The 62,939-nt window shown below is 39.0% G+C and overlaps 3 protein-coding genes across 3 annotated transcripts; all 3 read right to left on the bottom strand.

The window, feature by feature from the left end:
• Nucleotides 1-6,474: 6,474 nt before the first annotated feature.
• hoxc11a (homeobox C11a) lies at nt 6,475-11,024 on the bottom strand. The gene is given in 3 exon segments (XM_079360164.1): nt 6,475-7,504; nt 8,945-9,671; nt 9,676-11,024. Coding segments are annotated over 3 exon segments (1,086 nt in total). The 5' UTR covers nt 9,802-11,024; the 3' UTR covers nt 6,475-7,271.
• A 7,811-nt stretch (nt 11,025-18,835) lies between these two features.
• hoxc12a (homeobox C12a) lies at nt 18,836-23,600 on the bottom strand. The gene is made up of 2 exons (XM_079360154.1): nt 22,063-23,600; nt 18,836-20,939 (listed from the first exon to the last, which is right to left on the bottom strand). Exons 1-2 carry the CDS (start codon nt 22,652-22,654, stop codon nt 20,701-20,703), a joined length of 831 nt encoding a protein of 276 aa, XP_079216280.1. The 5' UTR covers nt 22,655-23,600; the 3' UTR covers nt 18,836-20,700.
• Nucleotides 23,601-29,415: 5,815 nt separating this feature from the next.
• Nucleotides 29,416-34,447, bottom strand: hoxc13a (homeobox C13a). The gene is made up of 2 exons (XM_079360152.1): nt 32,701-34,447; nt 29,416-30,628 (listed from the first exon to the last, which is right to left on the bottom strand). The coding sequence occupies exons 1-2, from the start codon at nt 33,362-33,364 to the stop codon at nt 30,372-30,374; spliced, it is 921 nt and encodes a 306-aa protein (XP_079216278.1). The 5' UTR covers nt 33,365-34,447; the 3' UTR covers nt 29,416-30,371.
• Nucleotides 34,448-62,939: the final 28,492 nt, after the last annotated feature.

Genomic DNA, 62,939 nt, shown 5'->3' with positions numbered 1-62,939 from the left:
GACTCGCATCATTTTGCTAGTTTGGTATATTTTTAATAGGTTACGTTTATATTTCAAATAATGGCTCGGCCGAATGTTGTTGTTTGACCCTGAGATCTTTTTTTCCGTCAGGTGACTCTACTACTTTAGCAGACCTAAATTCATTAAAATGCAATTTCATCAGAACAATTAGGTAACTCCTTTCATAGTTTGACTTTACATGCCATAGGCTGTTTATCTAGGTCTTAATATGGAATATGATTTACGTTATTAACCAGTCACCAGAAAGTAGTGGATGTTGGGCCTACGAGAATATTTATTATCGTGTGTAAAATGAAACTAAACACTGGCAGAAATAAGTCAAACATGGCTTACCGTTTCCTCTTCTTCTTTTATTTCCTTTGACATTAAACATCCAAGAGTAATTCGCTATATCCGAGCTATTGTAATATGCAATTATTATTATTGAAGGACTATTCTTGTTTAAGTGAGCTTTCAGTTAGTAAATATAGGAAAATAATGCTTACCTTTTTCTGTGGTGTTAATGTTCTTGTCAGAATACGCTTTAGACCAAATGAGCTGTAGTGTGAATTAAAAGTGGCTTCTCGGGATGAATACTTTTTTTAGCACGCATTAGTGTACTTTTTTCGGCATTTTGAGATGAAAATGGCGGAGGAGCCCATCTCATTCATCTCCTTTCACGTTTAGATTAAAACATTTTCAATGCAAGGCAGTAGGAAACGCAGTAGTGTTGTGGAAATTGGATTAGGGAATTTGAGAAAATTGCGTTGTATAATTTAAACCTAAAATAAAATCCCTTCAAACTGACTTCTTTTTCAAAAGTTTACTCACATTCTCGACATTGCAGAAAACAAAAAGTAGGCTAACTATTTAAATGTGATCCTGCAGTGAGGGTTCAAGTTTTTCCTATTAAATTTCTGTTTATAAAATCAGGATATTTTGTAGCCCACGTGCCAAATTTTTCTTTCACTCTTGAGGTTGTGCTCAGATACAAAAATCCCCTTCGTTTCTAAGGGATGTATTGTTGTGAGTTGTGTTATGTGAAACCTTGTTTTTTTTTTTCCTCAGATGCAGTCAGACCTTCGCTTTAGGACATTTCATCCAGTCCAAACCAACCAGCGATAGAAAATGCTGAAAGTTCACAAGCTACAAAATGTGTCAAAAGACCGAGCACAAAAGTAATAGTGCAAAAAAAGAATTCAAAATATGTATAAAGGTTTTAGAATTTTTATTTTGATATTTTTTAATTTTTGATATTCTGCACTTTATAAAAAGTATCATTTGTAGGGCTTTAATAATGTTCTTCAACATTCACCAGATACCCAAATGTATCTCATCCGGTTTTTTTTCATTGTTCTCAAACAGATAATTAATGGAGTTTCTTTTTAAGCCTAGCAACTTATTGACATATCTCAAGTAAACATTTAAAATGTATTTAAAGAATGATATCACGAGTTTAGCCCACTACAAATGTTTAATTCAAAACACAACGTGTGCATGTTTGCGTTTTGTTTAAGCGCGACGTCCACGTGCTCCTGTCTGTCTGTCTGTCTGTCTGTCTGTCTGTCTGTCTGTGTTTGTTTAGTTCAGTATCATTCTCAAAGGCAAGGGCGGACTATCGTTGTATGTCTTCTAATACCACTCTAAATTTGATGGGACAGGAGGGTTGGTTCACTGTGGTGTATTGAGCACTCTCACTGTAAGGGAAATAAATAGTTAAAAGAAAACAATAACCATGTGTCTTTGCGGTTATTTTCATTCTCAACACAACCTACATGACGAAAACATGGCCGACCATGTGAGCTGAGAATCTAGCCAGAGCATTTGTTGGTACTTTGGTATTAACTGAGGTGAGGACACACTATGGAATGACAATTATGGCTGTTAAAAATGTAAAACTCAATCGAAGTTAAAAACGGGTATTCATTGTTAAGGTAAGAGATTACATTTCGATTAGGCTACTTGTGTTTCTTACGACAAAAAAAAATGTTACCGGGACAAGTCATATTAATTGTTTTATTTTCGCATTCATCTTTCTTTCATCCAAACACACATTCTGCCTCATTTAGAGGACACATTAATAACCAGACTTAACGTATAGCCTCCTCAGAACCTCACATCACTGACACACACACTGCTTTATTGCACATTCACACCTGGCCTGCAGGCTATATCCAGCTCCGCCTAGCACCAAAAAAGCAATAAAAACAAATTATATGTGTAAAACTTTTCAAGCGGCACTGAACTCTAAATAATCCTAACATTTCACAGGAGAAGCGAGAACATCACGATGCCTGAGAGCTGCTGATGTGACATTTCTCTTTATGTAAGAGAAAATGTCTCTTTTATAAAGTCTGAGGGCTGAAATGATTATTGGAAACAAAATACCTGTTGCGATGTCACACACCTGGCAGAGTAAGACAATGAAGATGATATCACAGACCTGGACGCCAAATAGAGGGAGCAGTGTAATAGTTCAAGACAAACCGTGTGTAAAAATGTACATCATGACACTACAGATTTTTAACACATTTTAAAAAATATATCACAGAATTTGAGCCTGTGAATCACACGTGAAAGTGTACAGTATTATGAAACAGCTGAAAGGTAGAAAAGCATTCCTCTGAAAGGTGTCCAATTATATATTACGTAATGAAGCTTAATGGGCTGATGTTATTAGTCCTTTTAATGAGTGATCAGAATGAAAAGGCTAAATAAAGCTAATGAAAGGTTTCAGTGAACATGCATACCTTTCTGATTGCATAACAAAATCTGAATCATGTCCCGGGTTATCCAAGTCGATTTCTCGGAACAAGAGCAAAACATGTTTTTAGTTGTTTTTTTTGTTTCTAGACATTCCTTCAAAGTTTGGCGTTTCGTTCCTGCAGGAGCCAATTAGCTTTCTAATACAAGAATTCAAGCAACAAATCATGAAGGGACTTTCACATGCAGAGGGATATGTTTTAATATATGTGCATGTGTGAAGAATTTCACATTACATATACATTTAGTTTACCATGTATACGCTAAAAGCCACACACACACACACACACACACACACACACACACACACACACACACACACACACACACACACACACACACACACACACACACACACACACATCAGGATCAGTATTTTAATGGGGTCTTTACACTTGTCTAAACTTTAGTCAGTACTTTCGCCACTAACTTGGCCTCCGATTGATAGCAGTGTAAAGCAGGCTCGGGTGCTGAATGATACGGGACAGTCGAGCTTGGTGGCTTTCCTCAGTGCACTAATGAGGAGCTACCGGGGCGACTGGCAGCCACTTTGAAATATCTTTCCAGTTAGATGTGAGGAGGCTCTGCTTTGTGTCCTCTTTCATGCTGCTGTCCACTCAATGCATAAGTGCAAATATATGGTGCCACAATCGTGTAAGTTCTTAATTAAACACCAGAAAAGAAAACCGCCATCAGTACAGCAGCATTGCTTTATTACTATTCACGGTTACAACAAAAACACACAAGCTGCCGCTTCTGGCGTTAAACCTGCTAAGATAGACTGAGGTTGGGGGCAACAATAATTGAATAAAAAAAAGTACAGAATGCGTAAGTGTAAATTCAATCAATTTTGAGATATTTTTTTTGTGTTTGTTGTTGCAGCAATAGCATGAGCTGGTTTTATAGCGACGAACTGTTTTATGGCCCCATAGAACAGGAAAGGTGCTGAGATGTGAGCACTACACTGTAGTATAAAACCATTCAATAGCCTGTAACAACTTCATTAGTATTTGCAGTGGGAAAAGAGAATACAGCGACTTTTACTTCACATTTAATAACGCAATAACACCTTCAAACTGATGATTAGATAAGATCCACATAAAAATATAAGAAAAGGTGACACAATATCTAATATTTATAATACATGTTTAAATATCTATTGTATCTAATCAGTTTTCCGTAAGCTATACGAGAGAGAAAAAAAATCATATAATTCTATTTTTTTAAGCTCTTATACGTTTTGCATGGAATTTTTTTCCAGGACTTTTTTGGCTTGTTCTTTCAAGGGGAATAATTTCTATTTTTAATAACAATAAAAACAATAATAATAATAATAATAATAATAATAAATAAACCCACTATCTTCTCTGGGGGAGAACGTGCATAATTTAACTCACACATAAAGCCAAAAGAATCAAGCCATAACAATGCTTTTTACAGCTATACCTAAAACAATGTTTTTGTCAAGCTGAATAAGGCTAAATAATGTTTCTTTCATATTTTTATGTTAACGGCCTCCTACATGGTTCATCTCTTCTAAAATACCACCGCCATTTTCTTTTTACCGCAACACCCAAGTGCAAAATCCGTACTTGCAGGAGCCGCATTCCAACAGAGTCGACAGTCCCTCCGCCACACACACCACAAACTGTCTCTGAACATCTAATAATACCACTCTGATGTCACTGAAGCATCCATGTCAGGAAACGTTTTCAGGTTACTGTAGAGGAAACACCACAGCGCGGAGGCCCGGGGACTCCTGGCCCCCGTGTGGTTGATAGACAACATTTGCAAGAGCCTCTGCAGAGCGCTCTGTTTGTGACGTTGTGCGTTGGGGCAACCAACAAATTACGCACGTCACCGTCCCAGGGCCAAGGTTGGTGGGTGTGGCAAGAGAGAGACTTCTATAGCCTTGATCTCCGCTAGTGTGCGTCGCATTTTCGTTGGTAGAATGGCCCCCATGCCCTTCCTGATATTACTCTGACATATGCAGATTGGTTCTCAATTCAATTCCAGAAAATACCTGCCAAGATGTTTAATGTATGCGCTACACACGGTCCATCACGTGGACACGAGCAGGGCAAGTCCCACCTTCCTTCTTTCTTTTGCTCTTCGTCTAATTAATTTCAAACCGAAACCCATATAACCTCACCCAAATATTTAACTCAACACACATAACTCGAAATCAGGCACAAACCTGTTTGAAACGTATTTGCTCCACACACAGAAGTCTCAGTGGAAGATTCAAAGGATAGACTCCCGCAAAAAAAAAGTCAGGTTACAGTATAAGAACCACCCATAATGACAAGCACACTGCGACAGCCACACACCGACATGTTGTTTTACTTTTTTGAGAATACAAATATAGAGGTACAGTTTATATCAACCAACACGTTTTAAAACACATCATGCGTGAAAACGTATACATTTTACAAGGACAATAAAGTGTATTTACTGGGCGTGCTAAAGCTGGCCAAGTTACCTGCTGTAGTTTAATGTGAGGGGTCAAAGTTGGTCTGTGTACACATTCCATTTTCTGTTCCCACTGACTCCCATTGGCCCGTTCCGCCGTGGCACACATTTCCGGGCTAAAGGGGCTGCTTGATTCCACTTTATTGCAGCGGGTTAAAGGTGAAGGCCTTGACATTATTGAAGTTCAAAGACTACATTTAATTATAAATTGAAGTTAATGCACACGTGCAATCATCATGCACATATGCTTGCACGGGAGCACAAGTAACACACACACACACACACACACACACACACACACACACACACTCTCACTCTCTCTCTCTCTCTTTCCTTTCACTAGTTAACTCTTGTTTAACTAATAACACGTGGCCCCAATTAGTCAACAAATATTTATTAATAAGTGACAAGTTGAAAGGGGCGGTTTTTCGTGCACAGACAAAGCGTCTTATTTGATCTGACATTTACATTTCACGAGGTCTTTTAAAGGCCAAATCAGGCAGAAAAAAAATATAGATGAATATCAACTGAAATTACGCAACATCTCCACCGTGGGAGGTCTTTTGTGTTTTTTCCGATTTCAACCTATAGCAGAGTGGACATGACGCTTGTGTGCAGAGGGGGTTGGGGTTGACTTTGCATACTGCATAGTCCGAGTTCATGTCGAAACCTCTTGGCCCCCCACCCAACCCTTCGGACATCCAGTCTTGCTTGTTTACTATTTACTGCGGAAGTGAACGGCATTCCCCCCGAACAGACGGTGCAATTAAGAGAAAAAAATAGCCATTTAGTGCCTCTGTCTTTATGGCAGTGTCTAGACTACAAGAGTGGCGATTCCATTTAGTGGGCACTAAAAGAGGTTATCATTGCACTCTCTTTCTCTACATTTCTAAGATATGGCCTCTATCTTAGACGCATGCTAAAATTCAAACATGATCTTTAGGTGTGGTTTAACTAAAGGACAGCTTTAGTTAACAGTACAGGACTAAAATTCCGACAAGTGTAGGCCCGCCGACTCTGTTCCTCCAAATCTACCACATACACTATGTGTATCAACATGAAGAGACTCAACACAAGTTGAAAATGTGCTAATGTTTTGCAGCTTTCTATATCATCAGTTTGAGCTAAAACAAACATTAAGAAACAGAATTTGAAAAAGGCGCAGAACATAAAACATAATGGGACAATATTATGAGTAATGACCATTTTGATCACGGTAGCACAAAAAGCACACAGTCGTTATGTTTTGCCTATATGGTTCTGTTTATTTAATAGGTATTATATTAATGATACACAGGCCAACAATCTGTTCCACCTCTCTGGAACACAAAGCACCAATGTTTGAGCAAATAATTTAATGAGTGCTGGCATTAAAGCTGTTAAACGTTGAATGGTGTACTGAAAAAATAGCAGCAGGGAGAAAGAGGAAAAGAAAATTCAACAAACGCCTATTTACAGTCACGAATGCACATTGCATAGGCTACTCTGTACAGGGGGATATATACTTTCACAGATTGGACGTCACAGTTCTTAATGGCGAAAAGAAAAATGCAGCCTGGAGATTTGCTATAATTTGTTTAAACTCTGGTCCAGAAATGATAAGATAATGATATACTATATACAAAGACCAGAGCAAAGAGCTCAAAGTTGTCTGCGCAATACGGATTCAAATTGTCAAGATACATTTGATTTTTTAACAACAAATATACTTATATGGACAATAGAATAAACACAATGGAGAATGTTGATAAATAGAGGGAAATATTCAAGAACTGCATAAGGTATGAATGATAATTCTATGGAGGCCTTTATTTCTGGGGACCAGCAATAGAAATTCACCGCAGCCCGAGGGACAATAAGAAAATGGCGACTTTATCCCATGCAGGCCTATGACTCCCACTGTTCGCTCTAACATTGCACTGTTGGTGATGTGGGCTCCTTTAAAAAATGGTTATGCCCACGATTACAATTCAATGAGCTATGAGAAGGCCTTAATGTCACTGACCAGACACTGTGACATTTTTTCTGCTCCATGCTCACAACAGGGGGTTTCCAGAAAAGTACTGCAGGCGATCTCTGCTGAGCTTCTTCTCTTTCATTCTTCTATTTTGAAACCAGATTTTAACCTGGCGGTCGGTGAGGTTCAACATTCGGGAGAGCTGCAGCCTTTTCTCTTTGTTAATGTAAACGTTAAAGAAGAATTCCCGCTCAAGCTCTCGGATCTGAAACTTGGAATATGGACACCGCTTCTTCCTTGTACGAGGAGTGCCTGGGGAAAAAAACATTACAATTAAAAAAGAAAGACAAATGACAGCAAAGTCACAAGATTTAGAAATAACAATAATTTTAAAGAAAAAAAAAGCAAGAAAATAGAGATTTTCCCAGAGACATGCTCCATTAGTATTTTGTTTCAGAAGCATTAGTAATGATAACATTTCAGACAACATTCATCAGGCTTATCAGATAAACCAGCCATAGGGAGTTTTAAATATCCGAATCGCTTGGATGGAAATAATATCATCTTACAGCCTCTAAGTACGTGTTTATCTGTTATAAATATACAACGCATTTCACTAACTAAAGCATTTCAGCGCATTGTGTGCGCCACATTCCTCTGGAGCTAAACTATCTATTTACACAATCTTCTGGCACTTACTAGAAATGCGTTGACAATGTTTGAAAGATTGGTATTTTAAAAACCTCTGTGGCCCTTTAACTTTTTATGAAACATGTACGTATATTTTTTTTTAATTTTTAATTTTTTTTTGTATGGGAGAGGTGCAGGCTGGCTCAGTTAGCTTGTATGTACAGCCTGCCTGGGCTAATCAATGAGCATGAAGCCTAGCATCCATAAAGGAAATATGAGCAGCAACAACAGACCTTGGGGCTTTTAATAAGAACTGTTATACTCCTTTGGAATCAGTAAAGATAACAAGTTAGTAGTAGTATATATTAGTTTCCAAGCATGCAAATCATTTATAGAAAGGAAGGATGCTAAGATAAGATAGCTAAATAGATTCAGGATTGTTTTTTTTCCTGCAGCTAATAATGAAATAGCATCATTTGTAGTTCTCTACCTTCTGCTAATCCAGAGAAAACACTCGATTCTAGATAGATAGATAGATAGATAGATAGATAGATAGATAGATAGATAGATAGATAGATAGATAGATAGATAGATAGATAGATAGATAGATAGATAGATAGATAGATAGATAGATAGATAGATAGATAGATAGATAGATAGATAGATAGATAGATAGATAGATAGATAGATAGATAGATAGATACCGTAAATGCTCTAATACACAAGGCAGCATGTATTTTTTTCCCGAGGAAACCCAGTAACAAGAACTAAATTCACAAGATGCCAAAAGCAATGTTCTGCCCAATTGGTTTTTACTCTCGACAGCCCAACGCGAAAATCCCTTAAAATGCCCAACGCAAGTTCATGATCAAAGTTAACATTTGTCACAATAGCTCTCTCTTAAAAATTTCACAGACTTTCACCATAGAGGCGTCTGTGTATAACATCCCCCTTTTTTCAAAGCGCTTTCCCATCGTAAAAATTCTTCTCGTTGCAAGAAAGAGCTTTGTAGGGTTATAATAAAATCCTTTGAATGCTTATAAAACTCCACATAAAATCTGACCGACAAAACACCGGGCTAGTCCCCTTAACCTTCCCCATTTTACTGCTCGGTATACCTACTCGAGTGGCTGCTCTTGCTGGCGGTGCCGTCCTTGGTTGTTGCGGAGGAAGAAGTACACGAGCCCGAATTTGTATGTTCCTCCTCATCCTCTGGGTCTTTTTCCTGCTCAGAAGCTCCGGGTACCGAGGCTGTGGGCTGCTGCTGCTGCTGGGAGTCGCTTTCCAGCTTTCCCCCCTCGCCCTTTTGTAAACAATTGTCTGACTGATTGTCCGTGCTGCTGCAGTACGCCGTCTCGAAAAAGCGGTCGAAACCTTGCGGGAGGACGTTGTTTTTTCCCACGCCGGAGTAAAAACCTGTGGAGGGGTGATTGGAGCCCGGGTGGGTGTGATGGTGATGGTGGTGGCTGTACACACTCTCGTTCTTCATGAGCATTTCTGTCATGGTGGATGGTGGAAGACAGTCTCTATGCACCAGATCCTCTCCCGAGTAGCACGATGCATAATTGCTTCTGTGGTGCCATTTACTAGCAGGGTCCAAGCCGTACGAAACTTCCCGTACCGGCGGCACTTGAGACAGATTTGTGGAATAAGGGTAGCTGATTTGCCGGGACGGGGCCTGTGGAAGGAACGAGGAGACGGCAGAAAACTCGGGGACGTAGTAAGTGCAGCTGGGGAGGTAGATGTTGGACGCGCAGCCCGTCCTGTCCCCAAACTCGGATGTCCGGTCTTTGCGCGTCTGGGAGCAGAAGTTGCCCAGATTCACCGAGTTAAACATCTTTCTCTCTCTCGTACTCCGCACTATAGATAGATGTTTTGGATACGAGCTGCAGCAGAAGGGAAAAATTTGGGAAGGCGAGATGACGCGCAATCCGTCTAAGTCGCCCCGCAGACACGTGATCGAAAGTAGATATTGTCATATATCAATTTGGAAGAGTTGAATGTGTAGGAGTGGTTGGCTTTAGGTAAGATCTCCGCGGTTCAAACGAATAATTTTCCAAACACCACAGGCGCACTGAGAAAACCAGTAACAGATTCCTGTTTGCTGCCTTATGACAATTAGAGCGATATGTGTTTTTATGTGCATGGGCTGCTGCTGCTGCTGCTAGGCTAGCTGAGCTGCTACATCTCCTTAAACAGGCACAGTACTATAACTGCATAGTGCACTCACTTACATGCACTTACTACTATTATGGTGATTTACGGAAAATATATTAACAGTATTATCAATATTGTTATACTCATTATTTTATTATTATTATTATTTCTACTACTATATCCTTATACAGCCAACTGTAATATTAACATTTAACAACAAAATAAGGTATGTATTATGACCAGTCACCTACACATAGAATGAAATCGGCATTAAGAGGACATCCTTAGTCATTAATAGCTGTAAATTAAGCTCAAATCAAGTATAAAAGCCTTTCAAAGCTGTTCCGTGAGCTTAATCCCCGTTTCACTTTTTTTAAGTTAACAAATCACGGTGACAAATCTGTGACTCGCCTCAGGACATTTATACACAGTGGTCCGTGAATATGCAGTAGATCATTTGATAATGGTTACAGTTGGGTATTTGTTATCATGCCTTTAATTTTCTGTAATAGAGGAAAAGCGAATCTTCTGAACGCAGGAGTGTTTAACTAAAGTGTGGAAGAGCCCGGCACTCCTGATTGATATTATGCAAAATATGTCTTTTCTCTTTTAGCAAATACCTTGCTATGCTAAACCAGTATGCACGACTATGATTATGTAGTAAATGAATTTGAAGCAGCCATTAAAACAATGCAAAATGCACAAAGCATGCATGCTGTTTTACACGCTAATCGGCTCGTTCCCATTATTCCCTTTGACTTTGGATTATGACAGAGTCCATGGAGGACAAACTGCGCAATTCAAGTTCCTGGAGTTCCTGCAGGATGACTACCAGAGAAGCCCTGGGACCTTCATTTCCTCCGAAGAGATAATGTGGCCTGAAAACACAAACACTAAAAACGTAATTATTGTATTGTAAAAAAGCTGTACTCAGCATTATTCAACGATGGAGAGATTATTGACAAAACCGGTTCCGGTGTGAGCTTCTCATTATTAAACATCCCGATTGATAAGAGAGGATATAATGGCTCCTCAGCCTCACTAGTTGATATTTTCTAATAGCCATTCAGACTGAGCTTATTGACCAGGATATGAGAATGTATCCAATGTTTCCCTCTAAAATGAAGAAAGCCCCAGCTGATGTCAAGTTGCTGTGATCATTTTAGCTTCCAAAGAAATGTCAGCATTAAACTGTGTCTGACTGTTAAAAATAGAGACATTCCCCTACGGAGTTTTCTTTTTCTGAATAAATTGTATTAAATGAATGGATTAAAAAAAAAAAAAAGAAAAAAAAGATGCGCCTGCGTGTTCTTTCCTGCGTCATTGTAAACTTTTAATTGTCCTGTTGAGGGCCATCTTGGATTCTTTATAGACTAACTGTTACTTTCACAAGGTGAAATTAATATGATGGTCAATTGTTTATGATTATAGGCTACTTCCTAAATGTTGCAAAGGACTCTTGAATTATTATCAAATATTCCAATAACAGTAGAATTCTATTACGATCACACATGGGACACCTGCGATGCTCCAAAATAATTGAAAACAAAGTTAGTGTACTTGGTGATTTTAAACAGCAAGGACATGAAAAAGCAACACCCTGAGAGCTCAGCTTTGGACGTCTGAGTCCATTGCAGAGATCTTTAAAAAAAAAAAAAAGTGGCTTTGGCATTAGTTTGTTTACTACCCCAACTGACAAAAGGTTGTCTCACATGATGCATCCTGCATCCAAGTACAAAGAAAGCAGACAGCTGTCCAGACACAGCACTTGAATTTGACCACTAAAATCCTCTCTACGTCCACCATAAAACTCCGAATAGCTGTCGTAACGCTAAATCCCTTTGTTCTATAGAAAACCGTAAAGATTGAGAATGAGAGGAATTTGGATTTTAAGCAACTGGATAATCGGAAACTTTCAAAAACATAGATGCATTTAATTTTGTACGACGCATTTTCTGTAACTTGGTGCTTGGTGTGTACCTTTAAATTGCAGCAATAAAGGTCAGAAAAAACAAGTACTGCTTTTTAACATGTTACTTGTTTTAAAATTAATCTCAATAAAATGAAATGTGAAATTGACAAGCAGAACGCAAAAACAAAAATATAAAAGTTTATTTATGCGCCGTGAAGGACGGCTTCTGGGGGATATTTGGAAGAGAAACAAAGGCCGCTTTGGAAATATTTGTGTAAACATGCTGGCCTGTGGACTGTACGGACACATGCTCAACACATGCTGCAGAGCTAGTGTTGTGCAGTTCCATAAGAATAATTTGCACATTAAAATGTCACTGTCTGCTTTAACAATACTAAATATATAGTGCACTGTTTAAAAGTTCAGACATCGCCCGACTCTGATTTGAAGTTGAATATTTAAAAACCCGCAATATTACTTGGGCGTTGATAAATGTTTTGAATGATCGCATTTATAATTGGTTCCTATGTCAACATCTCTCTGATTAAACTATAGCACAAGCAAGGAATTAAAAAAAATGAAGTGGTAATAAGTAAAACCACAAACTTTTCTTTTAGCAGGCAATAACTGAACAGCAGACAGTCCAAAACAATATTGTCTAATCATTTCCTCATCATAATCATTTCACTGATGCGTATTAGTGCGGTATAAATAAGTAATGTGAGAGTATGAATAAGTGATGCACTAATAAAATTCAAAAGTTGGGGCTGCTGATCAAGTGAGGAATGCGAAAGAGGAGTTTAAAAGACTACACAGCACACAAGAGGAATTAAGGTGTTTAAACGAATGGGAAACAGCCCTCCTGGCTGCGTTTGAGTCGCAGTATTTGTCATAACGTGACAAAATATGAACATCTAACGTCCATCACTTGTTAATAGCCGCCTTCCGATGGTCTGAAGACTGGCTATTCTCGCCTTGGTGCGCCCTGTCCATCAGTCAAAGAATAAGGTTCCACATGTGTTTATTTCACTGCATGGACGACTCTCAGCAGCTGATATTCTGCTAGCAGTAGGACCCAGCAAAGTTTGATTTGGTTGCACCAAACGAGCAGCCTTGGAATATGCAGAGTTTGCACGCAAAGGGGTCCGTAACCGACTTATCAATTTTCTTCTAAGGACTTCTGCACGATGAACATTGTGTGAAAGCGTGCGCCAAAGACAGGGTGTTGTAAACATTGACCATTCTTTTCTTAAATATCACCGTTGGAGCTTACTTTACGACTGTGTCTGTGGAATTTAAGTTATGTTTTGCAACCAAGCGCCATAATTACAATGGTTAACCTAGGTGTCACCCTCTTGTTAAGAAGAACTCTCAGTTCAAAAAGGACGTTCCTAAATATTGCAGTGTTTGGCTCTGTGTCGATAAATCCTATGCCAACACTAACCACATATACACAAGAACAGTGAGAAACACACACACACACACACACACACACACACACACACACACACACACACACACACACACACACACACACACACAAACACACCAGCACAATGGGTGCAGTTCACTCAGACACTGCTGCACAGTTAGCTGAAGTCAATGCTAAATGTGGGAAGCCTGTGTAATCATATTACTGTCCCCTCATGGCCTAGATAAGTTTAATTGGATGTAAGTCGGGCAGTTAAACTTGGTTGTATGAGCTGCGAACAGTTTCAAGCAACACTAAAGAGCCTTGTTTTTTTTTACTGAGGTCTCAGTGAATGCACCATGCGTGAAGCGTTTGTGGTGGCAACAATAGCTTACAAGATAAGGACGTGTGTTGCTGTTACATTTAGAGCAATCTCCAGAGTGTATTTCTCTTCCAACAACGAGGACATAAAGCTTTCACAACAATGTGTTAAACTTTTTTTTTATTAGAAGTATTAAATGATTTTCACATCTCACGAAATCCTCCTATAGTGACAGCTGGCTCCAGGTCCTATGAACTGGAAAAACCTGGACGTTCTTTTTTTTTTTTTTTAAACAACAGAAAACAGTAAACAGTGAAGTGGTTTATCTATGTTTGAACACATTCTGGATTAGGTCAAAATGAGCTGGGGTTTGATAATTTACTGTAGGGTCTCTGATTTTCACGGTTAATACCATAATACAAAGTAAAAGAAAAGAGCATTTATATGCAGGATTTACTTGAGGCTATGGCCTGTCACATGCCGATGTATTTAAACGATGCGCTCAGGCACTGCCTGCATTAGTTCTCTATTATCTGCTAAGCCATTCAGAAAAAAGCTATAGAGATAATATGGATATTGTTTAAAGAAAAATTAAGTAAAATAAATATTCCAAATAAACGGAATTTGCGAGGTTTACGAAATTACGCACAAAATGGCACAATATTACGCACGACTTGCGCACCATTACGCAGTGGCGTGTTTTGGCTGCATTCTTAATTTGTTCAGAGCGACACAATGATAAAATATGATCAGATTTCGACTGAACATTTGTAGAAATTTGACATTGATATTTGTCAGACGATTTACTTACGGGTATAACTTGTAGGTATGTTTTGCTCTCATGGTTGGTCAGAGCTCATCGTATTAGGCTGTTTGTATGCAGGAACAACATTTGGTGACGTGTAGATCTATAATAACTTGGGAAAAAATATATGCCATTGTTTGGCCTGTTCAGCTTACCCAGGCAGTATTATTATTTCTAACCAATTTAAAGGAAGTGCGCACTTGTTCTCTTCAATTCTGGTCAGAATGCATTATTTTTGTTTGAGCGAGCCCTGCACAGGAGTACTTTAGTGTATGGACCCAAAATAGACGCTCTGAGCTTTCGCTTTAGACTCAGATATCACTGAAATGCCTGCCCCAACACTTTGCTCTGATGTTTGCCTTGCCGTCTGAGCTGCAGATTTTCCAAGCTTTTCCACAGCGCCAGAACTTCAAACACACTGGACATAAATATGTTGACGTTCGTGTTGGGATAAAATGTATATTCCAGGCTCAACTGCCTATTTACTGAACCGATAGCAAAAAAGACTTGAATAGCTGACCAAAAGAAATTCCATATTGTAATTAATTGACAAAGCTTTAAGAGCAACCGCAGTTCTGCAGCTCTGTGCTGCATACATGACCTTCAGTGAGTGATCAGGGCCCAAGCGCCGCCTGCAAACGTTAGTCCACATCCAAAATGAATGAATAAATATTAATACATGTTTGATATGTAATAGTCTTGAATAAAATTAGTTTATTTAGAAAACAAAACATATGGATGAATTTTTTTCCAATAATAATACAGACTAAATTTTACTTTGTAAAATATAACATCTTATTTCACGTAAATGATGTTGTAATGCGATCTACGATCGACCCCGAATAACAATGATTCAGCAAGGAGCTAAACAAGAGCACCTCTGTGGGGGAAAACTCACTTATGATTTACAATAGCAGCGTCATCTTTTTTTTTTTCAATTGTAAGATATTTTTTCTCTTCTCAACAGATACAACTGGTCTAAGAGGAACCCAGCTCCTCAGAGGCAGCACTGACACCTTCACACCCGCTATATAGTGTTGTTAGACGTGCGATGTTATTGAAAAACAAATTGATAAGATTGCGCAGATGAGAAAAAATAGAGCCCATAAAGAACTCATTTCAAATCATGTCAAAATCAATACATAACAGTTCTGAAAGGAGTGAAACGATATGGATCCCTCATGTTAAGCATTGCGTCCCTCTTTCTCTATCACATTAACACTCTCCAATACACACTCCCCCCACACACACTGCACTCCACCACATACACTTTCGTAGGGACAACATTACGTTCTATTCCTCCAGCCAGTTTCGTACCATAAACGGCAGAGGGGCGGCGGGGGACGTAGACCACATGCCACACAAGTTCTCTGCGAAGGGCACTGTGAAGCTCACTGACCTTTAGGACGCGGAGACAGGCCGCCATAAACAGATTTAGCCAGTCTCAAAGTCAAAAGTGCTCAAGAGCAATGAAAGACCTATTGTAAAAAGCCTGCAAAGCCAACCGAGATTTCTCCTGTTTTACAATCCAAATATCCAGAGGGTTTCAGCAATAGCTTCTTTTGAGTGGGTTCAAATTGATTTTTATATCAAACAAACAGATACTGTGCTGAATTAGAATGCACACCAAGCAAATAATGCAAACTACTTTTAGCAGTTTTAAGGGGAAACATGTCTTGAGTTGGAGGAGAAGAGGTGATAGGCAAAGGATGCAGCGCACCCTTAAGTGGTTTGTTGTGCGTTAAAACTCTTCATGTTTCCAGCAGTAATATTCTTCTTTCACAAAAAAAAGTTCCACAGAAAACATACATCCCTCAAAAAAGCAGGCTACACAAAAAGTGTCACACACAACACAAACAGATTCCTCTGGTTTGAAGTTCAAGTTAAAACAACATGTTCACATATCCATTTGGCACAGTTCAAAGAGCAGACGGTCACGTAATTCAGTCCAAATAACCGCACCGTTTTACACAGGATTCACCAAACTACCCTGCAAACACAAACCTCTGTTTGCATCATTTGATCTTGGTAGCAAAGACGATTCACGCTGTGCTAAACGTTGTGAGTCTTTTTTTAATGCTTTGAATATATTTCTTTATCTTTTAACAAATGGTGCAAATTGTCACTGCTGTAAATTTCAGTTAACAATTCCCCCTGTTAAATAAACACTAATCTACCGCAATTTCTTCCAAATATGGGATACTATTTAATATCTTGTTTCGTCTGCTCTTTGCGCACTTTAACAGGCGAGTATAAACCTGGAAATGAGAATAACTAAGCCTTAATAAGTTATTACAAGTGTTGCTTTTTCATTACAAGGGCGCATTCACAGTTAGGACATTGTAAAGCTTTAGAAGAAATGAAATGATGGCTAAGGTACTGGGGCTTCACGGTAAATGTTGCATCTATTATTTTCGTGTAACCCAGAAAACACACAGACGTCAGACTCTTGTTTACATGAATGATCAACAGCGCGTTTGATCAGACAGAAACATAGGAGTTGCTGTGGATGGTGTCGTTTAGTTGATCACAATTAATACAGGCAATCGAAGGTTCCTCCAGTACTATTTCATTGACTTGGTATCAATCATCACGCAGACAATGTGTGCTACCTTTGCAGCTATTTTCATTTCGATCTGTAATTTCCTGCGTATTCTTTTGGCTGACATATACTGTACGTGTCGTTCGTGCGTAAAAGGGTCCGTATGAAACGTTACGCATGCATCTCTCTTGTTATGCCAAGGGAATAATTCATATTCAGATCCTCGTATGTCTTCCAATATCCATGATCAAACGCTAGTAAGTCATTCAGTTGAAAGTACTTTTTTCACCACCCTTAATCAGATGCGCAAATTGTGCATCGAAAGCATTTTTCAAAACATAAAACCAGCGGATGCAACATATATATAGTTTTTGTGTGGATGTATGCCTATATAGTGTGTACACAAACAATTTCAGGTCACTCAATTATTTTCTCATTTCACAACAGCTGTGATTTGAAAACCAACATTAATAAATTATTTCTGAACTGGAAACTGAAGCATTGGGCCCGATCGAAGAGAAGCGCCTCACACTGTCCAGCCAGTGTCTTAAACATGTACTACAATAGGAAAACAATAATTGTGTTTATTTACTTGGTTATACAATGAAACCAAGGATTTGTCTGGGTATTAGGAAAGGTGGGCGCTTAGATAGGCTTCTTTTTGACGCAGAGGCATCATTAGAGCCAGGGCGATAGTTAGAGACAGTTGAGAACTGCAGCGACGCTTTTGTCAGACACAGCCCCATGTTTTTCATGTTTCTCTTTTCTCTCATTTTAAATTGTTCAATGTTAAAACCAGAAGTTCATAAAATATCACGGATTCTGCTTGGGCTTACATCATCTTCCATGTGTGTATTTCTGCTGTGAACATGGATACTGCAGAACTCACGGAGGCCGTTCAGTGGATCGTGAGCAGGAGCAGCCGTTCACAGTTCACTGAAAAGGCAACATGTGATCTCAACATAGAGACAGCACAACTGTTTCCTACTCCATCTAACAGGCTGTGTGTGCTGCTGTAGACAAACGCATTAACGCTTAGTTAGTAAGCGGATATAGAAAACATTGCACATGCTGCTCTGTATTGCTTTACACGTCTCTGCCAGTAGGGAGAGCTTTGAGGATGTAGGATATGAGCTTATTATACAACCATCTTTGTGGTTTGTAGGGATCCGATCTTTTTTTTTTTATCATGATCTGTTGGTTTGTTTTTATATTTACAACGCCTTTTAAAATCCCTAATACAAACCAGAAGAGGGGATGCAAATGGAACAGGACTGGCCAGGAGGCTCGGCTATATGGAGCACTGGGGTGTAACCCTATTACTACTTTACAGAGCTGTTGCGTGTTTAGCTGCACCGTTATAGGCTTGCAGCACCAGTTACATTGATTAGGTCCGATTTCAAGGAGGGAAAGGTGTTCACATGCCTATAGGTGCTTCTTTGCTAAAAAAAAAAAAATAAAAAAAAATAATGCAGTTGTTGTAGAGTTTTTGTATTGTTTCAGATTACTATAAGCGAGAAATATTCAATGCAATAGGCGGCTTGGGACAAGCATCTGGTCGCCATTTTGCAAAGAGGACTACCTATAGCTACCTCTGCAGCCATAATAACACATGGACTAACATGTGTGGGCATCTATTGATCACAGTTCACAGCATGTCCGACCATATGCCAACAAAACACCCTCTAAAATTCATCCAAATGGTCCATTAATGTTGGGATCTTTATTTCAGTGTAGTGGACACACATGTATTTGAAGTTGTGTTACATGTACCGCCCAATAAAAGAATCCCCGAAGACAGAAAGCTGATTTTAAAGCAAAGCATTCAGGAGGGCAACCCAATGACACACTAAGGTTACACCAATAAACGTTTCAACATTTTGTTTATTGAAGACCTTACGCATATACATTCATATCATTATTACTTTTACAAGACAACGTAGCAATCCTTACAAGCGCAAAGAAGGGAATGCAATGAGGGACGAAAAGGAAAAGAACGAGAACAAACAACTATTTCACAGGAACAGGGATTCTTTAAATGTCATGTATGATACATTATCTTGCATACTGTTCCTCATATCCGTTCTTGGCATTATAATGTAATAGGCCTACATTTCCAATCCTTTCAACCACAAATAGGCTATATGGAATGCGACATTGTACAAGACAACCAATAACATAAACACTATTACATAATGATAAAGAATCCTCAAACAGGATGTAAATAGTAACATATATGTAATTTAATTTTACAAAGTTATACAGGAGTACAAGGTAAGGAGAGGGACAATAAGCTCGTGGCAAGGACAAGTACATAACGTAAGCCAAACAGGCCATCCGTCCTTTCAATATAATAATACAAATAATACATTCTTTGTAGGCGTTTACGTCTTAAACGCAAACTTGATGTTTGCTTGTGATTTGTTCAGTAAAATAAAATGTAAAAAAAAAAAATCACTTGTAGAAAAAGTGGCCCGCAAAAATGACTTATAGCTATTTCACATCAATAACATGCTTTAAATACATTTCACTGCTATAGCTTACTCGTTATACATGACAGATGATGCACTGCACTCCTCTCGATTTTAAGGGAGATTATTACATTTTCTAAACTTCTATGCATTTCCACTCTGAGCACCAGAATTTAGAAATGCTCTTTTAGGCCTAAAATTCAAACATCCTGCCCGGACCAGATGCGACTTCAAGCGGCTCCTTTGTTGAATCTTGTAGCTTTAGTATGTATCTTATACTTTATTACCGGGGTTATTGTATAATATACTATTTAACAGGTAAAGTCTGGATGAAGACTTTTAATAGCAGCTTAAACCCGTTTCCAAACGGCGATCTAACTCAACTGAAGAAATGAAACGCATGCAGGATACTGTTGCTGTTGTTCGTACAAGTTGACATGTAATAAAAGTAAGAAAATACTTTTACCAACTTGTTAGCACCTGAACAAAATAGTGGCGTGTGTTTTTTTCAATGCACTGTCAGGGATATGGATTACATTGCGGTTTTAGTCCTCCCTCTCCTCATGCAGACTTCCTGCCCGTGACCGTGAACGTGTCACAGCGTCAGGTGAAAACAAAAGATAAAATCATGTTTCTTTTTCTAAACAAATACGGCTGTGAAAAGTATTCCTCAAGTGGGAGCGAGACTTTTCTGCCACAGATCACAGCGACAGAGCAAACATTGCAAGGATTCGGCTTCAGACTTTTCTGTCTTTCTGATCCTATTATTATTTTTAGACTAATTATTTCACATTTTACCACTTTCCACGCTCACTTCTCATTTTCGTCAGATTAAAATTGGAACAAAAAAAAGGATTCTGAACTAATGCATCATCCTTAAACCTAGTGTTTTGGCGACATATTACGCGTGGCAAACTGTTCTCTTGACTAATAAAAAAAAAAACAAGAGATATTAAACAAGTTGTCGAAGCGTTTGTGCGATTTTACCAAACACATTAAGGTACTCTTATAGGCGTGTAAATACAGCTTTGAATGCCAACTAGTGGCGTCTTTTGGGGTTTGTATCGTCCGCACCTTTGAGGAAAAACTGACGTATATGTGCTGATCAATGCATGTAATGTAAAAGATGGATAGATGAGTGCATGCACTGAAAGAAGACCTAAGGGAGCGTAGAAAGCTTGGCCTTTTTTTTTTTTTTTTTTTTGAATTTTCTCTTCTTTTTTTTTTACTGCCTATCGATTCACCTTCTGCCGCATTTCTAAAAGTAGGCCAAAGCTTGCTCCCTCAGCATGAGTCTCTTCTTCTTCATCCTGCGGTTCTGGAACCAGATCTTGACTTGTTGGTCGCTGAGGTTCAGACGGTCGGAGAGCTCCCTCCGCCGCTGTCTGGTGATGAACTCATTCATCATGAATTCACCCTCGAGCTCAGCCAGCTGGAGCTTGGAGTAAGGTTTGCGCTTCTTTCTAGTGCGGGTGTGCATCGGGTACCACGGGGCAGCTGGAGGAGGGGAAGGAGGAGGTGGAGGAGAGGAGGGGGCATATTAGTCACCACAGTTGCAAAATCACGGTCACATCCAAGGTTATGAGGAGGCTATGGGGCGTCAGTGATCCAAGGAATGCCTTTGTGTTTGGGTTAGTGTGCAAATGCAATTTAACATTATTTGAGTTTGATTCTGCAGAGTAATCACTATCACGCGATTTCTATCTGGAAATTAAATGCTTAAAAAAATACACCACCCTGCTTTTTCCAAAAGATTTCTAGTGCAGTTAACATGCAGACAAGCCTGAGTGTTATCTAGATGGTTTCTAAGTTTTGCACATGATCCGAGATGTCAGAATTCGGAATTAGATTCATATAAAAAAAAATGACAGCCATGCAAGCAGTCACTTCCTCCACACAAAGTCAAACTAGATTTGTTTTGGTATCTTACATGGACTGCCTTTGCCCATTTCAAACCCAATTTCAGCACAACCAGACACGGGATAATGAAAGAATGGATGATGATAAGCGTTTCTTTATTTTTAACCTTTCCTTAAGGACTCAAAAAGTCCAGCAGTTTGTGTTATAGGAAGTTTTATTGTTGTAGTTAAATCAGCATTAACGTGATAATTAAACCGTGCGTGCAAATCCCCCTACTTATTTGCGAGTTTCAGAGCATATTAAATGACTCTTGAGTACACAGGGACAGATATTAATTCTGTTTACGAGTCATTAAAAAGAAAACTCTATTCAATGCAGCGATCCAAAGTGCCCAATCCATCTAACCCGACGCGAAGTAACACTTCGCTGAAATCCACATTTTTATTGTTTCAGTTTTACGAAAATACACGGACAGGGCTGCTCTTTTATTCAAAGCTCTGGTTGCCGAGCCGGTTTGGTGAGGTTATCTGCAACTGTACACAAGCACATGGCGCGTGAAGTATTTTAGGGCAACCCCTAGCGGCGTTTGCTCACCAAGCAAGCACCCTGCAGGCTAATGAAGGCTGCAAGTTGTGCATCAAGATAACGAGCTCTAATGACGCTGTAATACCGCCGGTGTACGCTACGTGCAGCCTGCCATTCAATAATGTGAACATGCGTTTTGTAGTAGTTGTGATTAGAAAAATAAAATGGCACTAACCTCCGCCAGCGGGTATGTTGCTTGCATGGCTCCCCGGTGACACCAGGGTCTGTGTGTCGCTGGATGAAGGCTTGCTGCTCTCGTTGAGCAGCGAAGAGCTGGAGTCAGACTCCAATGACTGACAGGATGGTGGGTCTTGCGTTAGCTGCTCGCTCCCATAATCATATTTGGAGAAGGTGGCCGTGCTGCCAATCCCAGCGTGCATCCCGTGGTCAGATGTTAATGATGATGTGTCTCTCGCCCTGTCCTCCCGTTTGAGGCTGCTGCTGCCACCTGAACAGGTCTCCCTGCTCCCGCTGCCGTTGTTATAGTAACATTTGCCCTCTTCTGGTCTGCTAATTTCACACGAGCGGTTGAAAGAAGGGTTAATAGACACGGGGCTGCTAAAGTAGGATTGAGAGTATCCATTGCACGGCTCCGAAGGATTCCACGGGAGGGAGCAAACATTGTCCCTTCTCGGGTAGGAGAGAGACGGTAGCCCCGCCAGTTGTCCCCCTGAAGCTCGAAAATTCGGGAAATAAAACGTGTCTCCAGTGTGGATGTTTACCAAAGGTCCCACAAACCCTGGATTAAGGAGATTATGCTCGCCCATTTCCGCGGGCCCGACCAACAGCTTCTAGTTTATTGCAATCTGACATTTAACATAGTTAAACCTGGAGGGGCGCCTGATTGGTCATCCCCAAACCACGTGTCCAGGCTAACTTCTGTTACACGTAGTACCACCCACTCGGTCCCTCAGACAAAACAAAACATTAACTTCTGTATTACAGGGGTTTATATGCTTTTTAAAAATACTATAAAGCTTTTATTAAAAATGTAGAATCTTGTTTTCTCTCATTTAAGTCATGCTGAGCCCAAGAGGAGCCGGAGCTGCTTCTCCTCTTACACTGCTGGAACTATCCATGGCCTTGTTTAATCTCTTTATAAGCTGGCTAAAGTTTTGTAAACGCTTTTTTCTTATGAAAACTGTTTTTGTTGCTGGAGGAGAAGGTGCATATGCTATCTTGTTTTCTATCAAATTATGGATGAATTCCATGTCAAATAAAGCTGTGATGTCCCAATTTTACAAGCTTGTTTTAAGAAAAGACTGATGCTCATTGCCGCACTCTGCTCATATTTACAGTAAAGGGGTCAGCAGGTTGAAGCCAGTGGCTCTGTAAAACAGGACGATATTCTACAAGGTTACTTTAAGAGGGTATATTTCACATTATATTCTCTAGTACACCTCACATGAACAACTTTAACAGATACCTCCAATAAACGTTCGCAGCCAAACTCTGCTGGGATTGTTATACCTCTCGCAATTCTTTTATATGAATTTTACAGGATATCAGAGGCCACTTAACTGATCCGAGCAGCTGAGAGGCTCCGCTTTATCTTTCGCTAATTAGTTGATTTGTAGAAGCAACTCTGAAGACACTGAGCAAATATGAGACATGTTACACTGCAGTAATGTTTCTGTTTTGACAAAAAGAGGATATTTTATTACTTAAGTAAATAAGTTGCAGAGATTCCACAGGGCAGTGCTTTCCTGCAGAGAACTTGATTCCGAATGTCACTATAGAGCTTGCGCAAGACTTTATAATGAGGCCTTTAGTTATCAAACTTTTAAATAATTTCTTATGACTGATCTGTGCCTTTTGCATTTATCTCATGTCTTCACATTCTGCAGTGGTATAGTGAAAAAAAAAGAAAAGAGAAGCCTCTTTTCTTCTTAGATTTCGACATACTGTAATTTTGTCCGCAATCAACTTTTCCCAAATGAATTCATTTTCTAATAACAGAGCCGCACTCAGCTATGAGAAAACAATCGCAAAAGTCATCACATCATCTAAATAATAGGAGTGTTTCAATTATATGACACTCTAAAAAGAGTCTGAATAACTCAAGAGGAAAGGAAAGTTATAAGCCGTATACTTGAGTAATCTGGGCTATAACCGTATAATGTACATTTTTTTTAATCAATGCCAAATTCATGGAATAAAGAAACGTTTTATATGTCAGACACATTTACCTGTCATATCATCGCACTCAAGTTCAAGCCGCAGTCACGGTGGGTTGAACTTGATGTTGAACTCAAATCTCAGTTTTAAGTAAAATTAATATGAATGAAAGAAAGAAAGCTTAAATTGTGGGAAATAGCTCAACTGATATAAATGAATTAAATATAGGAGTGGTCATTACGCTCAATTAAAATCAATGTATCATGTCCTTTATTATGCTGCCATTAAATTTAAAAAAAAGAGAAAATTGTTGAAATTATATAAAACAAACTTAGTGTTTTCATGTATTATTTGATCAAGATGAGACTTCATAAAAATGGTGCATGTTACAACAGCCTGCACTTGAGTGCTGATAGCAATACTTGCGTGCTACCAATTTGCCAATGGGGTGTTATGTGAGACATCAGCATTCATTTAAACATTAGTTTGGGAACGATTTGACAGTCAGGCGACATCTGATAGCTGTTTCCGTCAGCGGTGAGTGTGTATCCTATCTAACCCCCAAGCAGCAGGACTGGCCCAGCCTTAAATAGAAATGAAAATATCACGTTTAAACTGGTGAAGCTGGAGGGGATCCTCTGCCGTTTCTGCCTGTCCCCTGGTCTCTGCCTCTCAGATCTCTGCACACACTGGCATCTAGTTAGTGGGTCTTGCAATGCAACACAACACCAATCCAGTAAATATATGTGCTTCACTCTCTGGGAGTAGCACTGTGCTGTCTTTATATCACTTTTTCGTGTGTGTAATTATATCAGCAAGCAAAAGCAAAACAGTGCAGTGCAGTGTTAAGTACAAACAGGCCCGGATGGCCTGCGTGTAACATGTAGGCTGTATCGTCTCCAATTTACCTCAGACAAAGAGGCCATGTGTTGCGCTTCCTCGCCTAGTCTATCCACGCCTCTGCTCCTGATCTCCCACAGATCCGCATTTCATATTCAAACTGCTCGTCTGTTCACTGCATCTCCAGCTCAGCGATGATGTCATTTGTAACCACAAACTGCATACACGGGACTCTCGTTTACTTATAGGAAAAAGTGCTATCAGAAAAGAAGTTGGTAAAGGCAGCAGATAGCACTGTCAAGGTCACTGTCTAGTCCAGTGTCTGCACGATATTGAAATTACCCCTGTGGAATCCGCCGCTCCTGTCCAGACAGGGCAATAGCCTAAACAAAGGGCTTTTCTTCCTTTTTTCTCTTTGATTCTCTGTTGGCAGGTTGCCCCAGTTATAGCCTTGTGCGGCCCTTTTAAAGCTTACTTCAAGGAAAACAAACCACCAAGGGAAGTCTAAAAAGAAGCCCCTAAAAGTGCTTGCGTTTAACTTAAAGGTTTGGCTGATCTGTTTCATTTGTTTACAGCACACGACTTTCAATGTGTCTTCAAGCATCAACCTTTTTGAATTTAAGCTCAGCGAAAAGTTACAATCTTTTCTAAAAGTATTTCTTATAAATAGAGTGATTTCTATTAATAGTTTAATTATGCGATTAAAATTGAATAATAGATAATTGTATATTGCACTCAATATTTACCCTCACTAGATACAGCATATTACAAACTACACATTGCAAATTATAGGAAAGTCGAAATACAAGTATTTAAAATGTCATAGGACAGGCATATTTTCTGTAATAAATGTAACCAAATTACAAGACGTGTGTGTGTGTTACATGAATATGCAAGCATACAAAATGAAAATGCAATCACAAAAATCAAATGAAAACTCTACGACTTCCGTAATTATGATTAAAACGCTTTTTAACAGAACCTGGATTATGAGCGTCAGTCAGGTGGGATTAAATTGAAAATGTTTTACAAACTGAACTATTATTCAAATTAACTGCAGTGTCAAATGTGAGGAATAAGTCATTATATTCAAATAATCTAAATGAATAAATGATGACCTGTATTTCATAACTGAACACCAGATTTCTGGTTATTTTTGCGGCCTCATGCTGCCCCAACAAGTGATTCCCAAATTATCGAATAAACTACTTGTACAGTAGAGACAAATCAAACCGCAACACAACTCCACAGCTCAATGATTACATTTTTTAAGAATAAATATATATAATATATATTATGATAACTATCTGATAACGAAAGAGCAGAAAAACAATTTTCTCTCAGCAACAATACATCTTCCTTGTACCATCTATTTTAGTTTATGGGGTAAACACGAAATTAAGTAAATGCCTGCTTAAAGTACATACACTATATATTAATATAAAAAAACTTTAAAATAAATAAATAAACGTATATAGCCTACCTATAGGCCTATATAAAAAAAATAATGAACTGCCAACTCAACAAGTGTCCTAAGAATGAAGGACTTCGAGAAGTGAAATGTCTCCGAACGAGAGCCACTTCCTGATATTTTCCTCTGGTCACCACCAGAGGTTATCAGCCCCCTGTCTCATGTCTGCTGACAGCGGCCTGCAGCGACTACGCCTCCACACACAGCCGAAATCAATGCAACTTTATACACACTATGTGTTTCAAGTGTCCAAAACATGAGTGATCAGTTAGGAAAACGTCTCAAAGACTTGAGATTAGTTTGTTTTATTTACTAGAATACACTCTATATTGTTTGAGTTTCATATTTGCCTACATTTATTCGTCAGTCAGAATAAATGTTAGCCACGGCCGTTCAAGTTGTTGGATTAATACAAAACAATACGACCAAAACAAGTGAAAACATCACTTTCACAAAAGTGTACGTCTTGTATCGATATTGTAGAGCTCAAAAGACGTGATTTAGTTTTAATATTTATTTTCAATCATAATCATGAAACTATCAATAGGTCTATGCGCACAATTATAATTCTGTATCAACGTCCTTAACCTAAATGTATATATGGCGATTATTTTTCTTCATTGAAATAGAAGCTCTTTAAATTAGTTTATATGGTCTGTTGTACTAGTCCTTTAACATTGTGCTATTTAAGATAACACACTGTGCGGGAAGTGTCTGCACATTTGTATTTAATGTTTTTACTTTAGATTTGTTATAAGTAATCTAATTATATATATTATAGTACCTTAAATAAATGAGTTATATTTAAGACAGGAACATTTCCCTCGTTTTATTTCATCATCGCTGTGCTTTCTTTGAAAAGAATAATTTAAAAATATCTAACGCGTCTATACCGGGTGTATTAGCCTCTCTGTACTTTGATTTTGTAAAATATTGTACAGCATATAGAGGAAGTGACATGTGTACAACGCTTGTTGGGAGCGATAAAGTCATAAAACAAAAGTCGGTTTGCTGCCATGTAGGAAGAAAACGCCCATACCTTGAATCTCTATGTTGTGGCGGTCCTATCAGCATTTCCTCTCGCTGTGCGAACACTATGGCTGCTGGTGTTGGTGTGAGACGTCAAAAGTCCTACCTGTCCTCCGTGGTCAATAACCTCATGACCAGTGCATGAAACCATTGGTGGTTCTAGAGAGGAAAGTTTTTAGACGACTTCACTAAAAAATACACAGACACGCACACAAGCAGGCAGAGCCCAAATGTTAATGCAAAGCTCTGAGAGATGTTCCGAAATGCAGGTCAGAGGATATCGCTACACTTCCCCTTTTTTATGTATTTATGGCATGCCATTAAGCCCGGCTGTCTAGACAGGGAAATAACACCTTGTTTGCCTACAAACAATCCGCTGCCATTGGTGTCCAGCCCCCTATTTATTATTCACAATTTAGTGTGATGTCAAGGTCAAAGTGACTGCATAGTCATGGTCAAGGGTAAATGTGGACAGCCAGAACTCTCCACAAGGACTGAAAATGCAGGAACCGGACAAACAAAAACTTTCAGTCTAACGGCTTGGATCCTACTCAACGACCACAAAAGATGAGAAGACCTGGAAAAAGTGATCAGGATGTCCTGCCAACCAGGCGCATATAGAGAAATTACAGGGTAAAACGGAAACTGGCACCCGAACTTTTCTTTAGGCGTGGCATCTGAGGATAGCGACAATATTAGTCATATAATGCTAATGTCGTCAGAATAAAGGCCTTTACTCAAATAATATGGGCGTATAAAACATTTAGAAAGGTGTGCTTTAACGTTATGTCAGATCAAATAGGCCTACTGAAATTACAGACTTGATAGACTAGTTGAAGTGTATTAAGCGATCCATCTTTGACTTTGATTATTGGACAGTCGAGCCTAAATCTTTTAAATCCTTTTCCACGTTTCCATCGTTCCGTTTTCTTAAATTTAGCTATAGTTTCACTTGACTCCATGAGGGTTTTATATGTATAAAAACGGCCCCCTTCCATAAAACGCGTCCGATTTGTAAGCATGTGGTAAGAGACGAAATAGCCTAAATCTATCCGCAATGCTTTACAATGTGTGCGCACCTTAATTATTAGTATTCATTTTTGCAAGTTATAACTAAATAATGGGTTCATATATTGTAGATTAAATAAAATATGCATTCTCAAAGTTGTTGTCAAACTCTCTTGTGCTCTTGAAATCGTCCTGTATACGTATAATACAACAATAATGTAAAAACGCACACAGCCGCAAATACTGTTCACATTATCGTCCACGCATATTCAGCAAATATGACGTTCTCTTGTTTATATACAACCTCACTTTAACTTCATATTTGCAGGACGCCTCTTCATTAAAACACTACAAGTGCAAATATTTTGAAGAAACTCGAAGGAGCCCGATTGACTCCCGTAACATGCGGGTTGTTGCATTAATCACATCATATCACAAACATGTTCACATTTGTAGCGGTTGAATGTGAAAAACGACTATACTGTAGCAATCCCGAAAATACTTCTGTGACAGCTGAGGCAGATGTACTTTTATATTCCTTTAGGCCTGTTGATTCAGTTGAACTGCTGCCAAATAAGAGCTAATAAATACATGTTTGGTGTTATCTTTTGATTAAAGTGCGGTGGGAGTTCCCGGTATGCAGTGGAGAAACTTAAGCGTGAGATTCTTTTCCACTCGCTGACTCAGTTTTCCTTTAAGTGATCAATAAGAGGGGAAAAAAAATCTGATGTTGCACGTCTGAAAATATTATCAGGAAAAGAAATTAGTCAGCTATACCCCCCCCCCCCTATAATTTACAAGAATCAGATAATCCATCGTGCTGCTCAGTGCCTGTGCGCAGTGAATGCATCATCTCCTGTTGCCATTAAGAGTGCAGAATGCCCAATGAGTCCTAATCAAGCACTTTGCTCGATAAAATCTTCACTCATCCATCCGCTGCTGCTTTTGCTACAGACACAACTTTAAGAGAAAAGGCGACAGCGTTGAGAGCTACTGCTCCTTAATGACACCAGTGGAACATGAAACGGAAGGAAATGCTGCGATGGTTGATTGACTTGAATATTTGAACATTTTCATAATCATCATTTATTTATGAAACACGTTACCAGGACGTAATTCAACACCACAATACAGTTCACATACTGCACGAAAGTAGAAATAACAGGCTCCGTACAAGGCGCAAGATCAGCTGTAATGCTACACTAACAAAGACAAAATCAAATCAAAGACTGTGCATTTATGTGTAATACTCACTGACTTTAATAGTTTACAATCATTCCAGTTGCATGGCAGAATCCTTCTCTGACAAAGGAAAACATACAGTTGTCGGGATATTCCAGTTAACAGTTCCACCATACTAGATAATATGAATTAAATAATAAAGGCATTGCACTATACAGATAAACAACATAGCAGCCTTTGTTTTAGCCCAGGCTTAAGAGAACAAATCCCACACAGAGATCATAGCTTTTGAAATTCAGAGGAAATATTTATAAAAACAAAAAAAAAAAAAAAAACCATCCCTCTCTTTAAAGTCTTTAAAAGCTTTTAGATGAGAGTCTCAAGTTCAGCGTATCACCATAGCACACATCCACATGGCGATTATCTTTCTGAAATGATATCACACGTATTGTCTGCTGTGATTTCATCCGTCCGTTGCAAGTCTTCGAAATGTCATCAGCTCCTTTTGAGATTTGGCTTGAAAAATTAAAGAAGAAAAAAAACACTCAATACTTGTCTTTGAAATACAGATAATGTTTTAAATATTATATATTTATATATATACATTCATATAAAACAAATGTGAAGTGAAATGTTCAATACTTTCACAGTCTTTAGAGTATTTTTTTCTAAATTGAAAACGGGGGAGATGCGGCATGGTCAATGGAAAAAGATGGAAGTTAAATAATAAAAAACACTATGTTCTTCAGCCACGATTTTCGATGCAAGAGGTAAATATATGGCATTGTGTTTTTGGAAGGTATGAGTTGTTGTTTTCAAAGAGGTCTCTGATTTTGTCAAGTGGTGTGCATGTGATTGCTCTTGGATTTACTGACGAATTTTTTCTCCTTGACTCGTCGGTTTTGGAACCAGATTGTGACTTGACGCTCTGAGAGGTTGGTGGCGGCTGAGATGCGTCTTCTCTTGTCTTTGGTGATGAACTTGCTTGCTGCATATTCTTTCTCCAGCTCTTTTAGCTGGATCTTGGTGTAAGGGACACGCTTTTTACGCCCACGACGGTAGCTGCTGACTTCGGGCTGCAGTGGCACGACATCTGGAAAAACAGAGAAAAAATGCAAGGAAGTATTAGGGTATTAGGCAATGCGTAAAAACAGCACAATGATTCATTTCGCATTGTGCAATACGGTATGCACGACTCTTTTGCTTATTGTTAAAGCTAAACAAGGACAGCTTATAGATCTACTAATTAGCGTGACGGCGAAAAAAGTAGTTTGAAAGTACTTCAGCTTTCAAGGTCACTGTGTGTGTGTGTGTGTGTGTGTGTGTGTGTGTGTGTGGTGTGTGTGGTGTGTGTGTGTGTGTGTGTGGTGTGTGTGGTGTGTGTGTGTGTGTGTGTGTGTGTGTGTGTGTGTGTGTGTGTTTCAGAATGGGTTGCAGTTTGGATCTCAGGTGTACTGCACCTGACGTATTGGGAAACGAGAAACCAAGCATGTTTGTGTGAATGGACTGTCACCATCATGTCAGCAACTATTGAGCTTCGTTTCCAATGGCAAGTGATCAGTGTTTTTCCTTTAGTTGCGTGTCAATACTTGATTCGCTGGGGATTAAACACGAAACTTAACAAATCCTAGCTGATGGTATCTTAAATATCTTGTACAATTACTTACTTAAACCGCGGGGTAAAAACGGATATCAATACTAAAGGGCTCACTATGAATGCAATACACCGGGTCAGCGCCTGCTTGAAAAAGAGGGCAACATTAATTTACCATCTCTGAACAATGCTCTGAACTTTCCTAATTAACAGTGTTTCTGCAGAAATCGTATGGAAATTCCTAAAGCATTTTGTGAGGGCCTTATTGGTTCAGGTAAGCAAGGCTGTGGGATTGCAACTTTTCGTCAAAGCTGCATTGGTCCAATGAGAGACTTGACAAGTATGGTAATTTATACAGCTGTGAGACATCAAGCTCTTCACCCCGAAGTGATTTTACAAAAATGGGCTGTGCGTATTTCTTAGTTAAAGTTGATATTAGCGTTTAATCTGGGCCGAATGGTATTGCATCATATCGTCCTTACTAATAATACATTTAAAAGAATTCAATTGTCCGTATAAAATGTGAGTTTTTATCCAATAAAGAATTGTGCAAATTAAATTAGGCATAAGAGTTTGTGTCAGTTGTGACATGCATTCGTTTTTGAGACAGAAAGACATGGACAGCGCGCGCTTGTGTTTTGTGCATGTGTGCGCGCGCGCGTATATGACAGCGCGCCCGTGCCTGCGTGGCTTTCTCTTGTGTATTTTCAATACGAACAGGGGGGATGTTCTGTGTGAAGAGTCCAATCTAGGACATCCCTGTCCTAGATTGAAATGCACACAGTTTGAACAAAGTATTGGGGCAAAAGATTCAGCCTCAACACTTCTGCCCGGACTCAAGCGTCTGTTATTAAATATCATGCATGTTGTAGGACGATGCGTAAAGTAAAAGGCGACTCACAATTATTTGAATTGATCAGTAGAAGAATGCATTTGTTATTGATGTTTGCAATACAATGTTAGCCAAATGAATTGTGAGATATGCAAAAATCCTGTGGACATAACGCAGGGCGCAGAGATTAAATGGCACAGTCCAAACACAGAAGACTAGCTTTGTCACTATATTGTCAAACAGGGGGCAAAGGCAACACCGGTGTTCCTTTTCTACACTGTGTTACACACTGAACTATTTAAGTGATATGACTTCAAAGAAAAACACGTTATCCTTCAAGAAATGTGTATGAACAATTAAACTGAGCCCTGAACTTACCATTTTAATTTTGCATTTTCCTGCACACTATAAACAAAAAGCACGTTGATTAGTTGAATCTAAAACTGATTATAACCGCCTCCATGTAGGACATAAGATAACTGACGTGGATTGACAGCTGTGTGTTTATTCAGCACATTCAGAGTTTCCCTGCACATGTAAGCTGATATTTGGCACTTTAACACAATGAAACTAATAAGCAGTAACATCCCAGCAGAGTAAAAATATCTGGCTACATCTAAATACCTTCTTAATGTGATGACACAGGTATTAAACGCCAACAAGCTACTGCACTAACATATAAATTCCAGCATGGTGAGACAGTAAAAAAAGAGGGGGTAAAAAAATCACACATAATTACCTGGAAATGGTGATTTCCAAAGATGAGTTGACTGTGTTTGCTCTTTGGAGCAGTACACCTGCCCATCCCAGCCATTGGAGAGAGCCCAGTGCTGATAGCCTTCCATGGGGATCAGGGCGTCGTGCCGCGGTTCAGGGTGGGCGCTGATCCCCGGCACCACGGACACGTCCAGATATCCCGGAACAGCCTGATATGAGCTGGCGAAACTCGGGTAGAAGGCAAACTCTTTGGCTCTGGAAGACAGTTCTTCCGTGGGCAACGCTGTGCTGGGCTCAGCATATTTCTCTGCGGGATGGTATGAGCAGGGCTTCTGCTGCAAGTTCACGTTGTGCGAGTGAGATAATCTACAGCCGTAATAAGGATTTCCAAACGGATAACCGTAGCTCAAAGACGCACTAGAAGATGTCTGTGGAGCGGGACACTGCCGGCCGGTGTCCGGAGAGGATATATCCGAGTAGACGGAGCCCTGGTGGGTCGCTATGGAGCCGGAATGTCGTCCCAGTGCGGGGTGCGACATCAGGTCCCTGCAGTGGGTCGCAGGGCAATTACCGCTCAGTCCCTCCATTGTTTGGCTTTTATTTTGGTTGTTTTCATTCGGGCTTTTTTCATAAACGTACATCAAGGTGTCCGCCCAGCGTGGATGCAGAACCAGCGAAGTCGTCATATCAGGGTCTGCCGATGCTTTTTAAAAGTCGACTACTCCAAGACGGACACCTCATTTCCAACTACATTTTACACCACGCGCATGCGCACACAAGGCCCTCGTGTGTCCACTTCATTAAGAATCTGGCACGTGATACGCTAACAAGTCCTACGAGATTGGGCTTGTGAGTTGGGGCAGAGCAGCCCTTTAAAGACCTACTGCCTCACATGTCAGTGTTTTTTTCCTGCAGAGCAGGGAGTCTTTTCATTGGCTCCAAGCACGCAGACCCAAAACCTTAAAGGGGAGTTTGGACTCTTCAGGATTGGGGCAAACGAAAACAACCTGTGATATTCTGCCGACTCTGAGAACTGCAGGAAAATCAGCAGCATATGATACATGTCACATTTGATACATGGAAAATAAATATTTGTAAGTGATGCTCTGAATCTGTTTTGTAAATGTGCACGGTGACGCATTGCGCAAAGTTTGTGTTTGACTTAATATACTTGATGTAAACGATATGCTCTGGCAGAAGTTTACTTTGTGAACTTTAATATTGCAAATAGAAATATTTAATCTGAATCCATTGTCTGTAGTCATTTTTCACAAATATTTTATAATAAGTGTTTTGCAAAAATGTATAAACCGCCCAATCTTATCAGGTCCCCTTTTTTAAAGGACGCATTTCCTTTAAAACCGGGTTTAACTGCCACTTGGTCACCTATTGACGTGCTGATAGGATTCTGTGATCAAACCTAAATGTTCCAGCAGGGCATTGGACAACGTTTATTAATAGTTTTAAGTAGACCCAGTGTGATATCACGAGGGATAAATACAGCATAATAACTGTTCTGCATTATTCAGATTTGTATTTATATACTGACATTTAAAAACGTCAATTTAATAATAACATTGAATGTAAGTGTGTGTAAGGGTGAGACTGGGATTGTTTTTGTGAGAGATATGAAAGAGTTTTTCTCTGTGCAAAGTTGAATGAGTAGTTGCACCACAACAATGGCAGCTACAGGACGGGATAAAAGCAAAATAGGTAAGATAGCGTCATTGTATTTCAGGAGTCCTGGATTATATTCCATAATAAGATCTAATTACGTGCGTGTTAAGGTTTTATATATATATATATATATATATATATATATATATATATATATATATATATATATATATATATATATATATAAATGTTTCCGCAAGGCGAGTGACTATCCCGCATGTCACAAGCTTTTTCTCCGATAACGTGACAACAAATATTTCAATAGAATGGATGTTATTTGCCAGTCTCACTATGATATTTACTCAAACCACACAAGAGGATGCTGACGCCTTAGGACGACAGACCGTTTGCAGCTACGTGTGTTTAAGCTATATCTTACCTCATTAGGCAGCCTTTTAGAAATGCGGACCTATTTCCCAACAGGAATCTTCTTCCACCACTATTTTTACACGTGCCCCACCTCCAGAGTTGCCTTAAACTGTTTAAAATCCAAAACGATTTTCTAGCCATTTCATTACCAGGCCCTAAAATCAAAACAGTAACGTGAATCCTCTTTTCTTTTTACCTCATGCTCTGTAAAGCAGCTTCAGGATTAATATTTAACACTTCAGTGTATGTTTCATTTTAAATTATTACTAATGGAATGCGCCCACAAAGTTTCCATTAAATATACTTGTGATGTCTATCCCATGAGTCGCACATAAGGCAGGCTACAAGCTGCCCTAGGAAGGGTGCCTATTTATGAACATTTTTGCACTACTGAGTGGCTCAAGGAATTATCAGGCCACCCTTTTGTATTTGTATACTAAAGGAAGCTAGATCCCTGTCCTTCCTCGGACTAAAGTTCTTTTGTTCCAAGGAAATTACAACTATACGAAGGGCTCATCTTAACGGCAGCTGCACGGAAGTCCAAGGTCAAGGTAAAAAAACGCAGACAAACAGGGTCGTAATGAGAGTCTAGACAGACAAGAATGAACTTCACACTAGAGCCTGCATGCAAACTAGCAGTTATTTAGAGACCCTTACTCTAAAATATTTGCTGTGTGTGGCGAGGAAGAGGAGTTCAAATAATGTCTTGTTTTCTGCGAAAGAAGGAATTTGACAGCTTTTACGCTTTAGGACACCGGCTCATTCAAAATTCACAGTTTCTGTTCAAGCTGAAATTCGAGCAAGAGACTTATTCTCTATTCTTTACAAATATAAATGTGTTATTTTTAGCTCGATGCATTTTGTTCTAATCTAACCAAACTTTCATACTATCTCCAAATGGTGGGAGGTGCATGGTAATAGCCCTGAAGGGTGCACGCATGATGTAGCGTTAGTCAAACAGACGAATGTCTCAGAAAATAATCAGTGGTGAGACAACACTAACTTCATGAAGTCCCACTTACTATGATATCAATAAATCCAATGTTAGGCCTCTCTGTGATTTCCTCAAGTGTAATACGTATAATTTTGGAATTTAAAGTCATGCCATCTCAGTTTGAGGAGAGGGGCAAAGGCAATATATATTATCTTATGACATGCAGGCAAAACCTTTTAATTCACAATAGTTTATTCAACTTTAGAAGAACTGATACATCAAATATTTTCATTGCGAGACTAAATAAATTAGATTGAATTTAAATATTTTGTTCTCACACTACGCAAAAATAAGTCACTATGAATTCTAAAAGAAATAAAACTTCACTTTTTAACTTTATTAGCCATAAGTAGTGAAAGCGTGTAGACACGCAGTTAGGTGGATTTCTTAAAAGGGTTAAATGGATTTTTCCCCCGGATTTTATTAAATAAAAAAAGTGAGTCATGCGTAAAGTATATTTTAAATAAATTGCTATATGTTGCTGTCTGAAGACAGACAGATACTAAAGCAGATATTTCTCTCACGTAATCCACCCTCAACCTTTCCGTTTTGCGTCCGACAGGCTACTATGTGCATAATGTGTGTATGTGCGTACATTTGTGGATCTCATTAAAGTTTAGCCGTTTCCTTCTTAATTAAAGCAAGAACAAAGTTCCAGCGAAAGGTAGTCATGGAGTAATGGTAGAACAGGTAAATAATAATTCTGTGAGTTTTATTTAAGCACATTTCTAAAGAAAACGAAATTAGAATAGAGCTAGATAACAGTGCGTCACAGAAAAAAAAAACTTTATGATGAAGTAAAGATTTTAACGCTTAAATGCGAAAACTGCAGTAATGTCATTTTTTTGTGATTTATTGTGCATCTGTACTGACTTTCAGGATCAAAATAGCTACTCTCATACTTGTCAACTGTTTGTTTTTGAACTTAACAGAAAAAACGTTCATTTTAAAACCCATATTCGCCGATTTAAATATTTCTTGAAAGCGATCAGTCAGGATATGAGATATTTCACCCTCGGTTTCAATTATTTCAGGACCTGTTAACAGAAACCGCTGTCAATATCTTGACAAGCGGCCATGATGTGCCGCTGTAAATATCCTGATAGGCAGACTTCACGTCCTTGCAGACAGGCCTCGTCAGACAGAGAGAGAGTCCGTCTGATGCAGAGCTTTGTGGGGGAGGGGAGAGCCTCCATCCCCATTACAAACACTGCCTACCTGCGGCTTCCGCTCTCAGGAACTGACTGTGTGAGCACATAACAGAGAGCCACAGGGTCTTATGTAAGCAGAATATGCAGTTATGTAGAGAAGATGTGCAGCATGTGCTATTTTCATCCGGCAGCAGTTAAATAGCCACAGTATACTGCAATGCCTTCCCACACACTTTAAAATCGTATCTCTCGAAAAAGAAACTAGACCAACTAATGCAGATAGAAACAAGCTGAATAATCACAAAATTCAACTTTCTATGTAGCCTTAATCTGACTGAACACGATTTAAATGAACACACACACACATCACATTTCTGCAGTGCAGTCCCACATTTAAAAATAACTTTTTGACCTAGCTCTCACTCTTCAACGTTTCTGTCCATAAAACTTGCATTATAATTAAAGAATCAACTCAAATATGTGCTCACCGTTCTTGAGAGTGATGCAAATCCCTGCGCGTATTGTATTGGCGATGTAGCGATGCACGAATGAGTAGACAGCTCGCAGGTAGAGTGTGCGCGATGCATGCTCAAACCAGGCTGCGTTTATGTTTACGAGTTAGCAGCCAGATTTAGGCTTAGCTTTTAGATCAAACCCTTTCTTAACATAAAAACTGCAGCAATCATTTATATCATTGAACCACTGAAGTAGATTCACGCACCAGTGCCAGTATAAAGGCCGTCGAGTGCCTTCTCAAAAGAACGGAGGGAAAGAAGGAGATTTACATACATGAATATGTCAAACTCGCCCAAATAAACTTTGGACCCACTAAGTGTCTGGGCTAATTAAATCAACCAAAATATGACTGGACATAAATCTCATAGTAAATCAACCCTTATAATCAAATGGGTGATGCACGTGAGCTCCATGGTCTGACGCGTTACGTGTATTTTGCATTAAGGCACGTTTTGATGCAACATTTTCCTGCAAGACATAGGGAATGCTCGCGTCCGTTAAGTCTTGTAGTGTGTGTGTGTGTGTGTGTGTTCTTCCAATAGCAAAATGGAAATGAGAAAAGAAAGAGCTGTTGTTCAGCAGAAAGAGCAGTCATCTATCACCAAAACATTCCTACCAAACTAGAACAGCATCTCAATCTAGTGTTTTTCCGTCTGGCTGTTTTCAATTTACGATTTAAAAAATTGTCAAAATCGTAAAAGCCAAGACCACTGGACGCCTTTGCCAACAGCAGGGCAGAGGACAACATGTGACTTTGTCAAGAAAATACTGGTCTAAATCTAGCGCAGTGTCGGTGAAGTAAACAGAATGCGATGACTGCATTAAGCTTAAAGGCACATGTAAACACACCCGTTAACATGCGTAAATAGATTGCTATGAAGCGTTTCGTTTCCTTTGCCTCCTCGCACCAAGATTCACACATTCTGGGTTGTCACTGTTCTTGTGAGATATGCACGTGTTTGAAACTCTGGCCCGACACTGGCGTGCAACATTTGTGACTTATTTCGAAAATAGTAGAGCCAACAAATCTTCAAAACAAGAAAATAATAAAGGCATTCATAACATCACTGTTAGCGGTGCCACTGGGCACGTTGGCTCGGCAAGCCGGCATTAGATTAAGTATTCGTGAAACGACATACAGTGTATAAATGACACTAAAGTGTCGAGTTTTGACCACGCCAGTGAAGGGGGGGGGGGAATCCCATTTGGACAGATTTTACACGCTAACCTTCTTATTGTGTATTTGGAACAGATACTACCTAATCATGCTCAAATGTGCAGTTCTTCACTTCTATGAGCAGAGATCAGATCTGCTCTGATGGTCTTCAGGATTCCATTCGTGCTTGTTGGGTTTCCTATAATGATTATAAGGTATATCTACCATTTCATTTCATAACAACAAATAGCCTACAGCTGTTGTATGGTATAGCTTGCACGAACATATACAGTTTATGCGCACGAAAGCTTGGATTAGACTCCTTTAACCTCATCCCGAGCACGTATAACTCTATATAAGAGGATGGCTGTGGGTTAACCGCAGAATAAAGCGGGCCGTATAGGCGGGGCCGCGCCCAGAGGAGAGAGGGCAGGCAGGCTGGCAGACCACCGCCAGGCCAGAGAGGATTTACTAAATACAACACGGGATTTGCATTCCTTTGATTTAGCCTGCTGTACTTATCATATTGTTATTAAAGTGTCAGAGGTTCATTACTAGGCATGAGGTGCTGATTGAGTTACAACAGGGTTTTGGTAACATTATCTTTGTATCATGTTTGTATTTGTTTCATGTGTGTCAGGGCGATCATGGCACTATAGAAAATATTTGCTTTAAATGTGTCTGAATCATCCCAGAAGGGATGGGCCGTGTGAGGCCAGATACGGAAAAAAAGGATTTATTAATTCACTATAGGTGATGGCCGTGATGTGTCAAACTTTGATACTGAGGCATCTATTAGCTGCCAGCATTGAAGCCTCAAACATGTAGAATTTCATATAACTTAGAAGCACACTACAAAATAATAACAAAAAATATATATCGCAAATTGGACAAAAAGTCGTGTTTTCTTCATAATATTGGCACTATCAATGCGCGCTGCCGTGAAATAAGCATCTTTTACGCACCGTGAAAGAGTTTGAACTAGATGTTCACACGGGTTGTTATACCAGCTAAGCTCTATTACTTAAAACACGAAGGCTATGGTAGAAGGCAGGTTTTTTTCCTGTTTCATTATTAAATAAAGCTTTAAAAGGCATATCGTCAAAATACTGTGGATCTAATCCTGCCCTGCCTTAAATGTAATATGATTAATAAACAAGACGGCTGTATTCAAATGTGTGCGTCACACAAATTATTTTCGGTCGACAATCAGTTTTCTAAAGGAGTGAATCTTTACTATAGTATCCGGTCGCAGTCTAAAGTGTTAACCGGAGAGAAAGCAGACTAAATAAATCCACAGTTGGGCGCGACTAGTCGGAAGTCCAAGTTCAAGTTAAGAGAGGCGGACGCTCCATCCGTCCAGACAGCAAAACAAAAGACACACACGTTCATCATTAATCATCTCACTAGTTCTCCAGAATAAAGCCGCTTCAAACTTTCTGGACATATTTCGGACTTTAAGGCGAGTCTAAAGAGATCAAGCATGCAAGAGCATTTTAAACGTTTGATGCTTGTTTATGAATTTCTGATCCAGAAACCTTTTTGGAAAAAAACCGATCAGATATATTTTATGGAATTGAAATGTTCTAAGTTCCACAAGATGCAATCCGTACACAAAACGTGATCATAAAAAAGCTTAATAAACATAACTGGATTATTTAGATAGTTTTCAATTTTTAAAGTTATATCACTGTCAGTCGGCAGCTTTGAGCTGGGAAAGTGACCGGCCTATAACAGGAAATAATTAAAATCTTTTTCTTTAAGGGGATCTCTCTTAATCCTGAGGATTGTGTTATAGCCCAATATATTCACGCTACTTTTATACTGACGCACATGTCCATTGCAGCCTGTAACACCATGCAGTGTTTCAAATATTCACATAGAAAATGTGTCAACATGTTGTTAAGAGTTCCGAGGACATATTTCAGGGAGCTTAACATGCCGCGAAGAGGAAATGGAATATGTAGTCATTTAATACAACTAGATTACATGAATTTAAAAAAAATAATGAAAATGTGTTTCCCGTCTAAAGGGGACGAACTTGTAATCAGCTGCAGCGCTGCAAACTAAAAACTAGAATACAAACAGGCTAAATTAACCCAACACTGATTTTCTCTTGCATGATCCATAATAATCGAAACTTGAACAACTATTCTTTCAGTCATATGATTCACAAGGAGCGCCTGTACATTTACGTCAGCACTACTTGTGAAATAAAGTTGACACTTTTTTACTTTCTTCGCGCTAACATTAACAGTACAACATTTAGCTTATATTGAGATATACATAACTTAAAACAAGAAACCTTCTGTATTAATCATAGGAAGACGGTTTATTTATCAAACCGGCAACGCAATGCAAGCCCACTTTGCTCTAAGAAAATAAAATCCGGTAAATTAACAGAAAGCCTTTTTAAGGACAACAGCTTCCTGAGTCTGCAAAAGGCCTGCGGTGACAGTACAGAGCTGGAGTCTGCACGGGATGTTAGTGTGGAGGAGCTGCAGGCTGGAAAATGATGTCTGCACCTGTTAGCTGTGACGGAGGGAATCCTACAGAAATGAAATGGTCCAAGACAGACACAGTCTGACTCATATCAGCAATGCAAAAGTAAACCTACCATGCAGGTTGTTTGTTAAACGCTCACGAGAGCCCTGCAGGAATTTCTGCGGGGAGGAGCTGTAGTGAAGTCACACTGCTGCAAGATTTTACACTAACAAGCACCCAAAGACCAGGATTTAACTAATGTACGTTATAGGCCTACTTTGTAAGAAACAGCTCTTGGTCAGATGCATCTAACGTATGCTTTGGAAATGCGTAGTATCAGAATCAGCACACTAAATATTTAGAGACGTTTAAAAATAAAGCTCTGCAGCAGTTTGGACTTTTTTTTCTTATATTAAAAGTGAAAACACAGATAGCAAATCCCAATCAGGTTTTTAAATTTTCACATTTGAAGTAAAATTTAGTCTAAAAAAGCACCAGTTAGTGTTGTCTGCTCTTTATTGAAGGCAGGCTGTTCGGATTTGATGTTGTAGCAGCTAAAGTAAGATTCGGTGCTCCATTTGTGGTCAAGTTAAAAATGTAAACTGCCACAGATACGTGTTTTGTGTGCAATGCAATCTTCCCTTGAGAGCCTATACCTGCAGCCATACATACATGTGCTTATAACGTAACTGTTGGTTCATTCCTTCGCCAAGGCTCTCCCGCTGCAGGTACAGTCATGTCAGAGTCATATTTGCATTTGTGCATGTATAAGAACGTTTGCCAAACAGCGTCCTCACAACAACCCACTGATGGGGGTTCATGTGATCTTTTCATATGGGGGTTCATCATGTGAATGTGTTTATGCCAATTTACTTGGAACCGAGCACGCGTATACGAGTATGTGAGAGGAGAAGTTTTGAATCCCGTTTCGATGAACAAATCATGGAAAAATGTGTATAAAGATTATTTTAAAAGGGGTGTGATACGATGCTCAAAATACAAAACCTTAACGTGTCGAAGCTGTTTTTGTTTTGAGTTGACGAGACTTTCCAACACATGAATGTACGCCAAAAAACACTTGGAAAATGTTGTCGTGTAAAAAAGCCTGAGACATTGAACATAATCAATGAATCAATAAATACATATATTTAAAACTCTATTGCTTTTTAGTTGGCCTGGAGATGAAATTGTGGCAGAGCAACCAAAGCTTGAGTTAAATTTACGACAGCCCTTAGAACCAAAGAAAGAATATGCTCATGCCTTTGTCGCCTGCTGTCTGGAGGAGGAAAACTTCAAATCCTGGTTTCATTTTTGCGCATTCCTTGGCGGCGGCCTAAATGCGCGCGAATGGATCAGACCTGCGACTGAAATTCATGGACCTCAATCAGTGCAAGTGGACTTGTGCTTGTGTGTCGCGCACATTATGAAGATGAGCAAGAAAGAGTTCAAGTTCAAAGTCAGGGAGCTCAGACAGAGCTGGGTGAGCTGAGGAGAGGACACCCCTCACCTCCATCACCTCGCTCGTAAACCAAAACAGTAGCCGTTTGCGTATCCTATCCGACTGAAAACATAGACGAGACCTACACAATTTAGATACCAGGCTAAAAATAATCGAAAAATGCGAATAAAAGTGTCAAAATCCTCAAAGCGGATAAGCTATTGGGTGTATGAGCATGAGTTTTTTCATAGAGATCTGATGGATCAGGATGAACTTGATCAGTAAATGTGCTGCATGTAGACCGATAATAGAGCACTGCGCAATGTTGTGGCTGTTAATCGTTCGATTTTCTGATTAACGGAATTAAATCCAATTTCTGTCTTTTTATTTTACCCTGAGTTTTAGTTTAATAGTTCTAATCGAAGTATTCTGTTGTATATAATAGTTTGCCGATCTCTACTTTGCATCGTCACCACTTTTTTTTTTTTTTTTTTTAATTCAGTCATTCATTTGCATCTGACAAAAAAGAAATAAATCAACGAAAACAGATTCTGTCGTCCTTCATTTCGGCATAATGTATTAAACTAAACAAAAATAAAACAATTCTTATCCAAACTTCGTCACCAGTGTTTTTTTTTGTTTTTGTTTTTAATATTGTTGTTCGTGGGGATCTTAAAAAGCTTTTTAAGAAATGTTATTTTGAATTATTTCGTGAAACGACTTCAATACAAGCGCAATGTGAGAAAAGCATAACTTTTCTGAACATATTCAGAAGAGTAATAAGGACGATGAAAAAACCACATTCTCTCACTTTTTCTTCCTGCGTGGGATTTTATGGACAAGCCAACAAAACTCCAAAACTTCGGCTCCTGAATTGTGCGACTGTAGCAGTAGTAAAGTGCGTCGGTTCTGCAGCAGAGCTTTAATTAATTTTCTATTTAATTGCACAATTAATGGCTGAAGAGGCTGTAAAATAATGCGCATCAGTAAGATATTAAATGCGTGAAAGGATTTCGCATGTAGTTATACGCCAATAATATCAAGTCTAAGACACAGGAAACAAATAAGTGCGCGCGAGCAAACTAACCAGTTGACTAATAATGCGAAGAACACACAAACAACACCAGTGTGTGATATAAAGAAGGTCCAAACAATCTGGAAGCAAACAATCAAATGATTGCTTTAGATTAATTTATTTCTAGTGAATAACAAAAAAACAAAAAAAAGACATGTTTACATGACTTAATATTTACAATAGATTTCCGAAAACTTAGATGTAAGCTGGAAGAATGAGGGTCTATTGTATGTTTGGGAGACACTAGGCCTCCTATATAAGACTGTCATTTGAACAGTGTTTTATTGTACTGCAGTGTAGAAGGAGACACTGTTAAATGGCTGAATGTATGCATCATCAGATAAACTGTCATTATTTGATGCAGAAACATTAGGTCAGATCACATACCCATCAGCTGAGAAGTCAGTGATATTGTCCTGTTGTGGTTATTGCTTTTTTAGTTCAGACTTTTTGTAGCCATTTCCTTCATGTAGAGCGGTTTGCAGGAAAAAAACAAAAAACATGTATGAACAGTGGTAATGCTAAATGTATAAGCACAGGAAACATGTCAGATTTTGATGCATTTATGTATTGTGATCACTGTATGATTTGTATTAAGCCTGTGTAGGCATAAGCACATTGTAAGATTTGTATTACTATGATCTGAAGCCTGAAAGAAAAGTATAAATTCAAACATTTAATCTTTCACTACCAAAAGTGTTTGTCCACAAAACACTTCCGTGACATAGCTCCCATGTGAAAGTGGTTCTCTTAAACATGCTTTGACTGTTGTTGAATCCTGGAAACAGACCAAAGTAGACATTTCTTCATGACCTTGCTGAAGGTCACGGGGGCCGCACAGAAATACTTTATAGTTTGGCTGAATTTGGCAAGAAATTTAGGACAGCCGGTTCTAGGAACTGGTGGAGAAGTACAGTAAACTACAAATTATTCAATGTTTTCCCATCCAACCTTAGCAAATAAAATGTAATTAAATAATGTTCCTAAAACCACGAATGAATAGACAGCGAGGTGCTGGTTCTTAAAGCTGAGAAATTAATCGAGAGGGTAGTTTTAGGCTGCAGTCAGACGTGGCTGTTTAATGAGCATCACAATGCTTTAAGGAAAGGCAAGGGAAGTTCTTTTTATTAAGCATCATTCATAAAGCCATTCAAAACAAGCAGCCCCACATACGACAAACCTCTTTAAAATACCACTGAAACTGTATTTCATATTTTTCTGTGAAGAATTCTGATGAGTGCACACAAAGAACCCATCTTCTGGAGCATTGTTTAAGTTGTCTTCTTTATGGACTTTTTTTTGGAAGACATGATATAAACTGGAAAACCCTCAAGTCTTACAGTGATGCTGCAGTTTCTTTTAACTCATGAAATTATTTTTTTTTACTGCATACTTACGGTTGTACTATTCCAATAACATCATTTAGTAGTCAAAGTAGCTGTAGAAGAAGCAGTAAATTTTAATAATAGTCATTACATTTGTGTTTCTCTTTGATTTTTAATTTTCTAAGTGACATATTGATGCTGATGAGTTGAAGAATTTGCTGTGAATACTCCCATGTCAGCCGAGTGTACAGTCGAGAAGTCAAGTCATTTGAGAATACATGAGATGATCCTCGTTTCCTTAGATCTTTGCAACTTATATGAGCATATATTTCTTTAAAATATAAACGTAAATAAAACTGTCAGATCGTTAACCAAGAGACTAAGAAGATCTTTGACATTGGTCTCAAGGACAAGCAAACAGCACACTGAGAATGAATGACGTTAGAACAACAACAGTGAATTCAGAATGAATCTTGATGAAATTGTCATCAGGTGTATGGTTATCAGATGAAGTGTTATTTTAAAGCGTTGGGAGGATTGATAACAGGTTATACTTGATATCATTTTGATGTATGTCTCATCATTGTAAGGTTGAAAACATCCATAAAACTGAATATTATGAGTGCATGAAACTATCGAGGAACGAGGTGTGCATATATCGTCATGGCCGTCTTTTTCCTCACACGTAGCACTTTGTACACGCGCTGTCTTCACCCTGAGCAGTTAGAGTGAAGGTAATGAACAGACAGATTTAGATTATTTACACCCAGTCAAGTATGCATGGAAAATATCCGTTTACAACTCGCTCCCATACTGTGTGTGGGTATAAAATCCACAAGAAAACAGCTTCTCCTGAACCGGATGCCAACCAAATGGAAAAAAAAAGGTCTCTGAGTTTTTCCATATGATTGATGGCTAGAAGGGAAACTCCTGATGGAACATTTTTATTAAAAAGATAGAAGTCACATGTTTGTGGACTTTAGTGCAATTTCTTTTGTTTCATTACACCAAAGAGTCAAGCAGTCCAAATAATCTCACACTTCTTAGGACCCAAAATAAGTTCTAAAAATAAAAAAAAGTAAAAGCTTCATTTGTGATTTAATTAGAGTAAACACTCTAGCCACAGTATCTTTTGTCAGCTAAAAAGCTTTCAATGGAAACATTATTTAATATACTTCAAGAAATGTATCTGCCAGTACACTTTTGTGATTTCACTTTTTTAAAATAGCATTCCTTTTGTGTGGCACTTTTCTCCATTTATTTATTTTTTAATAAATGGATGAATTAAACATCTGCCCTTGTTTTCCAAATGTGTCATAATTTTTCAGTGTATGTTATTCATACACTGTTCATTACATGCCTATAGTTTTATTGACATTTACACTGAGCTATTCTGGTATTATCTGTGTTTCTGAGTTAGAATTTAAAGCTAAACTGCCCTTTTTTTAATCTTGCTTATTGAAGCTCTAGATCCTGTCATTTCACTGCAAATTCATCATGCAATAGTATATCAGTAAAGAGAAAAAAGAAGTATACGCTTTAAGTTTACCAAAGCTCCACTTCACAAGACATTTCCATCAAAGTCTGAGGCGCTCTGAGTGCAGCTGTGTTTCCGCCTCTCAGACAACAACTTCCAAGTGGCTACAGCAGGTTTTACATTTATTTTATGGCTCGAAGGCAAATAAATCCCGGCAACGTTTTCTCCCCCTCTTCACCTACCTCTCAATCCTTCCTGCAATGCTTTTAGGTTTTCTCTCCAAACGCAGAAGTAAAAAACGAGCCTGCGAGTCCGCCTTCTTTTGCCGCTGAGGTTCCGGGCTGCCATTTTGAGGGGAAAGAGTCGCAAGAAAACACGTTTCATGAAGTGAACTTGAGGATACTTACACTGAAGTGTCCATGATCATAATTTTTGTGAGAAATGATATTTGACGTAAAAATTCGGTCGTGATTTAGTTTTCTTTGAGCGTTGTGTGTTCAACGAAAAAAACAAGCTCCAATGTTCGACTTCATGGGTTAATGCTTGAAGTCAGTCTTTTTTTAACAGCGAGGGGACAAAGGCTGTCTGACTAAAAAGAGCAGTGAGCCAAAGTCCAGGTAACAGAAGAGGGACATGCACTGGATATAAACGTTACATATGATATGACCATTGACGCAAATAAAAGGCCAACTTAACTTCTGAATGTGGTTAAAGACTGTTTGGAAGATAGTACCTGCAGGTTTTTGACTGAAGGTAGAAGACGTGGACGATTCAGGAGCTGTTCAGACATATGGCGTCTCAGTCGCATAAAACTGGACCAGGCCTTTAAGAGCGACTGCGGCAACTGAGAAACAAAACATTAAAAACACATTTAAAAAGAAAATACAAATATACTACATTTGACTTGAAGAAGTGAGGGTAAACATAAAAAGGACATTTTGCACACAATAAAACTTTGGATCAGGTTGGATTAGCTCTACAGCAATAATAAGAGGGGAGACTGAGAACAAGAATTTACAATAGAAATCTAAATGTAACTTTTCCCTCATACAAGCAATGTTGACAGATCTTCTGGTACAGTTCACACAGCACTGCGTTGCAAGTGTAAAGTATACAGTAGACTCAACAAAAGTCCCATTATGCCAAATAGATCACATCCACACCCTCATTAAAAGGAGAAAGGACAGAACGTTTTTACCCACTCTATCTGTAGTGAGCTATTCTTTAGGACAATCAGGTGCCTTCAGCACGCTTAAACAACAATCGTATGGGGTATTTTTACACAGCAGAACTGCGCCAGGAAATTGACTGAGTCCAACTGAGCTGAAGGCAAAATGACCGACTCAACGTGTACACAAGTGTGATATAAAATGTTTGTATTTCATTATCTTATACGTTTTGTTTTAACCTCTGGCTTATTGACTCGACTTTTATTCAGTAAATAGTAACCTTGTTTTTTTTTCTTTTTGCTCCTCCCTCTTTGTTGTGCAGAGCTGCCTCCTGCCGTGTCAGACTATTGATGAAGCGAGCTCAAACCATTTGACTGTGAGACAACTAAAAAGGAATTGTTGTCTTAGCAACAGACTGCCGCTTGGTTTTAGTCTGACTGGTATGAGGGGGCTCTGGGCTGTTGATTGGTCCACGCAGAAATCTCTCAACTCATTACAGAAATTCCATGACATTTTTTTACAGGTAACTATGGTGTCTTGAGGATGAACCCTAATTGTGAACACTTTTATAGCTCCCAGATAATTATGTTTGGGTAAAAAAAAACAAAAAAAAAACAGTATTGGTGGAAAACCAATTATGTTATTCACAGTAATATTTTGGCGGATAATAATTAGTGGTGTTGGTGAATTGACGAACTTACTCAACATTAATTACATCCAAAGGACATTTCAAGTCACTACCTCAATTCAGGCTGTATTCAAGGCAAATACAGATACTGGTATCTGTATTAAAAGACCCATCTGCAGACAGTGACACACCAAACTGTTCCCTCAGTGCTTCTATTGAGTGAATTACTATAACTAACTGTCCGGATGACTCATATTTAGCACCATATTTAGCTCAAAGTCTAAGCTGGTCGTAAACTGATTCCGTTTAAAACCTAAAAGCCTCGTCAGGGACAGAGATTGCAAATTCGCCACGGCTCCAAACCAGTATGGCATGGTTGGTATATTACATATGTAGCAAAGGTCATTGCACATGTCACTGTTAAATAAACAAATCAAATAAATAAAAGTTTGTTCCAAAGACAGTTGTGTGAGCCCAACCAAACATCAAAACAGCTAAACGTTAGCATGCTATTATTGTCACAATGAGCCCGGTAGTTCAGTTGCATTCAGCACAAAGCTTCACTGAGCATGAGAACATCCAGCAGTGCACTCTAATGACACACTGATCAAATAACATTTTCATCAAGATTCAAGCACGTTTTCTGTCTTTGTTTGTCTTCAGTGTATAAAGACATGCAGCATGGGAGATATAAACTACTCAATTCAAAAAAGCAAAAGAGAATGACGAGAAGCTGCCAGCAAACTCTGAAGTCATCTTGACGCTCAAATCTCCCACGCGAGCTAAAATAAGGAGTTAGGAAAAACTTCCGGTCATTTATTCATGCATATTGAAACAATATTTATTTTTCTGACATCATCGTTTTTCCCAATTTTTATTTTTTATTTAAATCAGATAGTATTTTATCATTATGGCTGTAATCAAGCATTTAATCCAATGAAGATGAATCTTTAATCACACCCTGTTTTGATCTATAAAGTAGGATTTCACTTTTTTAAGGACTAAAGACCACCTTAATTTACCAACCTTAAGCTTTACACACAAACAGTGTGTGTGTTTACTGTTTTTAAAGCATTTCATAAAATTCTGTTTTCATTCAATTGAAGATTTTTTTTCTGTTAAAAATCCAAACAAAGCTGTACCGTTATGACAGTGCGGAGTATTTGGATAGACTTTGCTGTTCAGATCAATCTTAACACTGACATCTTATCATTATCTGCATAGTGTTCTTTTTCAGCACTTACCTGAAATATACCTGACCACCACTGAAAATGTTTCAGTGGTCAATAAGCCCTCATGGAGCGGAACAAAAACCAATTTTCACAACTGTGCTGCCCCGAGTGATCACAGCAAACAGCCTTTTGTATCTAATTCTACAGAAAAGGCGAGAGTCCTGCTGTTGAAGCAATACTTTGTAATGGTATTAGTTGGGCTATAAAAGTGTCAGAGGCCTGTAAACAGGCAATCAGAGATTGAGCCATGGTCTGTTGCATTCACAGGCATCAATCACTAAGTAATGTATATGAAGACTAAAAATACTGCCAGGCATGAGACTTAATGTGATAGGTCTACTCTGGTGGTCGTACTTAACCGTAATATTGAGGTACTTTATGATAAATCCACAAAACACCCAACCAAAAAAAAAGACAAGAAATATCTCACTAAATACGAGACATTTATTTAATATCAGAACGTTGAAGGTTTGCTTTGCTTAATGCCCTTCCATACAGGTATGGAGAATAACTAACTGTGCTATGTTTAAGAGCTAAAGTTGAATTATTTATTCATTTTCCTCGGTCAAGTTTATGAAAAAAGCATATCTATTTCATTATAGTATATTTATATACAGTTTCTAGATAGCATCCAATGCAACTTTTTCAAATACCACTGTAAACTCTATAACCAGAAATAAGCTAACTATATAAGTAACCATGCATCTAATTAATTTTGTTGTTTTTTTATGATAGTAGGCAGCTTGGAAGTTTCAGGACACAAGGTGAAGTAAAGGTAAAGTAAATACAAATAACATGCAACAATGCACAGCATAGTAGTCGTGTACAGTAATGCATATGGTTTTTCATTCAGGTGATCAGTTTGTTAAATGTCAGGGAATGATCAGGTTAAGCTGCGTGTTCAAATGTGAAAGGTTGATTCTTCACTCCGTCTGCATCCAGGCCTCCGAGTACATTTGCAGCGTGAAGTCGAGGTTAGCTTTGGTGTGAACACAGCAGGTATAAGGCAGGAAAATGTCTGTCAGTGAGGTGCAGGACGGGGCGATGACATTGAATCACCACTCGATCCTCATCTACCTCAAACACAGCTTCATACTGTTTTCTGTTTGCCAGTGTGTTCCTTTCCACTCTCTGGAAACTGAGGGTACGTCCACTTAGATGAAGAACTGATATCAAGACAAAAACTGTCACTATAGCCTCACAGTCTGCTTCACTCCCCACTTCAGATAACTTGTTAATATTTCGAATGCAGCGTCCTTTTCACATCATGCCGTGCCTCTTCATGATGCCCAGCCCATCCTGTCCAACAGGACAACAGTTAGCTGTGAGGGATGTGGGACATTGTCAGGAGTTAATGTGTGAAAATACCTTTATTAAAACACCACTTCAAATTACTTATTGCAGCAATTAGATTTATTTTTATTCTCAATATTGAGATTCGGATTTGTCAAATAAATATTTCAAACCCATTCATTCAACTTTTACGACTGGAAACGTCTGTATTTTCATCAGATCGCCTCTGATCAAAACTGAAATATCTAACCCAGAAAAAGTGTTGCTTTCAAATTGTTCTGGTTCCCTCTGAAATCCATACAAACAACTATTTAATGGATTTCTATGGAATTTGCCACTCAAATTGGTGCTCTACATACCCTTTCATTGCAGTGCTACAGTGACGTTGACATTTCGGGTATTTTTTTTCTACTGAGTGTAAGACCATCACAGTCATAGGATTGGATGTATGACTTGTACATTTTGTAAATTTAGCAGTCCTAAGAGTGCAAACTGAACGCCCAGCCACCGTCTGTGTGGGAAACACTGGAAGTGCATCATCCACTGCAAAATCGTCACCTGCCGACGGCACGTCTGTATGGCTCTATTGAGATTCTGATGTAAGAGACATGAGTACTTCGAACCACAGAAGTCAAAGACAGATAGCACATCATGCTTTTTAAAAAGTTGAATCACAACGTACTATTTATCATGACGTGCTGCTGCCCTCTTTGGTCAGTTCACCCTTGTGAAAGAGATATTGATCTCAATGGGTTAGTTACCTGGTTAAATTAAAATAAAAAAAACAATAAAATTTTAATTTTCCCAATTTAAAACTTCCCGTTTGTGTACCGATTTTTAACTGCCTCGCAAGTTACCGCTGCATCCCTACCTCTGCTGTGCCAATGAACACCCCCGATCTGCAAGCCTGGCTGCAGAATCTCTTTCTTGTTAATGAGGCAACATCTGACCAGTTTATGGGGCATGAGAGGTACTAGAATTCTAAGTAGTACAGCTTTGCTTTTCTGTGGTCCCAGTGCTACCTCCAGTTGTGTTAGACATTAGTGTTCTCCGTGCTCCAGGCCCTTCTTTTAGTCAACCTTCTTTCTTTGTCTCCCAGAATTTGATGACGACAGGTTTGCTGGCTTCAGATGAGGTTAGTTTTTAGACCATCCATTAACAACCATTACCATACCAGTATATCTAAAACAGCTGATTGGACTAAGTCAGCTCCATTGTGAAGGACGGACCTCGTTTTTGGAATAAGAAAATGCACAGAGTTTGGAAAGAAAGCTTTATGGTTTTCTGCACCTTTTGCTTGGAAGAATCTGATTTGAAACAACCAAATGTTAGTATGTGTTTAAATCCTTAGTGAAGAGTCTTTCTGTTTGCAACTCTTTAGCTGATTATTTTATGAAATGTGTACTGTGGAAGTCTGAGAGTTTTTCTTTTTGAACCCGTGTTGCTGCCATTCTGGGTCTCCCTTGTAAAGAAAATAGATCTCTGATCTCAATGGAACTCATCTGCATAAATAAAGGGTAAGAATAATAATAAAAAAACAACGTCACACAACAGATTATCAGATTAAAAAAAAAACTAAGAATAGATTAGAAGATGAGAAGGTATGAACATTTACTGGGGGCGCCAGTAGCTTAGCCGTTAGTGTGAGGGGCCCGTAAACACAGGCTTAAGTTCTCAACAGTGGGCGGCCTGGGGTTGCTCCTTTCTTTCCGGCATGTCACTTCCCTCTCTCTTTTCCCAGTTTTATACTCTATCCACTCTCTCAAATAAAGGCTTCAATAGCCCAAAAAGAGAAAATGTGGAAAAAAGTAAAAAAAAAAAGTAAATTGTACTCTTTTTCTCCTGCTCTCTTCAAGCATATTCTCTTTGAATTACCACTGAGAGAAACAACAATGAAATAAGACAAAAGGGTATTGGACTGTCTATACATACCTATAGCTAGATGTTTCACTGGGTTTCATACCGAACAGAAAAATGCCGTAAAGATTACAGTTGCACTTTTTAATGGTCCCTTTGAGCTGTTTAACACCAGCTTGCTTCATTTCTGCATCCTTTGTTGCTTTTCAAATATGACTCTCTCATGTCATATCTCATCTGTTGAATTGTTTTGAAACTTTCACCTGAAAATTAGGTGCATCAAATGATGTACACTTGGATTTTGAACCTTTTAGGTAAAACATTCTCTTTATATAGATACATGTATTTGATATTTTTACCTTTGTAATTTTGTATTTTACAATTTGCATTTAAATTCTGAGACTTCAGTTTTTGTCGACACTTTATTTTCTTTGATTAATTTTAGTATACCTGCACTGCTGTTGATCTACCTGCCTTTGAATTGCCCGCGGGGACAATAATAATGTTTTTTGAATTGAATTGAACTGGTTAATGCACGGGCATCATCTTTTGTTGAAGTCTAATTTTAGATAGGAATCTCACACAACAACGATTCCCAAAAAGTGAGTAAAATGTGAATAAAAACAGAAAACCTTTAAGTCCCATTTTTTGATTGAAAAATTGCACCATAAACATTAATGTTAACTGATGACATCTGTATGCAGGACACAGGGCCTATAAAACAATATTGGGTAGTTGCGATCTTCAGACCATCAGACGGCCCTGCATTAGAAACAGACATTTCCATTGACTGAAACTAAAACCAAAACGTAAAAAAAGAAAAGAAAAAGGGCATTTTAGCATTTTAGGGTTGTAAAGATTCACTTAACACACGATACACAATATTGGGTTCAAATTGATTTGATTTGAAAACAAAAAGACAAAACAAAATAAAAAACTACTGACAAATCAAACACTATTCTAACCTTAAAGCTGCCTGAAAAATATTGATGCAAAGTGGAAAACTGTGCTGAGGTCTGACAAGTCATAGTTTGATTTTAATTGATCATCTCGTCTGTTATTAATGCACAGTTCAAAAGCAATGGTCCATGTCGTATGGGGTGCATTGGCGATATGGCATGGGTAGCCTGCACATTTGTGAAGGCACCATTAATGCTGAACAATATAAAAGGTTTAAGGAACAACTAGTGCTGCCAAATAAGACAACTTCTTTTTTCAGCAAGATAATGCCAAACCACATTCTGCACCAGAAGACATGCTTTGACCTGTAATGGTTGTCAGAAAGGAAAAACTATGAAATCAGACAGTGATTCTCTCAGCAGAGTTAATATTATTCACTGTGGATAAGAGCAATAGTAAATGGGCTTGATCTTGTACAGAGCTTCTCTTCTGATTAATCTCATCAAGTTTACAACACAGGTCAAACCACTCACACCCATTAAAACAATTAGGACAGAGGCTGCTATGTAAAGTCTTCATTAATATTAACTACAATCCATATGCACCGGTCCAGAAACATGGGGTTACTCGCTTGCCAAAGGACACAGCGACATGTGGGAGGGAAAAGAAGGAGTTGGGGATCAACAAGCAGACGAGCCACTGAACCACAGCCGCCCGATGACGTAAAGGTGCACCCATAAAAAGTCGTCTGTTTGTTCCCCGGTTAATATTTGAGTCCCTGTTCTTGACTTGTTGCCCTCCTCTGTTCCATCAACATTCAGAGCCATCTGCTTCAACATGAATCCAGACTTGACTTTTTTTTGACTGGGGATGCCCAACAGGAGCCGGGACTTAACCTGGGGAGGCATGAAGTTTGTCTGCATGCACAGAAAGGATCATTTATTTACCGTCACGATACTAAATGATACTAAACTCAATTCTTAAAGGACTCAGAAGAAGATAATTTCCGGGGGGTGACGCGTGCTAAAATGTGCCACTGATTTCCTATAGTGTGAGTGCGCCGATAATTGACAAAAAACACATGAAGCTTTAGTGTCAGGTAACAACTGTGACCTTTGAGAAATCAGAGATAATTCGAAACTAACTTAGCAAATCGTAAATTTAACTATTTAACTTATCATAATTTTGTTTTCTTATCAAGTAAATGATCAATTAAACAATCTAGTTTAGAATGGCTCACAATGCTTCATCTGTTACTGCATATACGGTATATAGAAAATGAACAAACAGATACAACACCTTTGTTTTTGCTCTAAATTTTCACAAGTTGAAATTAGAGATTTAAGTTTTTTCTATGTACACAAAAGGCCTTGGGCCTCTTTGTTTCAATCTGAGTCGGTGAGATTTTCTTTACCGAGATAATCCATCCACATGTGTGGCGTGTCAAGATGCTAAATGGACAGCATGATATTGCACAGGTGTGCTTCATGGTCCTGACACACCAAGCAGATGGCATAGAACTAGTGGTGACGAAGACCAACTGTGGCATCGCTGTAGTGAGGCTACATGTAAACCCCCGTACAGCCAATCAGAGTGTGTCCTCTCACCAACCGCGCCAAACGAAGCAGCAACATGTGGAATCTGCCACAAAAAAAAAAAAAAAGCTGATGGGGGCCAATGTGTTCGTCGTCGTCCTCACTGGGATCTGACTTGAGTGGACAATTTCTCAGCTTCGATGTGTCTGGCTCTTTGGAGAAGTGTTTCACTGTACCAAGCAAATGGCAGGCTGCATGTATGGATTTATGTGGGTGAGCTTTTTACTGAATTGACCCCTGGTGGCAGTGGAGTTATGGTATGGGCCGGCGTATGGTACTGACAATGAACACAGGTGCATTCTATTGATGGCATTTCGCACAGCAATACCGTAACAAGATCCTGAGGCCATCGACTCTCGTACGGCCCCAGGTTGTAAGGATCTGTAAACAATTCCTGGCTAAAAAAATCCCAGTTCTTGGATGGCCTGCATACTCACCACACATGTCACCAGTTGAGCATATTTGGGATGCTCTAGATTTTGTGTATGACAGCGACTTTGGAGAGCCACTAAAGAGCAGTGGCCCGACGTTCAGCAGGCCAGAATTCACTCAGTGTAAAGGAGATGTGTTGCAACACGGTGTGGGGGAGAGGGAGAGAGAGGGAGGGAGAGAGAGGGAGAGAGAGAGAGAGAGAGAGAGGGGGAGAGAGAGAGAGAGAGAGAGAGAGAGAGAGAGGGAGAGAGAGAGGGAGAGAGAGAGAGAGAGAGAGAGAGAGAGAGAGAGACGGAGAGAGAGAGAGACACAGAGACAGACAGAGAGACGGAGAGAGAGATCAACAAAATCCAAACTGTGTGGGTAATTTGAAATATTTAAAGTCTGGCAGTGAACGAAAGCTGTCTCAATAGAAACGTTTCAGAGAAATAGAACAATCCAAGAGAATACGATGTGAGAAAAAAAAGAAAATGCAAAATGCATTAAAGACGCTCATGCTGTGCTGAAGTTAAACGACGAGTCAACATTAATTACACAAAAATGATTTCTTACTTTTCCTCTGAAGTGACGGGCCACCACTCCAAATGAATGGTAGAGGAAACACTGCATAAGATGGAGCAAGTGGTGGCCTGAGTGCAAACAAAAAGCACCGATAAATGTTTCAGTGTAAAGTTTTCAGTGCATTACCTTTTTTCCCCACTGTCGGGTTTTGTATCTGTTGTGTACTGGGGGGGAGGGGGTATCCTATCTTATACTGCAATGTTCAAGCCAATGCAAGGAGAAGGAAACGTACCTGGAAAAGTCCTGGCAGCGTAATTTTTGACTGACACATATATGGAATACAACTTTACATGTGTTTTAGTATGTGTTCCAAATTTAAATTAGGCGTAACAAAAACTATTATACAAAGCTTATAGCTCCAGTTTCTGGCTATATTATGAGTATTTAAGGATATTTCATGAGCAATTGCTTTTCACCGTTTTTTCATCACATCGTAACTCAAAAATAAAGGTCTTCTTTACTAGATCTTTTACAATCAATAAAACATTTTTTTTTATCTTGTTTAACAGTTACTTACTGTCAGTTTTTGTGCAAAGTACAAGTGTAAAGGCTATAAATTTAGGGATGAAATTTGCTCCAAATGCTGGTTTAAACTTTCGGTGGGAGGTTGTCTGTTTGTTTATGATTGGATTTGGCTCAGATCCTTGAAGTCGTCTCCAAGTGCAGAGAGAGACTCAGGATCACTTTCTGCGGTGACTCTTGACTGCCACTACTGTTCCTCTGAAGATTTAACTACCAACAGTCATTTGACAAGGTCTTTAATCCCTCCAACTAACTTCTTTTCCCTCGACTCCACTATGTTTTCCATGTCTACAAAAGCACACACCCATGTCTGCAGACATGAAGTGAATAATTACACAATTGCATGTGCATACCATTGTCATAAAATCCTTGTAAAAAGAATTATTTTTAATCAGACCACATAACAGCTTGCTTTGGAGAAAAGAAAGGTGGGGTATAGTGTGGCGTTCTGGACCTACTTGCTCATGTGGGAGGAGTTTATGTAGCAAACAGCAAAGGAACCATCTTTTCTAGTGCACCTCACACCAACTGGAGGATATTTGCCGCAGCAAAAAATGGTTCCACAAGACCCTTCCTGCCCCGTTCAGAGGATTTTACTAATTATCCAGGAATGTTTCCATATCTTTTTTTGACACTTGCAAAGAACTTCAACTCCACTTCACTAGACCTCATGTGTTTCCAGCCACAAACACTGAACACTTTTTCAATACTGCCTTCCAACTCACTGCCGTCACAGCCATACATACATAACAGAGATCTTAAGGTAGCCCCACAAGAAACACTCAGTAAGCCTTTATAACTAACTGTCTCTGGCTGAGAATCTAAAAATTACATCTCAATATATAAAGTCATGTAAAATGGCATAATGCAGAACTTAAAATACATGGAATTAACTTATATCTGGGAATTTAGTGTTTTTTTATCTGCACATTTTAAAGCTACTATTTGAAAAGGTATGTATAGTTATATCAGTTTATATGAATTTAAATTATGGTCAAAAGCATGTATTTATCTCCCAGTATGTGCTTGTGTTTTGACTCTGCAGTGTTTTGCAGATTTGACTCGTCTCAATTATTTTTCCTCATGGTAAGCTTTGCTTAGGTACTTACATCTGGGTATTTATAGTCCTGGCAAGAAATGTCTGTTGGCTGAGGTTTGACATACTTTCAGCCATACCTTAGAGGGCTAAGAGTTTGTTCAAATGGGCTGATATTCCAGCTCTAATTTGAGCTAAATCCTCACTCAAGCCAAACATGTCTCATGGTGGACTTGGCCAGCTGAGGCAACAACAATGAATTTATTGTGCACAGACAATTTGTTTTGTTTGTTGGGTTTTTTTCCACTTTCAAAATGAGGCCAAAGCATGCAGTAATTGTAGTCACTAAAAGAATGTGTGAAAGGATAAATAACAGACCGTTTGTAATGCCTAATGTGATTCTATGAGACACGTGCTAATCATTACTGTAATGTAATTACAGGCTGGCAAATTCAATCATGGTATATGTAACACAGAAAAGCAATGAAACACAACATAATCATTTGAGCTGCATGTCTGTGATAAGACTGACAAAAAATAGATTCACCTCATTCTTAAACTTTGCTGCATTGGATTGTATTATTCTGTAAGTTGTGGCTTTCATTTCAGAAAAACAATTTTATCATAAGTGTCATTTTTTCTTATTTATCATCCTTTACACTTAAACGTGTGTGTGTGTGTGCGCGTGTGTGTGTGTGTGTGTGTGTGTGTGTGGGAGGGGGGGAATGATACATTGATACATTTACACCCCTAAGACACAATCTAACCAAAAATATAAAGTGCTTTATTGCACAAAGGCTGATTGTTACAACACATTGTACGAGTGTTGATTTAATTGTTTATAGCTTCTGTATTTCATCCCACTGGGGAAATAAAAGTGAAATATTGAATAAAGCTTTACTTTAGACGACACAGACACGACCATAATGGTATCAAAGGTATATTTTACTTCATGTGTTCTTCTGGCTGGATAAGTATAAAACTGGTCTTAATGGAATGAAAGTCATACACAGCCTCTGTACTCTTTTCCACACTGTGGTGTCAATCACTGTGCCATCTCCGCATTCACAAGGATAACAATATAACAATAAATATGTTTATAGCGAGACATAACATTTGACTGTAAATATGTCTCAGCCAACAAACAAATAAATGGGCATGCCAGTTGAGCGCCATATGCAACTTATTATGAACTCTTTTTTTGTGTGTTTTAACAAGAAAGTGAGGGAGGAGAGGAGAGATAAAGAGGGAGTCACCACAGTTAATCTTCTGGTGGTTTTTTTACTCAGCAGTACGTGCAATGTCGCACAAAAAAAGGATTTAAGTAAAGAAACAGAAACAAATCACTGAAGCTTTATATTCTATGTGAACCCCTCTTTAAAAAAAAAAAAAAAAAGCGCTTACGATTTACAGACAATGTTGCAGCAAACCAAATAACAAATGATTGTATGTGCAGATAATGTTAAAGATTTACGCAGATGATGTTTCCGTACCACTCCAGCTGAAAGAGAACACTTTGTTCTGAAGTGTGATCACTGGCACAGGCAGGGAGCTGTGGTTATGAAATGAAGCCAAACATTTCAAGGAGTGCACAAGGAAGGAATAAAGGCTTCGCACCCGAGCTCTGCAGAACATTCACTTGTCTGGCTTTGCCATATGCAACAACTAACCAGTCTGACAAACTCATTTTTGGGACTTCTCGTTTGGTGGCTGATTGAGTTGTCCTTGGTCTTAAGAAACAAAAGACTTAAGGGTGAGCAATAAATCAATGCAGGCCGTGTCTCCCCTGGGCTATTCAGCCACTTGGGGTGTAAAACGCTCAAAGGCAACGAGCACTTGAAAGTCTGGAGCTGCGGACAGATTCTGCCCAGCAATTATCCTGTCTGCGTGCCTCCTAAACACTGCATACCAGATATGTTTGGGCCTCTTCAGCAACAGTCCCAGTTATGGAGACACAGATGCTAATGACACCATATTTTCTGAGCAGTAGAGACAGAGGGCCTCTGGCCATCCCTTCTAAAACACATGCCACACAGCCTGCACCACCCACAACAAACAGACCTGTTATTGATGACCACTGACAGCTCTCCTCTTCACTTGACTCAGGGTGGCCGCCATCGGCAACAAAGCAGTAAATACAACTTGTCGAGGTAGCGTTACTCATAACTGTTTTCCAGATACCTCAACTTGTGTTTTACGCTATCATATGATGTTTTTAAAAGATTGATACGCCTCTATCTTCTTCTGGCAGAGTTGTGCCGTTTAGGACTTTTAGTTTCCTTACTGGGCTGCTGCCCAGCAGGGAGCCGACTGACAAGCACCTGTCACATGGATTGATGTGTCCAGCTGGTGAGCAAAGAAAGAGGTTGGCTGAAGAGACACAGGAGCAGCACACATTAAACCTGATGGCCAAGATGAGAGGGGTGTGGTTGAGGCCCAGGCAGAAGATTTGAAGGTGATAGAGAGAGATGAAGTAAGATGGAAGAGAGGGAGGGGGTTGATCATTGAAGGGAGAGGGTGACAGGAAGTGACTCTACCTTGGATACCTTCAAGGTGACTCAGTACGACAGAACATTCCCAAAGGTTTACTACTGCAGTGAGGGATAGACGGAGGGAGAGGAGGAGAGAGAGTCAGAGAATTTCAAGGTGCAAAAGCTCTTTGTAGATGTCCAAATACGCAGTAAATCACTCTAAGGACCTAAGGGTGCTCAAACGCTTTTTGACGGAATCTGTCTCTCAGCCCAGCGGCTCCAGAATGACTAAAACATTAACAGGAGACTTCGGGGAGTCAGCAGCAGCAGCCCACCCATCCCCCACCAGTGCCTGCACAATCCCAGGACTGTGCAAACATAAGGGCTAACCAAAATGGCCTCCATTCAGATGTTGTCCAAATGCATGTTTTGTTTGAAACCAAGAGAATTCTTGACTGGAAGATAGGCTTGGACACAACCTATCTATTTGGCCGTGTGTCCCCATTCCCAGGAGTCATAAAGCGGCCCCTGGCATTTGAGTAGAGAGGTCTGTGTGTCGAGTTACAGGTGTTCTTTTTAACACGGTGGCTTAAAAAAAAAAAAAAAAAAAAAAAAAAAAAGTTTATGACTTTTCTTCTATGGCGGGCTGAGGAAACAGAAGTGACGTCCAACTTAAAAAACAAGTTTAAACCTAGGTTGCAATCACCTTTATTGCACAATAACAAATAGAGCTACACAGCGTGCTTTGCAGCCATACTTCAACATACTTTTCTACAGATACACTGAGTAAAAACTACCTTTAATCAAACCGACAGCTAGAGTGCTGAGAGGGAGGAAACCAATTACTTGCGAATGAAAACAAACAGCAATATTTAATTTTATTATGTTCTATTATAAACATGTAAAGGTGTATTACAATAAATATAAACATCAATAAAATGAACATTTGAAGCCACTTCCAATACTTCAGGATTACTAGCTGGAATCATAACTTGATTTTACTCTCAGTTTAGAACAAAGGGAAAAAAAACAAAACCATTTGGTGAATTGTCAGTGAGAAGTTTAGTGCAGCGCCATTATTCAGATGTGCAATAACATTAATGTATCTATTTCTTATTGCTCATAAATGGGGAGAGGAGTGAAATGAGTAGTAGTGAAATGAATGAAATTCTTTCTACAGTTTTACGGCTACAAAATTACAACTCCACATTTTGAATTCATTGAATTGTTACTGGCAAGCTTACTTTGGAGAGTGAATAAATGTTCTTTTTTATGTCTGCTGTTTAAACTTTTTGAATGCTTTAACATTAATGTGTAATAGTCTTACATAGATTTTTTTCCCCCAGACATTTTCCTATAGGTTAGATTTTCTTCACTATCCATCATTTGCACTTCCCTGACCTCCAAACCGAAAATGACTGAGTGACATGATTTAATGCTAATGAAGAGAACATTAATAGAGGATATAAACCAGTGAGTGCTAATAATTACAGCGGAGCTTAACGAAACTAATGCAGGACTCAAAATGATTGAAATATACTGAGTAGTACGGATCTTGATGAGAAATGACCATACACGTATATACTTAACATGCAGCTTGCTTTAAGTGTTTTCTGATAGAAGGACAGACACAGCAGTATTGCCTCAAAGGGAGCTCTGCAGAGGCAGCTCTGTGAGGCTCTACACTGCTGTGATGTGTGTGCTCCACTGCCCCCTGGCAGACACGGGTGTAACTACACTAACACTTCCTTAAAGAGCAAAAAAATAAAACCACTCCCTTCTAGAGAACAAAACTAGGAAAACAGTCATGTGGGTTACACATGACTGTTTTCCATTCATCTCTCTTTATGCCATTACTATTATTTGGTTCCAGTGCCAGTAAGAAGGGATTTACAAAACGGAAGGATGCATCTGAAACTCTCAATTGGGTCGTCAATTCATCCAAATCTGTCAAAGGACACGACACACTACAGTGAGCTTCTTAATACAAACAATGGACACACAATGGTGTTAACGGTTTGCCAAGAGCAAACTACTATGTGAAGAACAGGTGTGCTCATCTAGCTTATACAAAATAATTATTAAAGCCAACTACAACCTTTTGCCACATTGTATTATCTGGTCTTTTGTGTTGTGCATTAAATCATTAAAAATCAATGAAATGCTGCCCAGCTGAGATCAAGATCTCACTTTTCATTTTTATTTTCTGGCTGAGCTTTGAAGGCAAACGTTATAAACAGTCTTTGGCTTGTGAGCAGTCACAAAGATTACTGTTGAATGGAGAACTGTTTCAATATGAGCCAGGAACCAATGTGTATGAACTGTGCGTGTAAGGAAAAACTGTAAATACATGCCTGTGACTTAAGCTTACAGCTGCAGCCTCAACACCAAAAGATGCCATTCTGTTCATATTTAATGTGTGAAAATAGGCCTGTTAAATGATCAACGAGTCAGAAAGTGAAATATGATGAAATACATCTCAAACAAAACATAGAAAAACATCTATGCATAGCACTTTTAAAACACAGTTAGATTGAGGAAAAGTTCAACAGTATATCTTTGTGACAGGCCATTTTACATAAAGCATGCCCGCTCACTGGTACACTAGCAGTAATGCAGTAAGGTTAGGTGTGTTGTTAAACCGCCCTCTATCACAAACACATGCTGTGTGACTGAACTGCAGAGTAAGCCACCAAAATACCTGATGCTGCATTACAGTACCTCAGCCTGACTATGGGTGGCAGCACAGCCCCTGACACAAGGCAACAGAGAGCTTCTCGATATCTGAACATCAACCGCCATGAGCAGAAACTTTGCAGAGTGAAGCCAGCGTCATGGCAGTGTGCATGCAAGTTAAAACTTCATGGACAAGAGCCGTTATCTATATATAGAAAATCAATTCC

Source organism: Symphodus melops, assembly GCF_947650265.1.
Source record: "Symphodus melops genome assembly, chromosome: 13".
In the NCBI taxonomy this organism is placed as follows: Eukaryota; Metazoa; Chordata; class Actinopteri; order Labriformes; family Labridae; genus Symphodus; species Symphodus melops.
This window is presented reverse-complemented; position numbering and strand designations above follow the sequence as displayed.

What these genes read in the sequence shown, in the direction of transcription:
- hoxc12a (XM_079360154.1), bottom strand. Translation starts at nt 22,654, where the DNA reads ATGGGCGAGCATAATCTCCTTAATCCAGGGTTTGTGGGACCTTTGGTA. An exon ending in CAACATACCCGCTGGCGGAG is followed by an intron (nt 20,940 to 22,062) that starts GTTAGTGCCATT and finishes CCCCTCCTCCAG; the next exon opens with CTGCCCCGTGGTACCCGATG.
- hoxc13a (XM_079360152.1), bottom strand. Translation starts at nt 33,364, where the DNA reads ATGACGACTTCGCTGGTTCTGCATCCACGCTGGGCGGACACCTTGATG. An exon ending in TTGGAAATCACCATTTCCAG is followed by an intron (nt 30,629 to 32,700) that starts GTAATTATGTGT and finishes CTGTTTTTCCAG; the next exon opens with ATGTCGTGCCACTGCAGCCC.